Below are 72,089 nucleotides of genomic sequence, written 5' to 3'. Positions count from 1 at the left end.
AAGAGGAACTAAAAAGCCTCTTGATGAATGTGAAAGAGGAGAGTGGAAAAGTTGGCTTAAAGCTCAACATTCAGAAAACGAAGATCATGGCATCTGGTCCCATCACTTCATGGGAAATAGATGGGGAAACAGTGGAAACAGTGTCAGACTTTATTTTGAGGGGCTCCAAAATCATTGCAGATGGTGACTGCAGCCATGAAATTAAAAGACGCTTACTCCTTGGAAAGAAAGTTATGACCAACCTAGATAGCATATTCAAAAGCAGAGACATTACTTTGCCAACAAAGGTCTGTCTAGTCAAGGCTATGGTTTTTCCAGGGGCCATGTATGCATGTGAAAGTTGGACTGTGAAGAAAGCTGAGTGCCAAAGAATTGATGCTTTTGAACTGTGGTGTTGGAGAAGACTCTTGAGAGTCCCTTGGACTGCAAGGAGATCCAACCAGTCCATTCTAAAGATCAGTCCTGGTGTTCTTTGGAAGGACTGATGCTAAAGCTGAAACTCCAATACTCTGGCCACCTCATGCAAAGAGTTGACTCATTGGAAAAGACTCTGATGCTGGGAGGAATTGGGGGCAGGAGGAGAAAGGGACGACAGAGGATAAGATCGCTGGATGGCATCACCGACTCGATGGACATGAGTCTGGGTGAATTCCGGGAGGTGGTGATGGACAGGGAGGCCTGGTGTGCTGCAATTCATGGGGTCACAAAGAGTCGGACACGACTGAGCGACTGAACTGAACTGAAACTTCCAAACACATTTTATGAGGCCACATTCACCCTAATACCAAAACCTGACAAAGATGCCACAAAAAAGAAAAACTACAGGTGAATATCACTGATGAACATAGATGCAAAAATCCTTAACAAAATTCTAGCAAAACAGAATCCAACAACATGTTAAAAAGATCATACATTATGACCAAGTGGGCTTTATCCCAGGGATGCAAGGATTCTTTAATATCTGCAAATTAATCAATATAATACACCATATTAACAAATTGAAAAATAAAAACCATATGATTATCTCAATAGATGCAGAGAAAGCCTTTCACAATATTCAACATCCATTTATGATAATAACCCTCCAGAAAGCAGGACTAGAGGGAACATACCTCAACATAATAAAAGCTATATATGACAAACCCACAGCAAACATTATCCTCAATATTGAAAAATTGAAAGCATTCCCCCTAAAGTTAGGAACAAGACAAGGGTGCCCACTCTCACCACTACTCTTCAACATAGTTTTGGAAGTTTTGGCCACAGCAATCAGAAAAGAAAAAGAAATATAAGGAATCCAGATTGGAAAAGAAGAAGTAAAACTCTCACTGTTTGCAGATGACATGATCCTCTACATAGAAAACCCTAAAGGTTCCACTAGAAAATTACTGGAGCTAATCAATGAATATAGTAAATTTGCAGGATATAAAATTAATATAAAGAAATCCCTTGCATTCCTATACACTAATAATGAGAAAATAGAAAGAGAAATTAAGGAAACAATTCCAATCACCATTGCAATGAAAAGAATAAAATACTTAGGAATATATCTACCTAAGGGGAACATGTGTATACCCGTGGCAGATTTATGTTGATGTATGGCAAATTAACCTCCAATTAAAATAAATAAATTTCTATTTTAAAAAAAAGGAAAAGAAACAAAAGACCTATATAGAGAAAACTATAAAACACTAATGAAATAATTCAAAGAGGACACAAATAGATGGAGAAATATACCATGTTTATGGATTAGAGGAATCAATATAGTGAACATGAGTATACTACCCAAAGCAATCTATACATTCAAAGCAATCCCTATCAAGCTACCAAAGGTATTTTTCACAGAACTAGAACAAATAATTTCACAATTTGTATGGAAATACAAAAAACCTCGAATAGCCAAAGCAATCTTGAGAAAGAAGAATGGAACTGGAGGAATCAACCTGCCTGACTTCAGGCTATACTCTGTCTACGAGACAGCAAAAGAGACACCGATGTATAGATCAGTCTTATGGACTCTGTGGGAGAGGGAGAGGGTGGGGAGATTTGGGAGAATAGCATTGAAACATGTATAATATCATGTATGAAACGAGTCGCCAGTCCAGGTTCGATGCACGGTACTGGATGCATGGGGCTGGTGCACTGGGACGACCCAGAGGAAGGGTAGGGGAGGGAGGAGGGAGGAGGGTTCAGGATGGGGAACGCAGGTATACCTGTGGTGGATTCATTTCGATATTTGGCAAAACTAATACAATATTGTAAAGTTTAAAAATAAAATAAAATTTAAAAAAATAATTAAAAAAAAAAACTAAAAAAAAAAAAAAAAAGACAGTATGGTACTGGCACAAAGACAGAAACATAGATCAATGGAACAAAATAGAAAGCCCAAAGACACCACCTATGGACACCTTATCTTTGAAAAAGGAGGCAAAAATATATAATGGAGAAAAGACAATCTCTTTAACAAGCAGTGCTGGGAAAACTGGTCAACCACTTGTAAAAGAATGAAACTAGAACATTTTCTAACACCATACACAAAAATAAACTCAAAATGGATTAAAGATCTAAACATAAGACCAGAAACTATAAAACTCCTAGAGGAAAATATAGGCAAAACACTCTCTGAGATAAATCACAGCAGGATCCTCTATGACCCACCTACCTCCCAGTGTAATGGAAATAAAAGCAAAATAAACAAATGGGACCTAATTAAGCTTAAAAGCTTTTGCACAATGAAGGAAACTGCCAGGGACCAGCCCCGGCTGATCCAGGGAATTCGAAGCAGGGAGGGCATTGGCGAGGATCAGGAAACAACTGCTTAATTAAACGTTTATTAAGGATATAAAGAGTGGTGAAATAAGGATAGCTCAGCGAAGAAATTCAGTGAAGAAAAGAGGCTGAATAAAATTCCAAAGCAGGGAATTTACGTCACCTACGAAGGCCGCAGGCGTCCTCCCGTTCTCCTGAAGGAGAGGAGACACTAAGACCTCCCCGGTCAGATCTTAGAAGCCCAGGCAAAATCAGTAGGCTTGACGAGCTTCCCTGCCTCAGAGGAAAAGTTCAGCTAGAAGGTGAAAGAAAGAACGACATGGGGAGACCAAATTCCAGTAAACAAAAGCGCATACTTTATTTTCCAAAGTAGTTTTATACCTTAAGTTGTGCATAGAGGATAATGGGGGAAGGGGTAGAGTCATGCAAAGACAGCAGTTCCTGATCCTTATCGAAGCCAGGCTTTCAAACTTATCATATGCAAAAGTTTAGGTGATTTACATCATCTTCTGGCCAGGAAGCCTGTTAACATTTTAAGAAACTTATTTTTCTCTAAAGGTGATTATTCTAAAGTCAGGCACCAGCCTCCAAAAAGCATTGGAGAAAGTTGCATTCCTATAGGGCAAAGGTGAGGTGGGCTCAATCAAGAAAAGAATTAACTCAAGGGTCCAAGATTACAAACATTGAGGCAACTGCTTACATTTCTATACACCCATTATATCAATCAATACACCGCCAAGGACACAGTAGGTAAGGGATATGGAGACTTAGCAGCAAACATTGGCCCAACAAGTGAAAAACCCTTCACCAATACAATTTCTAATCAATCTTTTAACTACTCAAAGGAATCCATGTTTAGACAGTTTAAAACATCTCCTGCCTATCACAGTTGGGAGGCTCTGAACAATCACATGTTGCTGGAAAAAAACCTATTCAGGCAGGCTAGAGGACTTCCAAAGGAGTTTGTAGGTTGAAACACTGTCACACCCAGGAATTATTAACTGGAGCTGTAAGCTAACTCTTTTTTCAGAGAGAGGTAGTGGGGGATAGCCCACCGTAAAGTCAGAGGTGTAGGTGAAAGCACAAAGCAGAAAGTAGGCAGACTCTGGTTTGGGGGGTAGATTGCTCGAGAATTTCCAGGGGGACTCCTGAGGCTTGATCTCCCCTTTGCATATGCCAAGCCTCCTTCCTCATGACCTTTGCCAGGGGCGGAGCTCGCTCCCCGCAGGAAACTATAAGCAAAGTGAAAAGACAGCCTTCAGAATGGGAGAAAATAATGGCAAATGAAGCAACTGACAAAGAATCAATCTTAAAAACATACAAGCAACTCCTGCAGCTCAATTCCAGAAAAATAAACGACCCAAGCAAAAATTGGGCCAAAGAACTAAACAGACATTTCTCCAAAGAAGACATACAGATGGCTAACAAACACTTGAAAAGATGCTCAACATCAATCATTATCAGAGAAATGCAAATCAAAACCACAATGAGGTACCATTTCACGCCACTCAGAATGGCTGCGATCCAAAAGTCTACAAGCAATAAATGCTGGAGAGGATGTGGAGAAAAGGGAACCCTTTTACACTGTTGGTGGGAATGCAAACTAGTACAGCCACTATGGAGAACAGTGTGGAGATTCCTTAAAAAACTGGAAATAGAACTGCCATATGACCCAGGAATCCCACTGCTGGGCATACACACCGAGGAAACAAGAATTGAAAGAGACACGTGTACCCCAATGTTCATCACAGCACTGTTTATAATAGCCAGGACATGGAAACAACCTCTATGTCCATCAGCAAACGAATAGATAAGAAAGCTGTGGTACATATACACAATGGAGTATTACTAAGCCATTAAAAAGAATACATTTGAATAAGTTCTAATGAGGTGGATGAAACTGGAGCCTATCATACAGAGCGAAGTAAGTCAGAAAGAAAAACACCAATACAGTATATTAATGCATATATATGGAATTTAGAAAGATGGTAATGATGACCCTATATGCAAGATAGCAAAAGAGACACTGATGTATAGAACAGTCTGTTGGACTCTGTGGGAGAGGGCGAGGGTGGGATGATTTGAGAGAATAGCATTGAAACATCGATATTATCATATGTGAAACAGATCGCCAGTCCAGGTTCAATGCACGAGACAGGGTGCTCTGAGCTGGTGCACTGGGATGACCCAGAGGGATGGGATGGGGAGGGAGGTGGGAAGGGGGTTCAAGATTGGGAACACATGTACACCCATGGCTGATTCATGTCAATGTATGGCAAAAACCACTACAATATTGTAAAGTAATTAGCCTCCAATTAAAATAAATAAATTTTTTAAAAAAACTTATTTGAAGAAATAATGGCTGAAAACTTCCCTATCCTAAGGAAAGAAACAGACATCCAAATATGGTGACTCCCAATCAAAATGAACCCAAAGAAATCCACACCAAGACATATTACAATTAAAATGTCAAAAGTTGAAGATAAAAGAGAACTTTTAAAGCAACAAACATAAAACAATCAGCTACATATATGTTAAGATTATAGTGAATGTTCAGCAGAAACTTTGCAGGCCAGAAGGAAGTGGCATGATATATTCAAAGTGCTCAAAGGACAAAATTTACACCAAAACTACTCTATCCTACAAGGTTATCATTCAGAATTACAGGAGAAATTGTTTACTAGACAAGCAAACTAAAGGAGTTCGTCATCACTAAGCAGCCTTATAAGAAATGATAAAGGGACTTATTTAAGCAGAATATGAGTTAAAATAGAAATAAGAAAACATATGAAAGAAAACTCTTATTGGTAAAAAACAATATATAATGAAGCCACTTATGAAGCTAGCATGAAGGTTGAAACACAAAAGTAGTAAAATCAGCTAAAAGTACAATAAGTAATTGAAGGATACCCAAAATAAAAAGAGGTAAAATAAGATGTCAAAAGTAATAAAAATAAGTATTAAGAATATTAGAATAAATATTAAGAATAAGTTAAAATATAGTGCTTTTAGACTGCATTTAAATTTAAGCAATATTAACTTGAATTAATCTGCTTTATATACAGATTGTGATATATGAACCTCATAGTAACCAAAAACCTGTAATATGTACACAAAAGATAAAAGAAAGAAATCTAAATACATTAAAGAAAACCCACTAAACCACAAGGAAAAGACAAATAGAAAAGAACAGAGAAGAACTGCAAAAACAACCAGAAAAATATTAACAAAATGGCAAAAAGTGCATACCTCTCAAAATTTATCTTAAATGTAAATGTACTAAATTATCCAATCAAAAAACATGGAGTGGCTAAATGGGTTAAAAAACGAGACCCATACACATATTGCCTACAACAGACTTACTTCAGATGTAAGGACACATACAGAAATGAAAGTTAAAGGACTTAAAAAGGAGTTCCATTTAAATGGAAACCAAAAGAAAGCTGGAATAGCTATATTTATATCAAACAAAGTAGACTTTACAACAAAGACTGCAATAAGAGAGAAATTGTTGTTGTTGTTTAGTCACTAAGTCGTGTCTGACTCTTTGTGACCTCATAGACTGCAGCATTCCAGGCTACTCTGTCCTCCACTATATCCGAGAGTTTGCTCAAGTTCATGTCCTTTGATTCAGTAATGCTATCCAACCATCTCATCTTCTGTCTCCCTCTTCTCCTCCTGCCTTCAGTCTTTCCCAGCATCGAGTCTTTTCCAGTAAGTCAGCTCTTCACATCAGGTAGCCAAAGTATTGGAGCTTCAACATCAGCAACAGTCTTTCCAATGAATATTCGTGGTTGACTTCCTTTAAGATTGACTGGTTTAATCTCCTTGCAGTACAAGAAGAGACAAATTAGGTCATTAGATAATGTTAAAGGAGTCAATCCAACAGGATACACAGTCATAGCTCATTTTATTGCCTTTTGCTTTATTGTGTTTTGCAGATACTGTATTTTTTACAAATCAAAGATTTGTGGCAAACTTGCAATGTCAGATAATGGTCAGTATTTTTAGCAAATTTTTAAAATGCATTATTTTTCCTAGCTATAATGCTATTGCACACAACAGACTATAGTGCTATAGTGTAGGGTAAACACACCATTTATACACACTGGAAAACCAAAAAGTTCATGTGACTCACTTTATTGCAATATCTATTTTATTGAAGTGGTCTGAACCCAAGCTCACAATATTTCCAAGGTATGCCTATGATAACTTTAGATACTTATGTACCCAACATAGGAGAACCTATATATAAAAAATACTGATCAACCTAAAGAGAGAACGAAAAACAATATATAACAGTAGGGGATTTTAATATCCCACTTTTATTAATGGATGAATCATCCAGACAGAAAAAAATCATTAAAGAAACCTTGATGTTAAATGACAGTTAGACCAGATGAACTTAACAAATGTATACACAACATTCCATCCAAAAGAAACAGAAGACGCATTCTTCTCAAGCACACGTGGACTATTCTCCAGGTTATATCATATGTTAGGGCACAAAACAGGTCTTTAAATTAAGAAAGTTGAAGTCGTATCAATCATCTTTTTGGACTACAGTAGTCCAAATTATAAATCATTATAAATTATAAATCATTTAAAAGAAAAAAACTGGAAAATGCACAAATAAGTGGAGGGCGGGAGGAGCTACCCCACACCCCCATCCCGAGGCCAGGGGCAGTGGCCGGGAGGACCAACCCCACATCCAGGGAGCCCTGGCTGCGCCGGCCCAGGAGGGCCTTGAGGAACTATCCCACGTTGAAAGTCAGGAAGGGCGGCGGTGAGGAGATACCCCTCGTCCAAGGTAAGGAGCAATGGCTGCGCTTAGCTGGAGCAGCCGTGAAGAGATACCGCACGCCCAAGGTAAGAGAAACCCAAGTAAGACAGTAGGTGTTGTGAGAGGGCATCAGAGGGCAAACACACTGAAATCATACTCACAGAAAACTAGTCAATCTAATCACACTAGGACCACAGCCTTGTCTAACTCAATGAAACTAAGCCATGCCCGTGGGGCAACCCAAGATGGGCGGGTCATGGTGGAGAGATCTGACAGAATGTGGTCCACTGGAGAAGGGAATGCAAACCACTTCAGTCTTCTTGCCTTGAGAATCCCATGAACAGTATGAAAAGGCAAAATGATAGGATACTGAAAGAGAAACATCCCAAGTCAGTAGGGGCCCAATATGCTACTGGAGATCAGTAGAGAAATAACTCCAGAAAGAATGAAGGGATGGAGCCAAAGCAAAAAGAATACCCAGCTGTGGATGTGACTGCTGATAGAAGCAAGGTCCGATGCTGTAAAGAACAATATTGCATAGGAACCTGGAATGTCAGGTCCATGAATCAAGGCAAATTGGAAATGGTCAAACAAGAGATGGCAAGAGTGCATGTCGACATTCTAGGAATCAGTGAACTGAAATGGACTGGAATGGGTGAATTTAACTCAGATGGCCATTATATCTACTACTGCAGGCAGGAATCCCTCAGAAGAAATGGAGTAGCCATCATGGTCAACAAAAGAGTTCGAAATGCAGTACTTGGATGCAATCTCAAAAATGACAGAATGATCTCTGTTCGTTTCCAAGGCAAACCATTCAATATCACAGTAATCCAAGTCTATGCCCCAACTAGTAACACTGAAGAAGCTGAAGTTGAACGGTTCTATGAAGACCTACAAGATCTTTCAGAACTAACACCCCAAAAAGATGTCCTTTTCATTATAGGGGACTGGAATGCAAAAGTAGGAAGTCAAGAAACACCTGGAGTAACAGGCAAATTTGGCCTTGGAATACGGAAGGAAGCAGGGCAAAGACTAATAGAGTTTTGCCAAGAACATGCACTGGTCATAACAAACACCCTCTTCCAACAACACAAGAGAAGACTCTATACATGGACATCACCAGATGGTCAACACCAAAATCAGATTGATTATATTCTTTGCAGCCAAAGATGGAGAAGCTTTATACAGTCAACAAAAACAAGACCAGGAGCTGACTGTGCCTCAGATCATGAACTCTTTATTGCCAAATTCAGACTTAAATTGAAGAAAGTAGGGAAAACCACTAGACCATTCAGGTATGACCTAAATCAAATCTCTTATGATTATACAGTGAAAGTGAGAAATAGATTTAAGGGCCTAGATCTGATAGATAGAGTGCCTGATGAACTATGGAATGAGGTTCATGACATTGTACAGGAGGCAGGGATCAAGACCGTCCCCATGGAAAAGAAATGCAAAAAAGCAAAATGGCTGTCTGGGGAGGACTTACAAATAGCTGTGAAAACAAGAGAAGTGAAAAGCAAAGGAGAAAAGGAAAGATATAAACATCTGAATGCAGAGTTCCAAAGAATAGCAAGAAGAGATAAGAAAGCCTTCTTCAGCAATCAATGCAAAGAAATAGAGGAAAACAACAGAACGGGAAAGACTAGAGATCTCTTCAAGAAAATCAGAGATACCAAAGGAATATTTCATGCAAAGATGGGCTCGATAAAGGACAGAAATGGTACGGACCTAACAGAAGCAGAAGATATTAAGAAGAGGTGGCAAGAATACACAGAAGAACTGTACAAAAAAGATCTTCACGACCCAGATAATCACGATGGTGTGATCACTGACCTAGAGCCACACATCCTGGAATGTGAAGTCAAGTGGGCCTTAGAAAGCATCACTACAAACAAAGCTAGTGGAGGTGATAGAATTCCAGTTGAGCTATTCCAAATCCTGAAAGATGATGCTGTGAAAGTGCTGCACCCAATAAGCCAGCAAATTTGGAAGACTCAGCAGTGGCCACAGGACTGGAAAGGTCAGTTTTCATCCCAATTCCAAAGAAAGGCAAAGCCAAAGAATGCTCAAACTACCGCAGAATTGCACTCATCTCACAGGCTAGTAAAGTAATATTCAAAATTCTCCAAGCCAGGCTTCAGCAATATGTGAACCGTGAACTTCCTGATGTTCAAGCTGGTTTTAGAAAAGGCAGAGGAACCAGAGATCAAATTGCCAACATCCGCTGGATCATGGAAAAAGCAAGAGAGTTCCAGAAAAACATCTATTTCTGCTTTATTGACTATGCCAAAGCCTTTGACTGTGTGGATCACAATAAACTGTGGAAAATTCTGAAAGAGATGGGAATACCAGACCACCTGACCTGCCTCTTGAGAAATTTGTATGCAGGTCAGGAAGCAACAGTTAGAACTGGACATGGAACAACAGACTGGTTCCAAATAGGAAAAGGAGTACATCAAGTCTGTATATTGTCACCCTGTTTATTTAACTTATATGCAGAATACATCATGAGAAACGCTGGACTGGAAGAAGCACAAGCTGGAATCAAGATTGCCGGGAGAAATATCAATAGCCTCAGATATGCAGATGACACCACCCTTATGGCAGAAAGTGAAGAGGAACTCAAAGCCTCTTGATGAAAGTGAAAGTGGAGAGTGAAAAAGTTGGCTTAAAGCTCAACATTCAGAAAACGAAGATCATGGCATCTGGTCCCATCACTTCATGGGAAATAGATGGGGAAACAGTGGAAACAGTGTCAGACTTTATTTTTCTGGGCTCCAAAATCACTGCAGATGGTGACTACAGCCATGAAATTAAAAGACACTTACTCCTTGGAAGAAAAGTTATGACCAACCTAGATAGCATATTGGAAAGCAGAGATATTACTTTGCCAACAAAGTTTTGTCTAGTCAAGGCTATGGTTTTTCCTGTGGTCATGTATGGATGTGAGAGTTGGACTGTGAAGAAGGCTGAGCACCAAAGAATTGATGCTTTTGAACTGTGGTGTTGGAGAAGACTCTTGAGAGTCCCTTGGACTGCAAGGAGATCCAACCAGTCCATTCTGAAGGAGATCAGCCCTGGGATTTCTTTGGAAGGAATGATGCTAAAGCTGAAACTCCAATACTTTGGCCACCTCATGCGAAGAGTTGACTTATTGGAAAAGACTCTGATGCTGGGAGGGATTGGGGGCAGGAGGAGAAGGGGATGACAGAGGATGAGATGGCTGGATGGCATCACTGACTTGATGGACTTGAGTCTGAGTGAACTCCTAGAGTTGGTGATGGACAGGGAGGCTTGGCGTGCTGCGATTCATGGGGTCGCAAAGAGTCGGACACGACTGAGTGACTGATCTGACCTGATCTGAAACATGTTACTGCAAAGCTAATGGGTCAAAGAAAAATCAATAGAGAAATTTAAAAAAAAAAAAAAAACAACCTTGAGTCAATGAAAATGGAAATACAACTTACCAAAGCATATGAGCTACAGCAAAAAGAGTTATTAGAGGGAAGTTCATAGAGATAAATGCCTACATCATAAAACAATAAAAAGCTCAAATAAACAACCTAACTTTACAGTTTGCTGTGCTTGTGTGCTGTGTTTAGTCGCTCAGTCATGTCCAACTCTTCACAACCCCATGGACTGTAGACCGCCAGGCTCCTCTGTCCATGGGATTCTCCAGGCAAGAATACTGGAGTGGGTTGCCATGCCCTCCTCCAGGGGATCTTTCCAACCCAGAGATCAAACCCAGATATCCCACACTGCAGGTGGATTCCTTGTCATCTGAGCCATGAGGGAAGCCCAAATTTACATTTTAAGGAACTAGAAAAATTGAAAGAAAAAAATGAAGCCCAAAGTCAGTAGAAGGAAGGAAATAACAAAATGTCAGAGTGAAAATAAGTGAAATAGAGACCAAAAAGACAATAGAAAAAAATCAGTAAAATTGAGATTTGTTTCCTTGAAAAGATAAACAAAGTTGACAAAACTTCAGCTGCACTAACCAAGAAAAGAAATCAAGTCTCATATAAATAAAATCAGAAATTATAGAGATGTTACAATTGATACCACAGAAATACAAAGCATAATAAGAGTCTACCACAAAATTGGACAACTTATAAGAAACTGATAGAAATATATAGCCTACCAAGACTAAATGAGAAAGAAACAAAAACTTTAAATAGACCAGCCACTAGCAGAAAGATCAAACCAGTGATCAAAAACCTCCAAAAAAATAAAAGCCCAGAGGAAACATCCCTGGTCATCCAGTGGCTAAGCCTTCTCACACACAAAGCAGGAGGCCAGGTTTGATCTATGGTCAGGGGAATAGATCCTACATACTGTATTAAGAGTTGAGATGCTACAACTAAAGAACCCACATGCTCCAATGAAAATCAAAGGTCCCACGTGTAACAACTAAGACTAGGTGCAGCCAAATAAATTAATAAATATTTTTAATAAATAAATAAAAGCCCAGGATAAGATGGTTTCAATTGTGAATCCTATCAAACATTTCAAGAATAAATACTTCTCAAATTCTTACAAAATACAGAAGATTGGGGGAAGAGCATACATATAAATACATTTTATGAAACCAGCATTAACTAATCTCAAAATTAGTCAAGGATACAAAGAAAAAATAGTTACATGAAACATTCCTGATTTGCATAGAATAAAACATCCTCAACAAAATATTTGCCAATGAATTTGCCAATGAATTTGCCAATGCCAAGTTCAGTTTGGTCAATCATTCATGTCCAACTCTTTGTGACCCCATGGACTGCAGCACACCAGGCTTCCCTGTCCATCACCAACTCCTGGAGTTTACTCAATCTCATGTCCATTGAGTCGGTGATGCCATCCAACCATCTCATCCTCTGTCATCCACTTCTCCTCCCACATTCAATCTTTCCCAGCATGAGGGTCTTTACCCATGAGTCAGGGTAAAGTCACATCAGGGGACCAAAGTATTGGAACTTCATCATCAGTCCTTCCAATGAATATTCAGGACTGATTTCCTTTAGGATTAACTGGCTGAATCTCCTTACTGTTCAAGGGGCTCTCAAGGGTCTTCTCCAACACCACAATTCAAAAGCACCAATTCTTCGGCATTCAGCTTTCTTTATGCTCCATCTCTTACATCCATATATGACTACTGGAAAAACCATAGCTTAGACTAGATGGACCTTTGTTCACAAAGTAATGTCTCTGCTTTTTAATATGCTGTCTGCTGCAGCAGCTGCTGCTGCTAAGTCGCTTCGGTCGTGTCTGACTCTGTGCGACCCCATAGATGGATGGCAGCCTACCAGGCTCCTCCATCCATGGGATTTTCCAGGCAAGAGTATTGGAGTGGGGTGCCATCGCCTTCTCCGAATATGCTGTCTAGGTTGGTCGTAACTTTTCTTCCAAGGAGTGAGTGTCTTTTAATTTCATGGCTCAGTCACCATCTGGAGTGATTTTGGAGCCCCCAAAAAACAAAGTCTGACACTGTTTCCATTGTTTCCCCATCTATTTGCCATTAAGTGATGGGACCAGATGCCATGATCTTAGTTTTTTGAACGTTGAGTTTTAAGCCAACTTTTTCACTCTCCTCTTTCACTTTCATCAAGAGGCTCTTTATTTTCTTGCGGGGAGCGAGCTCCGCCCCTGGCAAAGGTCATGAGGAAGGAGGCTTGGCATACGCAAAGGCGGGATCAAGCCTCAGGAGTCTCCCTGGAAATTCTCGAGCAATCTACCCCCCAAACCAGAGTCTGCCTACTTTCTGCTTTGTGCTTTCACCTACACCTCTGACTTTACGGGGGGCTGTCCCCCACTACCTCTCTGAAAAAAGAGTTAGCTTACAGCTCCAGTTAATAATTCCTGGATGTGACAGTGTTTCAACCTACAAACTCCCTTGGAAGTCCTCTAGCCTGCCTGAATAGGTTTTTCCGGCCACATGTGATTGCTCAGAGCCTCCAAACTGTGAGAGGCAGGAGATGTTCTAAACTGTCTAAATACAGATTCCTTTGAGCAGTCAAAAGATTGATTAGAAATTGTATTGGTGAAGGGATTTTCACTTGTTGGGCCAATATTTGCTGCTAAGTCTCCATATCCCTTACCTGCTGTGTCCCTGGCAGTGTATTGATTAATATAATTGGTGTAAGTAGTAGCTTTAATGTTTGTAACCTGGGACCCTAGAGTTAATTCTTTTTCTTGTTATAGCCCACCACACCTTTGCTCTGTAGGAATGCAACTTTATCTAATGCTTTTTGGAGGCTGGCACCTGACTTTAGAATAATCACCTTTAGAGAAAAAGGCCTCCGGGCCAGAAGATGATGCAAATCACCTAAACTTTTGCATATGATAAGTTTGCAGGAAGAAAGCCTGGCTTACTGCATGACTCTACCCCTTCCCCCATTATCCTCTATGCATAACTTAAGGTATAAAAACTACTTTGGAAAATAAAGTGCGGGCCTTGTTCACTGAAACTTGGTCTCACCATGTCGTTCTTTCTCTTACCTTCTGGCTGAATTATTCAGCCTCTTTTCTCCACTGAATTTCCTCACTGAGCTATCCTCATTCTATTACTCTTTATATCCTTAATTAACGTTTAATTAAGCAATTGTTTCCTGATCCTCGCCGACGCCGTCCCCGCTTCGAATTCCCTGGATCCACCGGGGCTGGACCCCGGCAGTTTCTCTTCACTTTCTGCCATAAGGGTGGTGTCATCTCCATATCTGAGGTTACTGATAGTTCTCCCAGCAATCTTGATTCCAGCTTGTGCTTCATCCAGCCCAGCATTTCTCATGATGTACTCTGCATGTAAGTTAAATAAGCAGGGTGACAATATACAGCCTTGACATACTCCTTTCCTGATTTGGAACCAGTCTGTTGTTCCATGTCCAAGTTCTAACTGTTGCTTCCTGACCTGCATCCAGATTTCTCAAGAGGCAGGTCTGGTGGTCTGGTATTCCCATCTCTTTCAGAATTTCCCACAGTTTTATTGTGATCCACACAGTCAAAGGCTTTGGCATAGTAAATGAAGCAGAAGTAGATGTCTTTCTGAAACTCTCTCATTTTTCAATTATCCAACAGATGCTGGCAGACCAATTTCAACAACACAATAAAAGAATCATACACAATAGTCAAGTGGAATTTTTCCAGAGATTCAAGGATGGTTCAACATCCACAAATGAAACAAATATTAACAAAATGATAAAAATCATATGATCAGATCAAAAGAGATAGAAAAGACATTTGACAAAAGTTGACATATGTTTATGATTAAAAAAAAAAATCTCTCAACACAATGAATATAGAGGGAACATGTCACAGCATTATAAAGGTCATGGAAGACAAGCCCACATCTAACATCATACTCAGTGGTTAAACACTGAACGTATTTCCTCTAAGGTCAGAAATGAGACAAAGATGCCCCCTTTCTTCACTTTTATTCAACATAAGATTGGAAGTCCTAACCACACGAGTCAGACAAGGAAAGGAAATAAATGGAATCAAATTGAAAATGAAAAAGTAGAATTGTCATTCTTTGCAGATGAAATGATACTACATATGGAGAATCCTAAAGACACCATGAAAATATTATTAGAACTAATAAAAACATTCAATAGAGTTGTAGGATACAAAATTAATATACAGAAAACAGTTGCCTGTGGACACTGGAGGCAAGAACACACAAGAATAGGGCCAGATTAAAGTCTGAGCTATCCCCACAGCAAGACCAGAGACCAGCCCAGTATTGAAGAGCTTCCTAGGGAGGTGGGAGTTCCCTGCTTCATAGTGAGTGAAAGGACAGTGACAGCTGAGACCTGAGAAAAACATTTTTCTTATTCTTATATTTTAATTTGTTCTGCAGTTAGTTATGCATTTTTTTCTTTCTCTTTTTTTCCTATGTTGCTGTGGTTGTTGATTTTATTATTACTCTTAACTCTATTCAAGCTTTTGAGAACTTTTTTAAAATCACACTTTTTATTTCCTTTATATATTTCTACCTCACAATTGGATGTTTGTGGCTTGGTTTTGTTTTTGTTTTTTTTTGTTGTTTTTGTTTTTTTGTTTTTTTTTACTTCTCTGGGTTTTATTTTTGGTTTTTGTTTGTTTGTTTGTCTTATTGCTCTTTCCCTGCTATAGTTATTCTTTAACATATATAAATCTTTTTTATATACTTCTGTTCATCTTTCATATTTTTTCTTTTTTTCCTTTTATTTCTTTATTTCATCATGTTTGTTAGTTTGCTTTGTTTTCCTTCCTTTATTCCCACGTTGACACTCTGCTTTGGTTTTGTTTTCCAATTTGTGTTTTAGTTAGTTTTGTTTTTAATTGGTCAATATCATTTTTGGTCTTCTTTGTCTGTTACATTCTTGTACTTTCTTTATTTGGACTGTTTTGGTCTTGTTTGTGTGTGTGTGTGTGTTTATGTATGTGTGTTCCTTTGTTTTTGTTATTGTTTGTCTGATTTTGTATTTACCATTTGTCTGGGGTTCATTTGTTTTTTGTTTTTCTGTGTTTGTTTTAATCCCCTTTAATGCCATAACAAATGGCTTGTGAAACCTCTGTCCCCTGGCCAGAGATTGGGTCTGAGCCTTTGGACTGGTTGTGTTGAGTCCAGGACTCTAGACTGCCAGAGAACTCCTAACTGCATGGAGTATTAATTAGTGAGAACTACCACAAAGACCTCCACCTGTATACAAGACATGGCATCACCCAAATGCCAGCAGCACCCATTGCAGGACACCTCACTGAAAAAAGAAAGACAAAAACACAAACCCAATCATCAGCAGACAGGCTACCCACAGACATCCCAAAACATACCACCTCACACAGCCCTGTGGATCTGAGGAGGAAAAAATTTCTCCTCCCACCAGAATGGAGGCACAAATCCCTCCCAACATAAAGCCTACAAAAGCCACTGGACAAACCTTACCCACTGAGGGCAGAAACCCAAAGGAAGAAGTAATTGGACCGTAGAGCCTGGGAAAAGGAGGCCTACAAGACAGTAAGTTAGAAAAAAAAATGAAGAGATGGAGAAATATAAGGCAAATTAAAGAACAAGGTAAAAATTCACAAGACCAAATAAACTAAGAGGAAATAGGCAAACTACCTGAAACAGAATTCAAAGTAATGATAGTAAAGATGATCCAAAACCTTAAAAATAGAATGGAGAAAAAGCAGGAATTAATTAACACATTTAACAATGACCAGGAAGAAATAAAGAAAAAAACAGAGACAAAAAACACAATTACTGAAATTAAAAATACTCTAGAAGGAATAAATAGTAGAGTAACTGAGGCACAAGAATGGATACTGAGCTGGATGATTCAATGGTGGAAAAACTCCTGAAGAGCAGAATAAAGGAAAAAGAATGAAACAAATTGGAGACAGTCTCAGGGACCTCTAAGCCAATATTAAATGCACCAAAATTCAAATAATAGGGGTCCCAGAAGAAGGGAAAAAGAAAATGTCTGAGAAATATTTTGAAAAGATTATAGTCAAAAACTTCCCTAACATGGGAAAGGAAAGCCAATTGAGTCCAAGAAGTGCAGAGGGTCCCATACAGGATAAACCCAAGGAGAAACATGCTGAGACATATACTAATCAAATTAACAAAGATTAAACACAAGGAAAGAATATTTAAAAAGCAAGGGAAAAGCAACAAGTAACATACCAGGGAAACTCCACACAGTTAACAGCTGATCTTTCAGCAGAAACTCTGCAGGCCAAAAGGGAATGGCAGGATATATTTAAAGTACTGACAGGGAAAAATCTACAACAAAGATTACTCTACCCTGTAAGAATTTCACTCAAAATTTATGGAGAAATCAAAAGCTTTATAGACAAGCAAAAGTTAAAACCATTTAGCACCACCAAACCAACTTTACAACACATGTTAAAGGGACTTCTATAGACAAGAACCACAAGAGAAGGAAAAGACCTACAAAAACGAATCAAAAACAATTAAGAAAATGCCAGTAGGAACATATATATCAATAACTGCTTTAAATGTAAGTGGATTAAATGCTCCAACCAAAAGACAAGACTGGCTGAATGGATACAAAAACAAGACCCATATATATGCTGTCTACAGGAGACCCACTTCAGACCTAGATACACATATAGATTGAAAGTGAAAGGACAGAAAAATTTATTCCTTGCAAATGGAAGTCAAAAGAAAGCTGGAGCAGCAGTTCTTATATGAGACAAAATAGACCTTAAAATAAATAATAAGTTATAAGGAAGGACACTACATAACAATCAAGGGATCAATCCAAGAAGACATAACAATTGTAAATATTTATGCACCAGAGTACCTCAATTCATAAGGCAAACACTAACAGACATAAAAAGGGAAATTGACAGTAAAATAATAATAATAAGGGACTTTAACACCCCACTTACACCAATGGACAGATAATCAAAAGAGAAAAAAAAGGAAATACAAGCCTTAAATGACACATTAGACCAGATGGACCTAATTGACATCTTAAGGACATTCAATGCAAACGCAGAAGAATATACATTTTTCAAGTGCACAAGGAACATTTTCCAGGAAAGACTATATCTTGGATCACGTATATCAAGCCTCAGTAAATTTAAGAAAATTGAAATCATATCAAGCATCTTTTCTGATAACAACACTATGAGACTAGATATCAGTTACAAGGGAAAAAACTGTAAAAGAAAAAAAAAAACAAATAAATGGAGATTAAGCAATACATTTCTAAATAGCAAACAGGTTATTTATGAAATAAAAAGAGAAATCAAAAAATTCCTAGAAGCAACTGACAATGAAAAAATGGCAAGCCAAAATCTATGGGATGCAGTAAAAGCAGTTCTAACAGGAAAGTTTATAGCAATACAATCCTATCTCACCAAACAAGAAAAACATTGAATAGACAACCTAACTTTACACCTAAAACAACAGAAAAAAGATGAACAAAATAATCCAAGGTTAATGGAAGGAAAGAAATCATGAAGATGAGAGCAGAAATAAATGAAAAAGAAATGAAGGAAACAATAGTAAATATTAATAAAACAAAAACCTGGTTCTCAGAGAAGAGAAACAAAATTAACAAACCATTAGCAAGACTCATTAAGAATAAAAAAAGTAACATAATCAAATCAACAAAACTAGAAATGAAAAAGAAGAGGTTACAACATATAATGCAGAATTACATAGGATCCTAAGAGAATACTATGAGCAACTATATACCAATAAAATGGACAACCTGGAAGAAATGGAAAGATTCTTAGAAAAGTTCAACCTTCCAAGAGGAACCAGGAAGAAATAGAAATTATGAACAAGCTAGTCACAAGCACTGAAATCAAAACCATGATCAAAAATATCACAAAAAACAAAAGCCCAGGGCCAGATGGTTTCACAGGTGAATTCTATCAAACATTTAGAGAAGAGCTAATGCCTATCCTTCTGAAACTCTTTCCAAAAATTGCAGAGGAAGGAATAATTCCAAACACATTCTACTAGGCCACCATCACCCTGATACAAAACCCATATAAAGATATCACAAAAAAAAGAAACTTAAAGGACAATATCAGTGATGAACATAGATGTAAAAATCCTCAACAAAACTCTAGCAAATATAAAAGATTATACATCATAATTGAGTTGAGTTTATCCCAAGAATACAAGGATTCTTCAATATACTCAAATCAATCAATGTGATACACCATATTAACAAATTGAAAAATGAAAACCATATGATAATCTCAATGGATGTAGAAAAAGCTTAGACAAAATTCAGCACCCAGTTATGATTTAAAAAAAAAACTCTTCAAAAAATGAACATAAGAGGAACCTACCTCAACATAATAAAGGCCATATATGATAAACCCACAACAAACATCATTCACAATGGTGAAAACCTAAAAGCATTTCCTCTAAGACAAAGAACAAGACAAGGGTGCCCACTCTTGCCATTATCATTCAACATAGTTTTGGGAGTCCAAACTGTGGCAATCAGAGAAGAAAAAGAAATAAAAGGAATCCAGATTGAAAAAGAAGAAATAAAGCTATCACTGTTTGTAGTGAAAGTGAAAGTCACTCAGTCATGTCTGACTCTTTGTGACCCCATGGATTTTTCCAGGCCAGAATACTGGAGTGGGTAGCCACTCCTTCTTTACTGCTGAGTCACCAGGGAAGTCAAAACACTGGAGTACATATATCTTTTCCAATTATAATTTTCACAGTGCATATGTCCAGTAGTGGGATTATTTGGTCATATGATAGACAGCTAATCAGTGAATTTAGTAAAGACCTAAGCAGACATTTCTCCAAAGAAGACATATAGATGGCTAATAAACACATGAAAAGATGCTCAACATTGCTCGTTATTAGAGAAATGCCACTCAAAACTACAATGAGATATCTCTTCACACAGGTCAGAATGGCCATCATCAAAAAATCTACAAACAATAAATGCTTGAGAGGGTGTGGAGGAAAGGGAACCCTCTTGCACTGTTGGAGGGAATGTAAATTGATACAGCCACTATGGAAGACAGTATGGAGGTTACTTATGAAACTAGGAATAAAACTATTATATGACCAAACAATCCCAATACTGGACATATACCATGAGAAAACTATAATTGAAAAAGAAATATGGAGGAGAACAAGATGGTGGAGCAATAGGTGGACATGGAGTACATCTCTCTGCATGGATACATCAGGAATACACCTTGAGACACAGAAGTGCATGCAGAACACCAGCTGAGAGGAGACAGGAGTACCTGACCACCAGAAAAGAATATATAGAACCAAGCAAAATTCGGTAGGATGAAGGAACTAGGGGGAAAAACAAGAGTGTTAGTAGGACTGAACCTGCCCTCAGCAGGTGGGGGAATTGAATCAGGGGTCTGATCCCCACAGCGGGGCAATTGAGTCACAGGAGAAACACTTAAGGCTGAGAGTGAAACAGCTGGTCTGTGGCAGCCTAAATGGAATGAGAATCAGACAGTCCTTGCCAAAGCCATACATACCGTGGACAGGAACACTGGTCTCCTGGAAGGTGCAGAGGCTGGGAGCTGGAGTTTAGGGATTTTGGAGCAGTCCCAGGGTGAGGGCTGCTGTTGACTGCAGAGAGTCAGATTGAGAGGATGTGAAGGAAGAGATCTTGGTGGGAAATGCCTGGGGAGGAAAGCCGGGGAGCCATGGAAGCAAGGTGATACTGCTGAGTCACGCTTAGGGGGTGAAGCCATCATCATAGCCTCTCTCTTCCCAGGTGCCAGCATCAGCAGCTGAACAATAGAGAGGCTGACCCATCAAACACCTGACGCACTGAACTACAGAGTAGAATCCCACTCAGGGTGCTCCTTTAAGTGTCTGACGTGCAGATCTACAGAGTAGGATCCCAGCCAGGGGGGTCCCTCTATGTGCGTGAGGCACCAAACAACAGAGAAGGATTCCAGACAAGGGAGTCCTTTAAGTGCCTGAACAGGCGGAGCTTTGGAGAAAGACTGGCCAAAGAGGTCTTCTAATCGCCAGCTACAAGAGGCTTAACAAAAGACTCTGATAGGGCCATAACTCATGCAGCCGAGGCAGTCCGTGTCCCTGCACACTTGGCGCCAGCAGGGTTCCAGCAAACCAAGCAGCTGTGCCACCTTCACACTCAGCCCTCACTGGGGCAGAGCTGCCACAGGCAAAAGAAAAAGTCTTGCGTCTATGCATGCAGGGTCGCTTCAGTTGTGTACAACTCTTTGCGACCCTGTAGACTGTGGCCTGCCAGGCTTCTCTGTCAGAGAGGGGGTTCTCCAGGCAAGAATGCTGGAGCCTATTGGCCAATACTGGTTGCCATGCCCTTCTAGAGCACTAGAAGGGCCCTAGCTGCCAGCCTCCCTGAGTACCTGGTGCCTCCAGAACCCCTGCGACCCAAGCATCTGTACCACCTCTACACCTGGCCCTCACAGGGGCAAACCCAAGCCCTCCAGGGCAGTCTCAGGAACTAAACTCCAGTGGATGGCCCACATGTGGAGGTGGAAATAAAACTACAATTGAAACCCAGTGGCAGTGTGGCTAAGGAAGAAGATCCAAAACCTTCCCACCAGTTGTACAAGCTGCAGATTAAATCCACATGATCAACTAAGCAGACTCTGTGATGATGGAATATATAAAAGGCCATTGAGAGCTCCCACAAAAGAAATCACACTAGCTCTGATAGCTGTGAACATTGAAGGCAAGAACACAGAGTGGGACCAGATTAGAATCTGAGCTGCCCCCACAGCAGGTCCAGAGATGAGCACAGTGTTGGAGGGCATCCTAGGGAAGTAAGGTGGACTATGACTCCCAGTGAGGGAAAGGACTCTGAGAGCAGTGACTCAATAAAAACATTTATTATACTTATTTTTTGACTTGCTCTGTAGGTTCTTTTGGAGAAGGTGATGGCACCCCATTCCAGTACTCTTGCCTGGCAAATCCCATGGATGGAGGAGCCAGGTAGGCCACAGTCCATGGTGTCGCTAAGAGTCAGACATGACTGAGCAGTTTCACTTTCACTTTTCACTTTCATGCACTGGAGAAAGAAATGGCAACCCACTCCAGTGTTCTTGCCTGGAGAATCCCAGGGACGGGGAAGTCTGGTGGGCTGCCATCTATGGGGTCACACAGAGTCGGACATGACTGAAGTGACTTAGCAGCAGCAGCAGCAGTAGGTTCTTTCGGATTTTTTCCCCTTTTTTATCCTCCCCCCCCCCCGCCCCCACCACCGACCCCAATTGTAGTTGTCGATTTTATTGGCAGTAAGAAATCCAATTAAGCTTTTGAGCCTTTTTTTTTCCTCAGTCACATTTTTTATTGTTGCCATAAACCTCTGCCATTCCATTGGGCTTTTGCAGTTCTGTGGAGTTTTCCCCTTTTTTATGCTTTTCTCTTTTTTTAATTCTAATTTTTTAAACCTGTTATTATTTTTTCTACATTTATTCCTTTTTTTGCTTTTCCTACTGTTCTTTTCCCCTTTCAGTTAATCTTTAATGTATATAAATCTTCTTTATCTATGTCTATTTAACTTTGCATATCTATTCTTCCTTTCTTTTCTTTCTCTCCTTTCCTCTCAACATATTTGTTAGTTTTATTTTCATTGCTTTATTCCCCAATTGGCACCTTGCTTTAGTTTCATTTTCCAGTTTGTGCTTTAATTACTTTTGTTCCAGTAGATATAAATTTTGATATCCTTTGTTCTCCAGGTCAATCTATTGTACTTTATATTTGTCAAACTGTTTTGATTTTGATTATGGGTGGATATGTATATGTGTATATTCAGTCACACTTTCTATTGTTGTTATAAACCTCTGCCTCTACACTGGGCTTTTGCAGTTCTGTGGAGTTTTCCTTTTTTCCCCTTTTTTCTTTCTTCTTCCTTTTTTTCCTTTTCTTTTTTATATTTTTAGTTTTTTTAACCTTTTATATTTTTTCTACATTTATTCCTCTGTTTGCTTTTCCTACTGATCTTTTCCTCTTGCAGTAAATCTTTAATGTATATAAATCTTCTTCATCTACCTCTATTTAACCTTGCATATCTATTCTTTCTTTCCTATCCTCTCAACATGTTTGTTAGTTTTCTTTTAATTGCTTTATTCCCCACTTGGGGCCTTGCTTCAGTTTTGTTTTCCAGTTTGTGCTTAAGTTATTTTTGTTTGTAACTAGTAAATATAATTTTTGATTTCCTTTGTTCACTGGGTCAATCGACTGTACTTTGTTTTTGTTGGATTGTTTTCACTTTATTCAAGGGTGTATATGTATATGTGTATATTCCATTATTTTAATTATTATTTGCCTGATTTTGTAACTGTGATTTGTCTGGGGTTCACCTTTGGTTTCTTGTTTTTGGATATTTGTTTAATCTCACTTAATGCCATAACAAACCACTTGTGGAATCTTCATTCCCGACCAGAGATCAAGCCATGAGCTTTTGGAGGAGGAGCACTGACTCCAAGACCCTAGACTACCAGAGAACTAACCCTAGGGAGTATCAAATATTGACAACTCACACAAAGGAAACCACTTGAATACAAGACCCTGCATCACCCAACCACCCTGTGCACCCTGTGCAGGATGCTTCATCTAAATAACAAACAAAACAAAAATACAAACCCAAGTATCAGCAGACAGGATTACCACCTCACTCAGCCTTGCCTATCAGAGGAAAAACAAACAAACAAACAAAAAACTCAGCACACTGGGAAAACAGGTAAACCACTTGTAAAAGAATGAAACTAGAACACTTTCTAACACCATACACAAAAATAAACTCAAAATGGATTAAAGATCTAAACATAAGACCAGAAACTGTAAAATTCCTAGAGGAAAATATAGGCAAAACACACTCTGAGATAAATCACAGCAGGATCCTCTATGACTCACCTCCCAGAGTAATGGAAATAAAAGCAAAAATAAACAAATAGGACCTAGTTAATCTTAAAAGCTTTAGCACAATGAAGGAAACTATAAGCAAGGTGAAAAGACAGCCTTCAGAATGGGAGAAAATAATAGCAAAAGAAGCAACCAACAAAGAATTAATCTCAAAAATATACAAGCAGCTCCTGCAGCTCAATTCCAGAAAAATAAACGACCCAAGCAAAAAATGGGCCAAAGAACTAAACAGACATTTCTCCAAAGAAGACATACAGATGGCTAACAAACACTTGAAAAGATGCTCAACATCAATCATTATCAGAGAAATGCAAATCAAAACCACAATGAGGTACCATCTCACGCCAGTCAGATTGGCTGCTATCAAAAAGTCTACAAACAATACATGCTGGAGAGGGTGTGGAGAAAAGGGAACCCTCTTACACTGTTGGTGGGAATACAAACTAGTACAGCCACTATGGAGAACAGTGTTGAGATTCCTTTAAAAACTGGAAATAGAACTGCCATATGACCCAGCAATCCCACTGCTGGGCATACACACCGAGGAAACCAGAATTTAAAGAGACAATGTTCTGCAATGTTCATCGCAGCAGTGTTTATAATAGGCAAGACATGGAAGCAACCTCAATGTCCATCAGCAGACGAATGGATAATAAAGCTGTGGTACATATACACAATGGAATATTACTCAGCTATTAAAAAGAATGCATTTGAATCAGTTCTAATGAGGTGGATGAAACTGGAGCCTATCATACAGAGCGAAGTAAGTCAGAAAGAAAAACACCAATACAGTATATTAACACATATATATGGAATTTAGAAAGATGGTAATGATGACCCTATATGCGAGACATCAAAAGAGACACAGATGTATAGAACAGTCTTTTGGACTCTGTGGGAGAAGGCAAAGGTGGGATGATTTGAGAAAATAACATTGAAACATGTATATTTTCATATGTCAAACAGATCGCCAGCCCAAGTTCGATGCATGAGACAGGGCGCTCAGGGCTGGTGCACTGGGATGACCCTGACAGAATAACTTAAAAAATGAAAAGGCAGAGAAATACTGCATAAATAAAGGAACAAACTAGAAACACAGAAGTATAATAAATGAAGAGGAAATAGGCAAACTCCCTGAAAAAGAATTCAGAATAATGATAGTAAGGATGATCAAAAACCTTGAAAACAGAATGGAAAAAAATGCAAGAATCATTAACAAAGACCTAGAAGAGTTAAAGAATAAACATACAGAGACAAAGAACACAAAGGCTGAAATTAAAAACACTCTAGAAGGAATCAATATCAGAATATCTGCAGAGAAAGAACAAATCAGTGAGCTGGAAGATTAAGTGGTGGAAATAACTTCTGAAGAGCACAATAAAGTAGAAAGACTGAGAAGAGCTGAGGACAGTCTCAGAGACCTCTAGGACCATATAAAATGCACCAACATTCGAATTATAGGGGTCCCAGAAGAAGAAGATAAAAACAAAGGGTATGAGAAAATTTTTGAAGAAATTATAGTTGAAAATTTCCCCAACATAGAAAAGGGAATAGTCAATGAAGTCCAAGAGGTGCAAAGAGTCTCATACAGGATAAACCCAAGGTGAAACATGCAAAGACACTACTGATTAAACTAACAAAGACTAAACACAAAGAAAGCATATTAAAAGCAGCAAGTAATATACAAGAGAAACCCCATATGCTTAACAGCTGACCTTTCAGCAGAAACTCTGCAGGCCAGAAGGGAATGGTAGGATATATTTAAAATATTGAAACGGAAAATTCTAAAACCAAGATTACTGTACTCAGCAAGAATCTCATTCAAAATTAATCGAGAAATAAAAAGCTTTTCAAACAAGCAAAAGTTAAGAGAATTCATTACCACCAAACCAGCTTTACAACAAATGTTAAAGGGACTTATATAGTCAAGAAATACAAGAGATGGAAAAGATCTACAAGATCAACCCCAAACAATCAAGAAAATACAATAGGAACATATATATCAATAATTACTTTAAATGTAAATGGATTAAATGCTGCAACCAGAACACACAGACTGGCTGAATGGATACAAAAACAAGACCCATATATATGCTACCTACAAGAAACCCACTTCAGACCTAAAGACACATGTAGACTGAAAGTGAGAGGAAGGAAAAATATATTACATGCAAGTGGGAAGCAAAACAGATCTGTAATAGCAATCCTCATATCAGACAAAATAGACCTTAAAATAAAGATTACAAGAGATAAGGAAGGATACTAGATAATGATCAAGGGATCAGTCCAAGAGGAAGACATAACAAGTGTAAATATCCAACATAGGAGCACCTCAATACATAAGACAAACACTAACAGACATAAAAGGAGAAATTGACAGTAACACAATAATAATAGGAGAATGTAAAACCCTACTCACATCAATGGACACATCATCAAAATAGAAAATAAATAAGAAAACACACGTTTTAAATTATTATTAGATGAGATGGATCTCATTAATATCTTCAGGACATTGCATCCAAATGCAGAAGAATACACCTTCTCAAGTGTACATGGAACATTCTCCAGGATAGACCACATCTTGGGTTACAAATCAAATCTCAGTAAATTTAAGAAAATTGAAACTGTATCAAACATCTTCTCCAACCACAATACTATGAGAATAAATATCAATTACAAGGAAAAAAGTGTAAGAAACACAAGGACATGGAGATTAAACAACACGCTTCTAAATAATCAACAGGTTCCTGAAGAAATCAAAAGGGAAATAAAAAAATTTCTAGACACAAATGACAATGAAAACACAACAACTCAAAACCTATGGGATGCAGCAAAAGCAGTTCTAAGAGGGAAGTTTATAGCAATACAATCGTACTTTAAGAAACAAGAAAAACATCGAATAGACAAACTATCTTTACATCTAAAACAACTGGAAAAAGAACAAAAACACCCCAAAATTAGAAGAAGGAAAGAAATCATAAAATTCAAGCAGAAATAAATGAAAAAATAATAGTAACGATTAATACAAGTAAAAGCTGGTTCTTTGAGAAGATAAACAAAATTGACAAACCTTTACCCAGACTCATCAAGAAAAAAAGAGAAGAATCAAATCAACAAAATTAGAAATGAAAAAGGGAGGTTACACCAGACAATGCAGATAAACAAAGGATTATAAGAGACCATTATGAACAACTATATGGCAATAAAATGGATAACCTGGAAGAAATGGACAGATTCTTAGAAAAATTAAATCTTTCAAAACTGAACCAGGAAGAAATAGAAATTATGATCAACCCAAGTACAAGCACTGACACTAAAGCTGAGATCAAAAATCCCCCCCAAAAAAACAAAAGCCCAGGACCAGATGGCTTCACAGGAGAATTCTATCAAACATTTAAGGAAGAGCTAATGCCTATTCTTCTAAAACTCTAAAAATTCCAGAGGAAGGAACAGTTCCAAACTCATTCTACAAGGCCACATCACCTGATACCAAAACCAGACAGAGACAACACAAAAAAGAAAACTACAGGCCAATATCACTGATGAACATAGGTGCAAAAATCCTCAACAAAATTTTAGCAAACAGAATTCAGCAACACATCAAAAACATGATCAAGTTTGGTTTATTCCAGGGATGCAAAGATTCCTCAATATATGAAAATCAATCAATGTGACACACCATATTAACAAATTGAAAGATAAAAACCATATAATCATCTCAATAGATGCAGGAAAATCCTTTGACAAAATTCAGCACCCATTTATGGTTAAAACCCTTATTAAATGGGCATAGAAGGAACCTACCTCAACATAGTAAAGGCAATATATGATAAGCCTACAGCAAACATTATTCTCAGTGGTGAAAACTGAAAGCATTCCCCCTAAGATCAGGAACAAGACAAGGGTGTCCACTTTCACCACTATCATTCAACATAGTTCTGGAAGTCCTAGCTACAGCAATTAGAGAAGAAAAAGAAATAAAAGGAAGCCAGATTGGAAAAGAAGAAATAAAGCTGCCACCCCTTGCAGATGACATGATACTGTACATAGAAAACCCTAAAGATAGTATCAGAAAATAACTAGAGCTAATCAGTGAATTTAGAAAAGCTGCAGGATACAAAATCAAGACACAGAAATCACTTGCATTTCTACATACTAACAAGGAAAAATCAGAAAGAGAAATTAAGGAATCAATCCCATGCACCATTGTAACAAAAAGAATTAAATATTTAGGAACAAACTTACCTAAGGAGACAAAAGTATTGTACACAGAAAAGTATAAGACACTAATGAAAGAAATAAAAGATGACATAAACAGATGGAGAGATATTCCATGTTCTTGGGTAGGAAGAATCAATATTGTGAAAATGACTATACTACCAAATGCAATCTACAGATTCATTGCAATCCCTATCGAATTACCAATGGCATTTTTCATAGAACTAGAACAAAAAATTTCACAGTTCATAAGGAAACACAAAAGACCCTGAATAGCCAAAGGAGTCTTGAGAAAGAAGAATGCAGCTGGAAGAATCAACCTTCATGACTTCAGATTATACTACAAAGCTACAGTCATCAAGACAGTATGGTACTGGCACAAAAGCAGAAATACAGACCCATGGAACAAGATAGAGAGCCCAGAAATAAACCCAGGCACCTATGGGTACCTTATTTTTGACAAAGGAGGCAAGAATATACAATGGGGCAAAAACAGCCTCTTCAATAAATGGTGCTGGGAAAATTGGATAGCTACATATAAAAGAATGTAATTAGAACACTTCCTAACACCATACACAAAGAGAAACTCAAAATGGATTAAAGTCCTAAATATAAGACCAGAAAATATAAAACTCTTAGAGGAAAACATAGGCAGAACACTCAATGACATAAGTCAAAGCAAGATACTCTGACTCACCTCCTAGAGTAATGGAAATAAAAACAAAAGTATATAAGTGAGACTTGATTAAACCTAAATCTTTTGCACAGCAAAGGAAACCATAAGCAAGGTAAAAAGACAAACCTCAAAATGGGAGAAAATAATAGCAAATGATTAATTTGCTACAAAGTAGAAAATAACAAAGGATTAAATTCCATTGTATACAAGCAGCTCATACAACTCAATACCAGAAAAACAAACAAGCCAATCAAAAAGTGGGAAAAAGACCTCAGCAGACATTTCTCCAAAGAAGACATATAGTTGGCTAACACATGAAAAGATGCTCAACATTGCTCATTATTAGAGAAATGCAAATCAAAACTACAATGAGTTATCACCTCACACTGGTCAGAACGACCCTCATCAAAAAGTCTGCAAACAATAAATGCTGGAGAGGGTGCGAAGAAAAGGAAACACTCTTGCACTGTTGGTGGGAATGGAAATTGATACAGCTACTATGGAAGACACTATGTAGATTCTTTTAAAAACTAGGAATAAAACCACCATATGGCCCAGCAATCCCACTCCTAGGCATATACCCTGAGGAGACCAAAATCGAAAGAGACATATGCATCCCATTGTTCATTGCAGCACTATTTACAATAGCTAGAACATGGAAGCAACCTAGATTTCCATCGACAGATGAATGGATAAAGAAATCATGGTATTACTCAATGGAATATTACTCAGCCATAAAAAGGAACACATTTGAGTCAGTTCTAATGAGGTAGATGAACCTAGAACCTATTATACAGAGCGAAGTGAGTCAGAAAGGGAAAGATAAATACCATATTCAGAATCTAGAAAAATGGTACTGAAGAATTTATTTACATGACAACAATGGAGAAAAAGATATAGAGAATAGACATATGGACATGGGGAGAGAGGAGGAGAAGGTGTGATGTATGGAAAGAGTAACATGGAAACTTAAACTACCATATATAAAATAGATAGCCAAGAGGAATTTGCTGTATGGCTCAGGAAACTCAAACAGGGGCTCTGTATCAATCTCGAGGAGTGGGATGGGGAGGGAGATGGGAGGGAGGTTCAAAAGGGAAGGGATATATGTATACCTGTGGTTGATTCATGTTGAGGTTTGACAGAAAACAGCAAAATTCTGTAAAGGAATTATCTTTCAATAAAAAATAAATCAGTTATTTTTTAAAAATAGAAAAAGATAGATGTACTCCAGTGTTCAGGCTTCCCTGGTGACTTAGTGGTAAAGAATCCACCTGCAATGCAGAAGCTGCAGAACACCTGGGTTTGATCCCTAGGTCAGGAAGATCCCCTAGTGCATGGCAACCCACTCCAGTATTCTTGCCTGGAGAATACCTGGGACAGCAGAACATGGTGGGCCACACTCTTTGGGTCTCAAAGTGTTAGACATGACTGAAGTGACCTAGCATGCACACATCCACCTCAATGTTCAATTCAGCACTATTTACAATAGCTAGGACATGGAAGCAACCTAGATGTCCATCAACAGATGAATGGATAAAGAAGCTATAGTGTATATATACAATGGACAGTTACTCAGCCATTAAAAGGAACCTTTTTGAGTCATTGCTAATAAAGTGAATGAACCTAAAGCCTATTATACAGAGTAAAATAAGTCAGAAAAAGAGAAATAAATATTGTATATTAACACATTATAATGCATTAATTAATACATTATTGCATATATGGGGCTTCCCCAGTGGCTCAGCTGGTAAAGAACCCACCAGCCAACTCAGAAGATTAAAGAGATGCAGGTTGAATCCCTGGGTTGGAAAGAGGCCCTGAAGAAGGAAATGGCAACCTACTCCAGTATTCTTACTGGAGAAATCCCATGGACAGTGGAGCCTGGCAGGCTACAGTCCATAGGATTGCAAAGATTTGGACACAAGTGAGCAACTGAACAACAATCAAAAGTGGGTAGAAGACCTAAACAGACATTTCTCCAAAGAAGACATGCAAATGGCTAATAAACACATGAAAATATGCTCAACATTTCTCATTATTCAGTTCAGTTCAGTTCAGTCACTCAGTCGTGTCCGACTCTTCGCGACCCCATGAATCGCACCACGCCAGGCCTCCCTGTCCATCACCAACTCCCGGAGTTCACTCAGACTCACGTCCATCGAGTCAGTGATGCCATCCAGCCATCTCATCCTCTGTCGTCCCCTTCTACTCCTTCCCCCAATCCCTCCCAGCATCAGAGTTTTTTCCAATGAGTCAACTCTTCGCATGAGGTGGCCAAAGTACTGGAGTTTCAGCTTTAGCATCATTCCTTCCAAAGAAATCCCAGGGCTGATCTCCTTCAGAATGGACTGGTTGCATCTCCTTGCAGTCCAAGGGACCCTCAAGAGTCTTCTCCAACACCACAGTTCAAAAGCATCAATTCTTCAGCGCTCAGCCTTCTTCACAGTCCAACTCTCACATCCATACATGACCACAGGAAAAACCATAGCCTTGACTAGACAGACCTTTGTTGGCCAAGTAATGTCTGCTTTTGAATATGCTATCTAGGTTGGACATAACTTTCCTTCCAAGGAGAAAGCGTCTTTTAATTTCATGGCTGCAGTCACCATCTGCAGTGATTTTGGAGCCCCAAAAAATAAAGTCTGACACTGTTTCCACTGTTTCCCCATCTATTTCCCATGAAGTGATGGGATCGGATGCCATGATCTTCATTTTCTGAATGTTGAGCTTTAAGCCAACTTTTTCACTCTCCACTTTCACTTTCATCAAGACGCTTTTTAGTTCCTCTTCACTTTCTGCCATAAGGGTGGTGTCATCTGCATATCTGAGGTTATTGATATTTCTCCTGGCAATCTTGATTCCAGCTTGTGTTTCTTCCAGTCCAGCATTTCTCATGATGTACTCTACATATAAGTTAAATAAGCAGGGTGATGATATACAGCCTTGATGTACTCCTTTTCCTATTTGGAACCAGTCTCTTGTTCCATGTCCAGTTCTAACTGTTGCTTCTTGACCTGCATACAGATTTCTCAAGATTTCTCATTATTAGAGAAATGCAAATCAAAACTACAATGAGATATCACCTCACACTGGTCAGAATGGCCCTCATCAAAAACTCTACAAACAATAAATGCTGGAGAGGGTGTGGAGAAAAGGGAATGAATGCTCTTGCACTATTGGTGGGAATATAAATTGATACAGCCACTATGGAAGACAGTATGGAGACTCCTTTAAAAACTAGGAATAAAACCACCATATATGACCCAGAAATCCCACTCCTAGGCATACACCCCAAGGAAACCAAAATTGAGAATGGCCAATGTACCCCAATGCTCATTGCAGCACTATTTGCAATAGCTATATCACGGAAGCACCCTAGATGTCCACTGACAGATGAATGGAAAAAGAAGTTGTGGTACATGGAATGGAATAAACAATGGAATACTGCTGCTGCTGCTGCTGCTAAGTCACTTCAGTCGTGTCTGACTCTGTGCGACCCCAAAGACGGCAGCCCACCAGGCTCCCCCATCCCTGGGATTCTCCAGGCAAGGACACGGGAGTGGGTTGCCATGTCCTTCTCCAATGCATGAAAGTGAAAAGTGAAAGTGAAGTTGCTCAGTCGTGTCTGACCCTCAGCGACCCCATGGACTGCAGCCTACCAGGCTCCTCCATCCATGGGATTTTCCAGGCAAGAGTACTGGAGTGGGGTGCCATCGCCTTCTCTGACAATGGAATAGTACTCAGCCATAAAAAGGAATGCATTTCATTCAGTTCTAATGAGGTGGATGAACCTAGAGCATATTATACAGAATGAAGTAATTCAGAAAGAGAAAAACAAGTACTGTATATTCATGTATACATATATGGAATCTAGAAAGATGGTAGTGATGAACCTATTTGCAGGGAACCAGTGGAAAGGCAGACATAGAGAAACAACTTTTGGACACAAGTTGGGGAAGGAGAGTGTGGGACAAATGGAGAGAGTGGTATGGAACCATATACACTATCATATAGATAGCAAAATAGATAGCCAGTGGGAATTTGCTATATGATTCAGGGAACTCAAACCAGGCCTCTCTGACAACCTAGAAGGGTGACATGGGGTGGGAGGTGGGCTGCTGCTGCTAAGTCACTTCAGTCATGTCCAACTCTGTGCGACCCCATAGACGGCAGCCCACCAGGCTTCCCTGTCCCTGGGATTCTCCAGGCAAGAACACTGGAGTGGGTTGCCATGTCCTTCTCCAATGCGTGAAAGTGAAGTCGTTCAGTCATGTCTGACTCTCAGCGACCCCATGGACTGCAGCCCACCAGGCTCCTCCGTCCATGGGATTTTCCAGGCAAGAGTACTGGAGTGGGGTGCCATTGCCTTCTCCGGGGAGGTGGGAGCAAGATTCAAAAGGGAGGGGATATATGTGTACCTTTGGCTGATTCATGTTGGTGTATGACAGAAACCAGCATACTATTGTGAAGCAATCCTTTAACTAAAAGTAAATTAATTTTAAAAATCAGTTGCCTTTGTATACACTAATAATATATTATTTGAAAGTTCAGTTCAGTTCAGTTGCTCAGTCATGTTCAAACCTTTGCAACCACATTGACTGCAGCACACCAGGCCTCCCTGTCCATCATCAACTCCCAGAGTTTACTCAAACTCATGTCTATTGAGTCGGTGATGCCATCCAACCATCTCATCCTCTGTTGTCCCCTTCTCCTTCTGCCTTAAATCTTTCCCAGCATCAAGGTCTTTTCCCGTGAGTCAGTTCTTCACATAAGGGGGCCAAAGTATTGGAGTTTCAGCTTCAGCATCAGTCCTTCCAATGAATATTCAGGACTGATTTCCTTTAGGATTGACTGGTTGGATCTCCTGGCTGTGCAAGGGACTCTCAAGGGTCTTCTTCAACACCACAGTTCAAAAGCATCAATTCTTTGGCACTCAGCTTTCTTTATAGTCCAACTCTCATATCCATACATGACTGCTGGAAAAACCATACCTTTGACTAGACAGACCTTTGTTGGCAAAGTAATGTCTCTGCTTTTTAATATGCTGTCTAGGTTGGTCATAACTTTTCTTCCAAGGAGTAAGTGTCTTTTAATTTCATCACTGCAGTCACCATCTGCAGTGATTTTTGGAGCCCCCAAAAATAAAGTCTGTCACTGTTTCCATTGTTTCCCCATCTATTTGCCATGAAGTGATGGGACCAGATGCCATGATCTTAGTTTTCTGAATGTTGAGTTTTAAGCCAACTTTTTCCACTTTCCTTTTTCACTCTCATCAAGAGGCTCTTTGGTTTTTCTTCACTTTCTGCCATAAGGGTGGTGTCATCTGCATATCTGAGGTTATTGATAGTTCTCCCAGCAATCTTGATTCCAGTTTGTGTTTCATCCAGCCCAGCATTTCTCATGATGTACTCTGCACATAAGTTAAATAAGCAAGATGACAATATACAGACTTGACGTACTCCTTTCCCAATTTGGAACCAATCTGTTGTTCCATGTCCAGTTCTAACTGTTGCTTCCTGACCCGCATTCAGATTTCTTAGGAGGCAGGTCATGTGGTCTGGAATTCCCATCTCTTTAAGAATTTTCCAGTTTGTTGTGATCCACACAGTCAAAGGCTTTGGCATAGTCAATAAAGCAGAAATAGATGTTTTTCTGGAAATTAATAAAACAATTCTATTTACAAGTTGCATCAAACAGAATTAAATTACCTGGGAATGAACCTAATCAAGAAGGTAAAAGAGTCATACTTGGAAAATGAATAAATTGATGAAAGAAATTGAAGGTGACAAACAGATGGAAAAATATACATGTTCATGGATTGGAAGAATTAATATTGTGAAAATGACCATATTACTCAAGATGATCTAAAGATCTGATGCAATCCTTATTGAAGTACCAATAGCATATTTCACTAAACTGGAACAAAGAATCCTAAATTTTCTATGGCATCACAGAAATACATACAAGCTTGAGTACTTAAAACAGTTTGAGAAAGAAGCGGGAAGTATCACACATCCTGATATCATACTATACTGAAAAGCTACACTAATCAAAACAGTATGTTACTGGCACAAAAACATCACTAATCATCAGGGAAATGCAAATCAAAACCACAATGAGATATCACCTTACATCTGTCAGAATGATTATTATCAAAAAAGACTACAAAACACAAATGTTGGTGAGGATGTGGAGAAAAGTGAACACTCCAGCATTGTTGGTGGGGATGCAAATTGGTGCAGCCAATATGGAAAACAGTATGGAAGTTCCCCCAAATTTAAAAATATAATTGTCATAAGATTCAGCAACTCCACTTCAGAGTATTTATCCAATGAAAATGAAGACACTAATTCGAAAAGATGTGTGCACTTCAATGTTTACTGCCACATTATTTGCAATACCCAAGATAGTAAAGCAACCTAAGGGTCCATCAACAGATGAATGAATAAAGAAGATATGATACTGTATCTCAATAATTTAAAAAAAATTTAATACATTGAATTGGATTCAATTGGATGGAAATGAAAATAAATCATATGAAAATTTGAGGGACAAAGCTAAAGCAGTGTTAACATGAATGGTTCCACATTTGTAATCAACCAATGTAATTCATCACATCAACAGACTGAAAAAGAAATAACATATAATTATATCAACTGATACAGAAAAGCATTTGACAAAATTTCAACATCCATTGATGATATATAAAAAATAATAATAATAATAATGCTCAGGCTTCCTTGGTGGCTCAGAGTTAAAGAATCCGCCTGTCAATGCAAGAACCACAGGTTCAATCCCTCATCTGGGAAGATGCCAGGAAGTAACTAAACCTGTATACCAAAACTATTGAGCCTGTGCTCTAGAGCCCAGGAATTTTAACTATTGAGCCCATGTGCCACAACTACTGAAGCCCACACATCCTAGAGCCTGTGCTCTGTAACAAGAGAAGCTTCTGCAATGAGAAGCCCTAGACCTCAACTAGAGAGTAGCCACCACTCACCACAACTAGAGAAAAGCCCACACCGCAATGAAGATCCAGCATGGGCCAAATTAAAAAAATAAATTTAAAAAAATACTCAGGATAATAATGATAGAAATTTTTTTGATTTGACCAACAGCATCTAAAAAAGAAACTACACCTAATATTACACAAAATGGTGAAAGACAATGTTTTCTCCTGAGATATGGAACACGGCAAGAATTCCACTTTCATCACTTCAATTAAATACTATACTAGAAATTCTCACCAGTACAATGGGAAAACAAAATAAAAATCATATGTATTGAAAATGTAGAAATTAAACTGTTAAAATTTGCAGAAGGCAAAGTAATCTACATAGAACATTCCAAGATATTCACATCTGAATTTAGAGTTTCAAAGAATAACAAGGAGAGAGAGATAAGAAAGCCTTTCTAAGTGAATAAGGCAAAGAAATAGATCAAAATAATAGAATGGGAAAGACTAGAGATCTCTTCAAGAAAACTAGAGATACCAAGGGAACATTTAGTGCAAAGATGGGCACAATAAAGGACAGAAATGGTAAGAACCTAACAGAAGCAGAAGATATTAAGAAGAGATAGTAAGAATACACAGAAGAACTATAGAAAAAAGGTCTTAATGACCTAGATAACCATGATGGTGTGATCACTCACCTAGAGCCAGACATCCTGGAATGCGAAGTCAAGTGGGCCTTAGGAAGCACCACTACAAACAAAACTACTGGAAGTTATAGGATTCCAGCTGAGCTATTTCAAATCCTAAAATATGATGCTGTTAAAGTGCTGCACTTAATATGCCAGCAAATTTGGAAAAATCAGCAGTAGCCACAGGACTGGCAATGGTCAATTTTCATTCCAAACCCAAATAAAGACAATGCCAAAGGTTGCTCCAATTACTGCACAGTCACACTCATTTCACATGCTAGCAAGGCAATGCTCAAAATCTTTGAAGCTGGGCTTCAATATTATGTGAACCAAGATCTTCCAGATGTACAAGCTGGATTTAGAAAAGGCAGGGAACCAGAAATCAAATTGCCAACATTTGTCAGATCCTGGAAAAAGCAAGGGAATTCCAAAAAACATCTACTTCTGCTTCATTGACTATGCTAAAGCCTTTGACTGTGTGGATCACAACAAACTGTGGAAAATTCTTAAAGAGATAGGGATACCAGACCCCCTTACATGCCTCCTGAAAAATGTGTGTGCAGGTCAAGAAGCAACAGTTAGAACTGGACATGGAACAACTGACTGGATCAAAATTGGGAAAGGAGTATGACCAAGTTGTATATTGTCACCTTGTTTATTTAACTTATATGCAGAGTACATCACATAAAAGGCTGGGTTGGATGAAGCACAAGCTTGAATCAAGATTGCTGGGAGAGGGGACTTCCCTGGTGGTCCAGTGGCTGAGACTCCAAGCTCCCAATGCAGGGGGCCTGGGTTTGATCCCTGGTCAAGGAACTAGATCTCACACGCCACAACTAAGAGTTCGCATGCCCCAACTAAGATCCGGTACAGCCAAAAAGTTGGTAAATAAATAAATAAATAAGCAGGCATTACTTTGCTGACAAAGGTCCATAAAGTCAAAGCTATGGTTCTTCAAGTAGTCATATATGGATGTGAGAGTTGGACCATAAGGAAGGCTGAGGGCCAATGAGTTGATGCTTTCAATCTGTGATGCTGGAGAAGACTCTTGAGAGTTCCTTTGACAGCAAGGAGATCAAACCAATCAATCCTAAAGGAAAGGAATTCTGAATATTCATTGGAAGAACTGATGCTGAAGCTGAAGCTCCAATAATTTGGCCACCTGATGCAGAGTTGACTCATTAGAAAACACCCTGATGCTGGGAAAGGTTGAAGGCAGAGGAGAAGGGGACGGCAGAGGACGAGATGGTTGGATGGCATCATCAACTCAGCGGACATGAGTTTGAGCAAACTCTAGGAGATGGTGAAGGACAGGGAGGTCTGGCGTGCTGCAGTCCATTGGGTCACAAAGAGTTGGACATGACTGAGCGACTGAAAAACAACACTGATGAGAAAGACATCTTTTTTTGGTGTTAGTTCTAGAAGGTCAGAGGTCTGCATAGAACCGTTTGGTTTCTTCAGCGTTAATGGTTGGGGCATAGACTTGGACTGCTGTGATTTTGAATAGTTTGCCTTGGTAACGAATCGAAGTAATTCTGTTGTTTTTGAGATTGCATCTAAGTACTGCAGTTCAGACTCTTGTTGACTATGAGGGTTACTCCATTTCTTCTAAAGAATTCTTGCCCACAGTAGTAGGTATATGGTCATCTGAATTAAATTCACCCATTCCAGTCCATTTTAGTTCACTGATTCCTAAAATGTCGATGTTCACTCTTGCCATCTCCCGTTTGACCACTTTGAATTTACCTTGAGTAATGGACCTAACATTCCAGGTTCCTATGCAATATTGTTCTTTATAGCATCAGACTTTACTTTCACCACCAGACACATCCACAACTGGGCATCATTTCTGATTGGCTCAGCCTCTTCCTTCCTTCTGGAGCTATTTCTCTGCTCTTCTCTCGTAGCATATTGGACACCTACCAACCTGGAGGGGATTCATCTTTCAGTGTCATATCTTTTTGCCTTTTCATCCTGTTCATAGGGTTCTCAAGGCAAGAATACTAAAGTGGTTTGCCATTCCCTTCTTCAATAGACAATGTCTTGTCAGAACTTTCCACCATGACCCATCTGTCTTGGGTGGCCCTACATAGCATTTGCTCATAATTTATTAAGTTAAACAAAGCTGTTATCCATATGGTCATTTTTGTTAGTTTTCTGTGATTGTGGTTTTCATTCTGTCTGATAGATTAGGATAAGAGGCTTGTGCAAGCTTCCTGATGGGAGAGACTGGCTGTGGAGAAAACTGGGTCTTGCTTTGGTGGGCAAGGCCATGTTCATTAAATCTTTAATCCAACTTTATGCTGATGGGTGGGACTGTGTTCCCTCCCTGTAGTTTGGCCTTGATGGCAAACCATGGTAGGGGTAATGGTAACCTCCTCCAAAGGGACTTATGCTAGCACTCTGTGCCTCCCAGGACTGCTGCTGTCAGTGCTCCTGACCAGCAGCAGGCCACTGTTGACCCATGCCTCTGCTGGAGACTCCCAAACACTCACAGACAAGTCTTACTCAGTCTCTTGTAGCATCACTGCTCCTTTCCCATGGGTCCTGGTGTGTGCAAAGGTTTGTTTGTGCCCTCCAAGAATCTCTGTTTCCCTAGGCCTGTGGAAGTTCTGTAATCAAATCCTGCTGACCTTCAAAGTTAGATTCCTTGGGAATTCTTAGTCCCTTTGCTGGGATCCCTAGGTTGGAAAGTCTGTTGTGGGGCCTAGAACTTTCACAACAGTGTAAGAACTTCTTTGGTATAATTGTTCTCCAGTTTTATTTGTAACTGATCAAACCTGGGATCAACCCAATGTCCCTTCAACTGGGGAATGGATAAGCTAATGATGGTACATTCATGCAATGGAGTATAACTCAGGTAAGGGACTATTAAACCCAACAATGTAGATGAATCTCGAATGTATTATGCTTAGTGAAAGAATCCTGTATCCAAAGGCTCCATATTGTATAATTTCATTTATATGACATTCTCCAAAAGATAAAACTATAAGGAGAAAGAACAAATCAGGGTTGCCATGAGTCAGAAGTAGGGAAGTTTTTACTATAAAGTAGCCAGTATGAATTTGACAGGGGAGGGCAAAGGGTAATGGAACAGTTCTGTACCTTAACTGTGTTGGTTACACAACTCTATGCATTTGTCAACGCTTATTGAACTGTACACCAGACATTAGTTATTCTATGTAAAATTTTTAACAAAAAGTTTAAAACATAAAGCATAAAAGAGCTTCCCAGGTGACTTAAAGGTAAAGATTCTGCCTACCAATGCAGGAGATGCAGAAGACATGGGTTTAATCCCTGGGTCGGGAATATCCCCTGGAGAAGGAAATGGCCACCCACTCCAGTATTCTTGCCTGGATAATCCCATGAAGAGAGGAGTCTGGCAAGCTACAGTCCATAGAGTAAAAAACAATTGAACACGACTGAGCACACAAACACTGTGGCAATGGCATAAAATAAGCCTGCATGCTGTATGATTCTTTTTACATGACATTCATATTAAGGTAAAACCATAGGAGCAGAAAAAAAAAGATCAGTGGATCTGAGGGTGGGGGTAGGGGTTGACTACAAAGGGCTCCGAGAGTTTGGAGGTGATGCAAACTATCACATATCTTGATAGTGATGGTAGTTCACTACTGTATATATTTGTGCAAACTCACAGAACTTACACTATAAAGGGTAAACTTTATCGTATATAAATTATACTATTAAGGCAAGAGGGAAAAGACTCGAGAAACATTTTTAAAAAGCTGTGGGGATCTCCCTGGTAGTACAGTGGCTAGAAATCTGCCTAGCAATTCAAGGAACATGCGTTTGATCCCTGGTTAAGATTCCACATGTCACAAGAGCAACTAAGCCTGTGTACCACAACCACTGAGACTGTGTTCTGCAACTACTGAAGCCCACATCAGGCTCTAGGCATGTGGGCTTCAGTAGTTGCAGAACACAGTCTCAGTGGTTGTGGTACACAGGCTTAGTTGCTCTTGTGACACGCAGAACCTTAACCAGGGATCATTGGCTGCACTGGGTCTTCATTGCTTTGCTCATGCTTTCTCTAGTTGTGGCCAGTGAGGTGTATTCTTCATTGCAGTGGTTCTCAGGCTCTAGGCATGTGGGCTTCAGTAGTTGCAGAGCACAGTCTCAGTGGTTGTGGTACACAGGCTTAGTTGCTCTTGTGACATGTGGAATCTTAACCAGGGATCAATTGTGATATGCTGTAGAAAATCTGGAATCCCAAATTCTTATCCTGACATGAGTACCTTAGTTCTTCTCTTTGACTTGGACCAAATTTTGTTTCCTTGCTGTTTCTTCCTTATCAAGATACCTAGTACTTTATCTCTCAGGAGCACTAGAAAAGATTTATGAAGTTAAATTATGAATTGTCATATGGTTATTAAATGGCCTTAGCTGTCCTAGTACCCAATTTTTCACTGAGGCACTATTATCTTTCAGGAGTTTGCTAAGGTAGTGTGAAGTTGGCCCCCATTAAAGGATATATGGAGCAGAATTTTAGCAAGACTCTATTTTTAAAGCCAAAAAAGAGAATGCATTTAAAATTTTGATTAACAGAGGCTGGCACACCATAGGTACTTAATCAATGTTAAGGAGGCAGTACAGTGCAGAGTAAAGGGCCTGGCATAGTTTTGATAACACCTAGGTTCCAATATACATGTATGTTGTCTTGCCTACTTCCTGACAACTTTGAGCCTACTATCTTTCATGTGGAGAGACTAACCTCTTACCGGAAGAATTGCATTGAATGTTAAGGGAGGTATCAGGGTATAGTGCTCAAGCAGTATGTAATTCTCTCCTCTGGCTGTCCCAGAATGCAGGAGTGGTCTGCACTTCCCTGCCAATCCTGCAGCCAAGAGCTCATCAGTCCATTACATGGTTCTAGTCTTAGGATTTGAATAGGTAAATTAGAGGGTGACAGCAAGAAGCAAGGCTAAGCTGTGAATGTGGTTCCAAAGATGAGGATGTGGAAGTTTGGGGCAGACTGCAGTCTAAGACCCATTCCCTTCAAATGTGTCCAGTCTCTGGTAGACTGCTGGGAACTGAGGTCCTAAGCATGACTCAAACAAGCTCTGGTAAAGTAAAATTTGTGTTTCTGTTGCCATCATTTACCCAAGTTCCTTAATGAGGAATGTTGACACTGCCTGGGCCTTTGTCTGATAGGGCAGACTCCTCCAGAAGAGGCAGCTGACAGTTTTAAGGGGTATAATGTTTAGAAAACACTGGGAAAGGAGTTGGTGGCTCTTGAGGATGCAGCCTATGAATAAATGACACCAAAACTCTTTTGAATCAAATGCTGGTACTGGGTGAGACATGGTGACACAAGGATGGGGCCCAGCCAGAGTACATCAATCAGTTCAAGGGATTCCAACTCAGTCTGCCCAGAAATGCCCCATAACAAGCACCTACCAACAGGTGCCTTATTTTCCCTGTGTGAACAAACAGTGCTTACCACACCTCAAACCAGCCAGGCTTGTGTGTTGTCTTCTTTCCTCTATCGTATCCCTAGATCCTTCCAGAGTATCAGAAGGCTCATTACTGTTCCCTTTACTCCCACTGCCACAGCAAGGATCTGTGGACTTGGGTGGGAGGAAGATGTGTGGCCTGCAGCCCATAGCAGGGATGTCTTACTGCTAAGCTCTGTTGTGGACTGGTAGAGAAATCATCACACACACACACACACACACACACACACACACACACACACACACACAAGGAATCCCCAGATATACAGCAGCCTAGCCTCTAGTTGCAGTCTCCAAGAGGGTTTTGTGAGGGGTAGGCCCTCCAACCAGTCCAGCCTATAAGGTGGGGGATAAATTGTTGGCATAAGGGATCTTCTGATTTTTTTTTTTTATTTCTCTTGTAAACAGAGTAGGGATTAAATAAAGGTATTAGGTTTGTCAGCTTGAGACACTTGGGACCTTTTTTTTTTTTTTTCCTGGAGAATGAAGGGAAGTAGGTGAGGGGTTCTTTTAATATGCAGGTGCTTCAGGGAGAAGCAAACCATTTCATCTGTTATTTCCATTGGAACTGGAGTTGGAGAGGGAGGTGAGATCAGTGGATCAGTCACCAGCACTGTCATCAGCATTGCCAGAGAGGTCAAGAGCGGACATCATGGAATCAGACAGCTTGCTGGCAAGTTTGTCTGCAGATGGAGAAAAACAGGAAGTCATTTGGTGGTTGGCTTGCCAACAGGAGGTTTGCAGGAACTAGGCCACATTTATCTTTGTCCACACCAAACTCCCAAACTGGCTCCCTAACCGTCCACCGTCAACACTAAACAAAACTAACTGGTGGGCTACTGGCAGACCACTACTGAATCTCACACAAAGACCCATTTGTCTACCTGTGAAATGATCACCCCAAAATAGCTTATATCTCAGAGTCACACTACTGAGCTTCAAGTATATTTATCTCTTCCTAGTATCAAAAGAGCTCTTTTCTTTTACTGTGTTGAACTTAGCACTCTGCCATCAGCAGTGCTTTGTAAGACCCCCAAAGCTCTTACAGCAAACTGGCAGGATGGCAGTAAGGGCTTTGAACCTGAATGCTCACCTCCAGCCTTCAGCCACACCCTATTATTCCTAGGATTTTCCTCAGACATAACCTCCTTCAGGAAGCCTTCTCTGATCACCTCTATCCCACCACAACCTTCAGGCTGGGTTAAGTTCCCTCATTTTGTTTTCTATGTCTTCATAGTGATCACTTTGTGTTCCCAATGTCTGTTTTCTTATTTCCTCCTCACTCCAATAAGACCAGCAGTTAAAGAGCAATTAATCTCTGTATTCCCAGGACTCAGTGTAGAATCAGGCCAAGAGCAAATGGTTATGAACATAGTCTAGTTCAAAGAACAGGGCTTATGGGATCAATCAATCCTAGGTTCACGTTTTGGCCCAAATACCTGGAGTATCTGGGACCCAGTTTCCTCACTTACCGAATGAGAATAAGACTTTTGCAATGAGTTAGTGAAAATTAGTATAGCATGAAGACCTAAGTGGACCGGCCACACAATGGACCACCATTAAAATAAAAGGACTTCTTTGGTGAATTGATGGGGAAATATCTGTAATATATGTTGAGTGGAAAAATGATGTGGCAAATTATATGTTCAGGAGACTAACATTTGTCTAAAAAAGAGAACAAGGAATATATAGATATTTGCCTGTATACCTACCCCAGGAATGAGATACAAGAAATTAACTGGTTGCCTCTGGGGGGAAGCCTGGAACTAGGGGACTGGAGGAGACTTTAATGTATATCCTTTTGTATGCTTTGGATTTTGAGTGTTTTATCTATAGATAAAGTAAACATATGTATGTAGCCTGAAAGCTTCTTAACACATAGAAAGAAATGATAAATAAATGGTGGCATTTGATACATAAGACTAGGCCAGTGGTTCTCCAAGTGTGGCCCCCAGAGAAGCAACATCAGCACTGACTAGGAACCAGTTAGAAACACAAATTCTCAGCCCCTGCCAACAGCCAATCTACTCAACTAGAAACTCTGGGGGTGTTAAACAGAATCCTGTGTTTTAATAAACCTCCAAGGCAATTCTAAAATAAGCTACTGAAGTTTGAGGACCATTCTGCTAGCAGGTGATCCTCCTAACCCATCCCTGCCCCCTAACCCTGGCAGAGGGTTGGACACATGGAGATGCTCATTTAGGAGCCCTTAATTAAGGCCTCAGGTGGAACACAGGAGGGTGGTCAGGTCCTCCCACCTGCACGCTTCTGGATCTTCTTCTTCTTCTTCAGGGCAGATGCCAGAGCCTGGCCCTGCTGCAGGGGGTCTGTCTCCATGATCCTCTGTAGCACTGGGCGGCGGTCCACTGGGCAAACATCCACCATGCTATTGTTCCTAGGGTGAAGGTCCACATTGCGCTTAGCCCATCCCATCTGATGACGGTTTGGATTGGTGCAATACCCAGTAAGATCTCCAATCTGGGGAAAGTGAGGACAACAGTGAGGTCTGAGCCCCCAAAATAACTCCAAAGACTTCTGCAAAGGAGGCAGGGACAGGCTTGCATTAAGAACAGGAGTCTGGAGTTACACAGAACTAAGCTTCAAGTCTGGCTCTACCACAGGTTGGCAGGTGCTTAGTTATTCTTTCAGCCACAATTTGCTCATCTGTCAAATAAGGGTGGGCAGTGGGTAGCTGCCTGGTTTTTACAAGAATAAAATGAAAAAGTAGAACTACTTGTCAATGACAACTGATATTACAATGATTCTTTGTTCAAATGACCTTTTAAGGTCTTACTCAATTTAACAAATATGTTGCAACGTGTATCTTGTGCCCAGTTCTGTATGGGGAAATACTGGAGAAATGATTTGCATGAACACCCATCTTTGGGAAGCAACCAGGCTAAAGTGGAAAAAACTCAACCATACCACAAGTTAGAATACAGTAAGTGCCCACCAAAGATATGCAGCCTAGGTGACAGAAGCTGAGGGCATGGTGGTGGTCAACACACTGCTGATGGAAGGGTCATTCCTGACTGAACACTGGAAAGCACAGAGCATACCTGGGCACCCGAAAGGGTATCTACTGGGCTGGAGTAGAAGGTACACAGGGTCAGTAAAACATAATATTGACAAAGCTCACTATGTGCCAGGTACCTTTCTAAGCACATACATGTATGTGTGTCATATACATACATATGAATATGTATACATGTACTCACACACACGTACGTATTAACTCATTTAATGCTGGCAACAATGTCTTTGACAAACAAGGTAATTACGGTCACACAGCTAGTAAGCAGTGGAATAAATCAGAACCCAAGCAATCAGAATTCTGTATGTATGACTACCTACTACACTACAGCGGGGGAAAAGCAATGCTATAAACCCTACAACTCTGGGGTTGCAGGGGGTGGGCACCATTCATAACACAGCATACCTAATGGTATCTCCCAGAGTTGGACAATGGAGTGGCCCTACTCATGGCCCTGAACCTGAGCCTGGAACTTGTAATACAGAGTAGGGAACTACTGCTGGTCTATGAGGAAAAATGCTATGTTCTGGGTGCCTGTGGGCTCAGTAAGAAATACTAGGAGATGGCCTTAAACTTACAACTTTAAACTGATTTTCCTATAAGCACTAGGGGGAGTTTTGAAACTATATGAAAACGGGAATGGGCATAATTCCTACCACTGCCCTAAGGCAGGTCTTATCTCTTACAGAGCACAGGCAAGAATTTCCTTCAAAGACTCCCTACCTCTACTTTGGCTCCTTTCTTTCCAACTTGATTCTTACTGCAGTCACTGGAGTGATAGTTCTATTATATAAACTTGGCCATGTCACTTCCCTGCTTAAGGAACCCTTCCAGATATTATGTAGCCATCAAAAATGAAGGGCAGTTAAGTAATCATATGGAACAATCTACACTATGAATTTGTAAGTGAAATAAAGAATGTGCAGAACAATACAAACAGCATATGACTATTTGGATTAAAATAGATCCATTATCTGCTTTTACGTGTGTGTGTGTGAAGATGCAATAGCTCTGAAAGGACACTCAAGTCTAATAGTGATTGCCTCCAAGGAGAGGGCAGGGTGGCTGGAATAGAGAAGCAGGAGAGATTTACTTTTATTGTATACCCTTTACCTTTTTTTGGCAGTAGGGCACCCTGCACGGCTTGTGGGATCTTAGTTCCCCAGGGATTGAATCCAGACCTTGGCAGTGAAAGCAGAGTCTTAACCACTGGACTGCCAGGGAATTTCCTACCTTTTCAGTTTTTTACCATGTACCTAGTCAAAATATCTTAAATAAACAAAATGGGAAAAAATTTAAACCCTTTGCCTTTCCTCCTCCCACGTAAAATAGCCAACTTTCAGTGTTTACCTATTACCCATGGTTTAAATGGAGAAGGCAATGGCACCCCACTCCAGTACTCTTGCCTGGAAAATCCCATGGATGGAGGAGCCTGGTAGGCTGCAGTCCATGGGGTCGCTAAGAGTCAGACCTGACTGAACGACTTCACTTTCACTTTTCACTTTCATGCATTGGAGAAGGAAATGGCAACCCACTCCAGTGTTCTTGCCTGGAGAATCCCAGGGACGGGGAAGCCTGGTGGGCTGCCATCTATGGGGTCACACAGAGTCGGACACGACTGAAGTGACTTAGCAGCATGGTTTAAAGTCAAACTCGAGGCCTTCAGGGATCTGACACCAATTCACCTTCCCTGCCTCTACCCTGACTCCAGCCACCTCAGACCACTAGTGATTTCTGCAAAATACCATGCTCTTACCCTTTCAGGTCTTGGCACATGCACAGGCTGAGCCCCTGCCCAAGGGCTGCTGCCCCTCCTGCCCAGAGAACTCCTCAAACTTCAAGATGTGGCAGAAGTATCAGAGCCCCGAGGGAAGACTTCCCTGGCTCACAAGTAGTATAGGTTAGGGCCCTTAGATCCATGCTTTCCCATCCTCTGCCCTGAATCCCTGTGTGTCTCTCATAACTGTAGATATCTATGGCTTAAACCACTAAACTGTGACCTCTCGAAGGGCAGAGACAGGGGGGACTGGCAGATGAAGAGGCTGAAAAAGCCTTCAGAGATCACAGCACAGCATATCAACTTGATCCAGTAGGTGCTGGGGACCCATGAAAGGGCAAGTGACCTTTGGGAGCTGCCATATGAGACATATGTCCAGGTCAAAGACAACTGAAAGATTAGGCTAGGGTTACAGAAATGGTAGGCCAGAAAGACACCGAGAGCATCTATTAAGATTTAGGAGAGAGAAGACACACTTGGTGACTGTGTATAGGATCCAAGATACCAGTTAGTGGGAAGGACAAGTCAGGGATGTCCAGGTTTGTAACTTGAACAGCTGGGTAGATAGATGGGGATCCTGTTCTCTAGGGCTAAAGCTGGGCTGGGAAAGCTGCCTGAGAGCATATCTCCTCCTTGGATCTACCATTGGTTTGCAAAGGATATACCCTGCCTACAGCCAGGGTGCCCACAGGGAGTGAATGAATGACCTGTACCTCCCCACTATTATAGGTGGACCTCGTGGGAGCCAGGTGGAAGGGACTGACCATTTCCCAGAGCCCTTGGGTAGAGGAGAGGGTTGCCATGAAGAAAGAGACAGGTACCTTATACACGGTGGTTTTATTTTCCATGGCATCTGCTATTTTCACCATCGGAGAATGGAGCCACTTGATCTCCATTTCGAGCGGGTCCATGTCACCCAACAGCTCATCCGATTCTCCAGTGGCCAAGCCTTTAACACAATCAATACCACTGTCAGGGCCCTGGCTCCTTTCTGCTACCAGCCCCCCAGTCAGGCCTCAGTGGAAAGAATATGTGGACACTGCCCAGGGGAGTAAAGAAGAAAGGCTCTTTTATTCCTGCTGGGAGGCCATATAACAAAGGATTAAAGGTGTGGGTTTTCCACTAGGATACTTGCCTGCCAGTCATGAAGCCTCAGTTTCCTCATCTGAAAAGCAGAATGCCACAAGCCCTGTAACACAGGGCTGCTGTGAATCACAGCAATGGGTGCCTGAAACGCACTGGCCTGAGACACTGCTCTATAAATGGTAGCTACTGGGATTCCCTCCCCAGGACCAAGCCTCTCTCCCTATTTCACTGGTGCCTTGTCTGGAGCTCGCCTCTACTGCAGACCACAAATGTGCACATTGCCCTGGGCCCATACTACCCTCGCACCTCTTCTAAACTTTGCCCCATCTCCTTCCCTGGGCCTCTAATTGCTAATCACTCTTCAAGATTCAACACTAGGGCAACTAGGAAACTCTAACTATTAACCACTCCTTCTTCTCAACTTCTGGGAACTCAATCATTTGCTAAAGTGCATTCTCACTGCCAGAGCCCCACTTGCCCTCACATACAGCCCTAAAAATGTGAGCTCTAATTCCTCCCAAATGCCCACTTGACAGAAAAGTAAAGTTCAGAAAGAGGGCTGACTTGCCCGAAGCCACATGGGGAATATATTCTGAAGCAGGCAAGCCTCTTGTCCTCATTTGTAATCCAAGCACACTATAAGGCCCAGAGAAGGAACGCTAGTGGCCCTCAAGAGAAACAGAGTAACTAGAAGCCAGGCCAGCCAAGACTTTCTCCACTACCCCAGAGTGTCCACAGACAGGCCCAGAGAGCACCAGGCACCTTTCTTGGGTGGGGTAGAAAAGGAAGGAGCTGCAGATGGTAGAATAGCTGAAGAGAATAAACTTCCCACAGGAGTTTCTGAAAGTCATACCTTTGTACTCCAAAAAATAACCATCTTAATAACAGCTAATATTTACCAAGCATGTGCTATATGCCAGGCACTAGGTTTTACATATTAAATAGTCTTCACAACTATCAGGTATGTGCTATCATCCCATTGTAGAGATGATGTCATTGGTCATAGAGAGGTTAAGAAACTTGTGTAGCACTACACAGCTAACAAAACTCAGATTTTAATCCAGGCAGTTCATTCTTCTAACCACTCAGATACACTGAGCTAGAAGAGTCTTCAACAAGAGGACAAGAGAGCTAGTTTGAATGCCACATCTGCCTGTCACTAACCATGTACCATTTAGCAAGTATCACCTTTCTGTGTTTCAGATGCCTCACCCACCAATGGGGACAAGGGTAAAAATGCAGGAATGGACATGCAATATCCATGTCAATGGCTGTGACAAAATCTGGGGCAATGAGAAGGGTTTTCTTTTTTGTTTCCTTTCTTAACTGGAAGATAATTGCTTTACAATGTTGTGATGGTTTCTGCCATACATTAACGTGAATCAGTCATAGGTATATACATATGCCCCTCCCTCTTGGACCTCCCTCCCACTTCCCATCCCATCCCACCCCTCTAGATTGTCACAGAGCATCAGATTCAGCTCCCTGTGTCATACAGCAAATTCCCACTGGCTATCTATTTTACATATGGTAATGTATATGTTTCAATGTTACTCTCTCTATTCGTCCCACCCTCTCCTTCCCTCCATTATGTCCACCAGTCTGTTCTCTATGTCTGTGGAGAGAAAGGGTTTTTGAGAGAAATATCTCAGTCCACTCCAGGCCTCAAGAGATGGGGAAAGGAAACTCACGCTTCCTAAACACCTTACCATGTTCCAGGTACTTTGTTGACTTTTTCGTATCTACTAAGAGCCCACAACCAGCCAACCCCCCACTCCACTCCACCACCACCCTTATCTTCCTGTGACCCAAATTATAATTCTTCACTTTGTGGGAAAAGACATTAAACTTAAAGATGTTTAAAATAGTTCTCCCCAAACCAGACTAGGGCCAGAGCATGGGAAGGTCAAATATGGGACCTGTTGTCAGGTGTATGTGGCTCCACTAGGACAGGACCAGTTGCTGGGCAGGCCAACCCACTTAACCCTACTTACATTCCATGGTGTCTTCATTGGCTTGCTCGGTATCCTCAATGTCAAAGACCTCAGTCATCTCCTTAACGATCTCAGCACTGAGATGGGTAGGCAGAGTGTGGGTAGAGGGTGGAAGTGTATAGAAGCTGATCTTCCCACTGCATTGGGAGGTGGGAAGAAACTGACGTTATTAAGACAACAAATGACAAATGAGAACTTTGCTGGTGGTCCAGTGGTTAAGAATTCACCTGCTAATTCAGTGGACACAGGTTTGATCCCTGGTCCAGGAAGATTCCACATGCCACAGGGCAACTAAGCCCATCGCCACACCTGCTGAGCCCCACACGCTGTAACTACTGAAGCCCATATACTCTAGAACCTGTGCTCCACAATAAAATACTGAAATGAGAAGCCCACACACTGCAACTAGAGAGTAGCCCCCACTCACCACAACTAGAGAAAGCCCACACATAGCAACAAAGACCCAGCATGGCCAAACATAAATAAATGAATAAATAAAAATTTTAATTGTATGTTAAAAAAAGCTAATGACCAGTCAAAGAAAGGATGAGTTTTCAAGTCAGAAACAGTGAGGGTCAACTAGAAAGCCCAGACAGTAACTTCTGAACAAGAGGTTGAATTGCTGGATAATCACTGGGCATGAGTTGCCAAGCAGGATATGACTTGATGCCTTGGCCTTCCCTACCCAGGAAGTCAGGCTGCCCCGCTGCTGCAGTGAAAACAGATGAGCCCCCTTGTGGAGCCTGACTCCCAGAAGGCCTCACCCTTACTCCTACTCACCTCACCCAGTCAGCCAGCACAGCTTTGGCTGCCTGCTCCTGACTATAAATGCCCCCCTTCTTCTTCTTCCCCAAGCGGTGGGCCACTGCAGTCAGAAAGTGCTCAGTGGTCTGAAACCCAGAGACACCATAATAGCTGGAGATCTGGTAAAGAGAGGAAGAAATCATGAGTAAGAAAGAAGGGCCCTTGGAGTAAGGCAGGGCATAAGTGAGAGCCCTGCATACCTCCTCCAGGTTGCAGCGTTGCAGGATGGTCTCCACCGGGGTCACAGGGTCCGCCAGCTTCTGCACGTGAATGCAATTGCGCAGGATAGTGCCCACCTCTGAGTTGGGTCCTGGGACGATGCCCGGAGCATCCAGCAGCCTGATGAACTTGTCCAGGTAGACCTCCTGCATGAACCTGGGTCAGGAGAGGGGAGATGAGAGAGGACGTAGGACAGTGATGAGCCCAGATGTGTCTGGCATCCTCTAAGCCAAGCACCCACTGGAGAGAAGGAGTGTGACAAATGGCACACAGATGAAGGTGGAGAGATGCAGGGTCTGATTCTAGTCTGATTCACTTCCACCACCAGGGACTGAGCTGCAGGACCACAAGCAAGCCTCTGACTCTGAGACTGTTGCTTCATCGAGGAAGCAGAGCTGCTTACTCAGAGCCCAATCTTGCATGATTGTCAGGAGGCTTCAAGGAGCTGTGGCGGGGCGGGGGGGGGGACACCCAGCTGGGTGCCTGGCCCAAACCCAGGGTGTGCCAGGTAAATGAGGGCTATTAATGAAACTCCCATGCCTATGGCAGAATCAGAAGCTGGTCCAACATAAGGGACAGGGGTTGAAGGCATGGGAGTTGGGAAATGGTAGGGTGAAGGACCTGTGAAGTAGGGGAGCAAGCAGGTACTTACTTGGTGACCCCAGGAACGGCTCCCACACTACACGCACGGCTGCGCTTCAGACTATTGATCAGGCTGCTCTTCCCAACATTGGGAAGGCCTACAAAGGAGCAGCAGATAGCTCATGGCAGGAAGGGTCCTCAGAACTATTTGGGAGAGCCTGTGTGTGGGAGGCCCAGGCAGGGGCAGTGTGACCAGGCCATTGGAAGCCAAAAACAGAGCCTGGGCGTCTGCCTTCCTGTCCAAGCCCCTCCATGGCCTTTCTATCCCTTTCCTCTACATGTGAGCACCCTGGCTAGATGTGTTCCTCTCACTAGATGTGACACTCACCTCCCACTTACAACCAGCTTGGGAAAGGTGCTGGATGCAAGGCCTCTGTGACACAATCCAATGGATGGTGGGCACTGGGAAGTGTCATAAAACAAAACCATCCATCCTGGTGTATAATTCACCTGGCAGCGGGTAGGGAATGGGAGGTGGGGCTCCTCTCTGAGATGTCAGTCTGAGGAGCTTTCTGTCTGTGGTGTGTTTTTCTGTTTGGGCATCTGTAAGCACCTCTCAGTCTATGGATGTCCTTGTCTATTTCTTACTCATTGGGTCTCTCATTCCCACCATTCTCTTTCTCTGTGTGCTAGAACTTACATGTGTACTATTTATTCCCTGATAGATGTGCCTGTGTATGTATCTCTTGTGTGTAGAAGTCTCTGTGTATCTTCTCTTGGCTGTTCTCATTCTAAATACCATTGCTTTTCCCATTTCTGTCTTTCTCTCTGCGTATCTAAGCAACTCTTTCTCTGCCAGTTTGTCTCACTTTCTCTCATTATGGCCATTGTCCTTTCTCTCAAATTCTCCCCACCCCATCAATTCTGCCTCTTTGTTAATTCCCTCTATGCCAACTCCTCTCAGCTCTTTCTGTACCTGGTCCTTCTCTCAGTGGGCTCGTCTCTCTACATGAAGCACCGTGTCTCTTTTTCTCTGTGTCTCCCTAGTCCTCTCTCTGCCTCTATTTCTCTATATATACATATGTATCTGTCTCATCATAGATATGTGTCTGTGTCTCTGACATGATTGTGTCTGAGGGTCAAATGCATCTGGGCACACGTGTCTCTCTATGGCTCTGTTTGCTTGGAGGGGAGTTGGCTAAGTGTGTGGGAAGGGCTTGGTCTGCATGTATTTTGGCTCTGGATCTGTATGTGTCTTCATATATGTGGATCTGTACATGTGTCTGTGGATCCACATGTGTGTATAGGTCTGGGTGTACATTCTTCAGTGTCTGTCTGCATCTTTGTTCCTGCTTCTTTCTATGTGCATCTCCCTCTGAATCTCTTTATCCCTGAGTTTGACTCACTCATTCTTTCCTTGGGTATACATTTCTCCCTCCCTACTCACATGAGAGGGTCTCTAGCCCTCTCATGTCTCTCTCTGCAGGTCTCTGCACCTATTTTTGTGATCATATCTCCCTCTGTCTGCATGCCTCTGTCATTCAACTCTGTCTTCCTTCTCCACTCCCCACCAATCCCACCATTTGGTTTTCCAGATATTTTTCTGTATCTATTCAGGTATTTTACCTTTTTCTGTTTCCAGCTCTTTCTCCAATGGTTTCTTCTCTTGGCTTCATTTCTTTTCCCTGCTGGTCTATCTCTGCCTCCCTCAACTTCCCAGTTCCTTTCCCAACAGCTTTGCTTCAATGCCCTGGGCTCCAGGTTTGAGCCTCAGCTCTGTCTCACACAGGAGTGAACACTACAAGTCCCTTTCCTTTCTCTGAGCCCTAGTGTTCTTATTTATGAAAGGGAGATGTTCACCCCTCTCTCCCACAGCTCTGGTGGGATGCATGCATATGTGCTCAGTCATGTCTAACTCTTTGCAACCCCATGGAATGCAGCCCACCAGGCTCCTCTGTCCATGGGGTCTCCCAGGAAAAAATGCTGGATGAGGCAACCATCCCCTTCCCCAGAGTGGTAGGATGACATGGGTCAACTCTAAGCCCAGCCCCACACATTTAGTCCATGGTTTTAATACTCCAACTACAGTGGTGATTCTGAGTATGCCTCCCCATGTCCACCAATCCAAATTACAAATCACAAGAGCCTTCCTGGGACTTCCTTGGTGGCACAGTGGGTAAGAATCTGCCAGCCAATGCAGGGGACAGGGGTTCAATCCCTGATCCAGGAAGATTCCACATGCCTCAGGGCAACTCAGCCCATGCGAGCTGCAACTACTGAAGCCTGCGCACCCTAGAGCCCATGCTCCACAATAAGAGAACCCACCATAATGAGAAACCCAAGCACTTCAACTAGTGAGTAGCCCCCACTTGCCACAATGAGAGAAAGCCCATGCAGCAACAAAAACCCAGTGCTGCCAAAATAAATAAATACCTTAAAAAAAAAAAGAAGGACCCTTCCTGAACAGCTCCTCCTCCCTAGCCAAAAGTAACATGAAGTTCCCAGAATCCTTTCCCCCAATGAAGCCCCTGCACAAGGAAGAAGCCTGGGCCCCATAACCTCCCCTGAGGCCTTACCCACAACGCCCACTCGGATATGGGTGCGCACTTCACCAAGGCGGCAATAGTTCCCCAGAACCCTCATGAGGTTTTCAGCTCCAAAGCAGGCTTTGCTCTTCAGCAGTGACTCGGAGGCTTGATCCACTGGCACACTGCAGCGATTCTGGAAAATGAGGGGTATTACAGAAAAAGGCATCAGATGAGAGATGTGGTTTGAGTGCAGATTTCCAAATTTTAGGACTGCCTCCCTGTTATCACTGAAATCCCCAGCATGAAGCAAAGGGCTTCTTACACAGGCCCTGAATGAACAAGTGCCATTTCTCTGCTTCTACAAGGCCTATTTTTTCCAGTCTTTCCATCTCCAGGCTTCTGTCTCAGTCTCTGCCTAGATACACATCGCTTGCCTCCCTCAGCAGGAGCAGGACAGCCTCCTCGCCTCTAAGTAGGCCAGGTTTGAGTTCCAACTCTGCTTCTCACAGGTATGTGGCCAGCAAATTCTGATTCCATTCTCTGGGCTTCAGTGAACCCTGTCTACACAATGAGAACATTTGCCTCCCTGTCCAGAGAAAGAAGAGATACTGTTCGGCCCACATAGAGCCTACCTTCCCTTGATTCCTCTCACAGGACAAGGCCATTTCAGCCTCCATCTCTTTATTCCTGATGCCACCTCCTCTGCCCAGAATGCCCTTTCATCTCTTCCTCTGTCCTTACTTACCTACCATAGTACTGCAAAATAGAAACTGACTTAAATATCCGTTAATAAGAAATAGGTTAAGAAGCTATATCCTTAAAGTGCAATACAGATCAAAGAAAAACCTATTATAAAAGGATGCTTATCACATTTTTGATATCTAAAAGGCAAAAAATTATAAAGGAACTACATGCTTCTCCCAGATGAACAGAGATTTAAATGTTTAATGATATCAAATATTGGCAAGGGTAGAGGGAATTAGGCCCTCTCACACATTCATCTGTCCCAGGAGTGGGAAGATAAATTGGTACAGCCACTTGGGTGGGGGGTAGAGGAGGGAAGTGGGGCTGGGGAGCAATTTTTCAGTATCTAGGAAAATCTAAAATGCAAAATACCTATGACCCAGCCACTCTACCTCTCAGTACCCAACCTACACAAACACTTGCTGACTAGCCAAGAAGAAGTGTAAGGGTATGTATTATAGTACTGCTTATAATGATTTAAAAAATTGAAAACTATTTTTATTTAGTGTAAAAAAAGTAGAACTCTATAGAAAGATCTTCAAGGGAAAAAAAGTACATCGTAGGATAACATATATGATACACCCAAGCACTATTTTCTCTATATACAAATCCACATATAATATAAAGCACAGAAAAACATCTGGAAGGATACACTAAACTAACAATGGTGGTTAATCTGGTATATGGATAAAGGAGATTGGGATTAGGGTAACAGTGAAAGGATATTCAAGTCTCATCTATACAGTTGACCTTTGAACAACATAGGTTTGAATGGTACAGGTCCACTTACATGCAAATTTTTCTCATTAATAAATACTATGGTACTACATGATTTGCAGTTGGGTAAATCTGTAAATGCAGAACCGCAGATACTGAAGTTCAACTATAAGTTATACATGAATTTTCCACTGTGCAGAAGGTGGATGTCCCTAACCCCTGTTTAGTTCAAGGGTCAACTGTAATTGTTTTTACTTTTTCTACTTTGTTTTTTAATAAGTAAGTTTTACACTTCGTACAAAATGGAAAAAAATGTCCCCCAGGACCCACTTTCTCTCCCTAGAAGCAACAAATGTTTCTGTACACTTTAATTTATTTTTTTTTTTGTTTGTTTTGTTTTTTTTTTTTTTTTTTTTTTTTTTATTTTATTTTTTTTTATTCTTCCAATTTTATTTTATTTTTAAACTTTACATAATTGTATTAGTTTTGCCAAATATCAAAATGAATCCACCACAGGTACACATGTGTTCCCCATCCCGAACCCTCCTCCCTCCTCCCTCCCCACACCATCCCTCTGGGCCGTCCCAGTGCACCAGCCCCAAGCATCCAGCATCGTGCATCGAACCTGGACTGGCAACTCGCTTCCCACATGATATTCTACATGTTCCATTGCCATCCTCCCAAATCTTCCCACCCTCTCCCTCTCCCACAGAGTCCACAAGACTGTTCCATACATCAGTGTCTCTTTTGCTGTCCCGCACACCGGGTTATTGTTACCATCTTTCTAAATTCCATATATATGCGTTAGTACACTGTATTTATGTTTTTCCTTCTGGCTTACTTCACTCTGTATAATAGGCTCCAGTTTCATCCACCTCATTAGAACTGATTCAAATGTATTCTTTTTAATGGCTGAGTAATACTCCATTGTGTATATGTACCACAGCTTTCTTATCCATTCATCTGCTGATGGACATCTAGGTTGCTTCCATGTCTTGGCTATTATAAACAGTGCTGCGATGAACATTGGGGTACACGTGTCTCTTTCCCTTCTGGTTTCCTCAGTGTGTATGCCCAGCAGTGGGGTTGCTGGATCATAAGGCAGTTCTATTTCCAGTTTTTTAAGGAATCTCCACACTGTTCTCCATAGTGGCTGTACTAGTTTGCATTCCCACCAACAGTGTACACTTTAATTTAGTCTGACATTGTAAACATATTTCTATGTTAATAATATAATTAGAAAAGAGTGTAGCCCCAGGCTACTGTGTAAGACGCTAGATGTTTCTGGCCCCAGCTTACCAGGTTTTTGACCTGATGCTGGGTACTGGCCTTGAAAGCCACAGTTGGCAGCTCATTCCGAAGGTATTCTAGCCACTTCTCCACAACCTCCTTAGGGACCAGGTCTAGGAAAAATAGGAACAGATAGGACTGGTAAGAACATCACCTGATGGCTCACTCCAAAGATGCAGCCACCCACAACCCAGGCTTGGCCCACTTTCTGCCAACAGATATCTCCCTACCCTGCCAGTTCCTGTCCAGTCCCCAGGTTAGTCAGAAAGGACAGTCTAGTCTAGGGGACAAGTTGGCCCTCTCTAAGTAGACCTGTTTCCTCAAGGACAATGGGTAACCAACTATATTCCTAGATGCCTTCCTTCCAGACCTGGGGCCTGGTACCAGAGGCCTCCCAAAGACTATTTTCCATTCCCTCCCTGGATTATTCTAGGTTGGGCCAAATGTCAAAAATAACCTTGAAAAGAATGGCTATCATTTATGAAGTACTGACCATGTATGTACCAAGCACTTTATCATTAATTCTCACAATGATCCTATGAGATTGGGACAATCACAGCCCATTTTACACCTAGAAAAATGGAAGCTCTCCGGTGATATGACTTGTTCAAGATTCCAGAGAAAATAGACATCAAAACTGAGATGAAACCCAGACCAGAGTGACTCCTGAGCGCATCCATGTGCTCTTATGCCCCACCATCTGGGATCCAGCATGAGGGAGAAGAGGAACTCTCTAGCACTGGCCAGGCACAAATAAAGCTCAAAATGCCAAAAACAGGGAACTGAAAGGCAGAGAGGCTTTAACTCCATTCTCAACTTCTGTTATACTGTGTGGTGTGTGTGTGTATGTTTCAACAAGTGACTTTACCTCTCAAATCCCTAGCTTTAAAAACTCAAACAAGAATTCCTACCTTGCACAACTATTATGAATACCACTGAGTTGTTGTGTCTCTGGGCCTAGTCCAAGCTTGTCTTTTAAGAAGGCTTGGCCCTTGCCCTGCCTTACCCAATCCTGTCCAACACCTACCAATCTTGTTCAAGACCAGGACCAGCTTCTTGTTCCCTTCTGCCCGTAGGACAGTCTCCTCCATTTGGAAGCAGCGGCAGCCCAATGGGTCCCTGGAATCCAGGACTTCCAGAATCACATCAGAGTATTCCACCACCTGCAGGGCACGGAAGACGGTAAGAAGGCAAGGAAAGAACTGGGCAGGAATCAAAAGGCCCATGAAAGAAGAGGTCTTCCTCTTAGGAAAAACAGAAACAGAGAGGAGACATGACTGGATTGGTGCCCTCCCTAAAGGGCCTTAAGAAATGGGCCCCCATACCTTATGGAACTCCTTGTAATAAGCCTTCCTTGTAGCCTCATCATCCAGTTGAGGAAACATATTTAATTCTTGCAAAACTTCCTCCTAAAAGAAAAAAAAGAGGATGGTCCAGGGGAGGAGAGTGAGAGCCGTCTTTGGCAACCATGGGAGGCTGGGAGAGTCATGTGAGGCTGGGAGAGTCATGTGAGTCCCAGCCCACCATGAGCAACAAAATCAAGAAGAGGAAAGGACAGACCTACATGGTCCATGTGTGTGCCTATTTGTAAGTTTGTGTCTGAGTACCAGCTAGAGGACCAGGTATGCACCTGAGTGTATGAGGGAGGAATTTAAGAAAGAGGGAGGTGTAAGTGAGAAAAACAATCTATGGGGAACATGTGATGGAGAAAGCAAAATGTGTACTTTATACTAGAAAAGAAACTTTAACTGGGAAGTGTATATCCTGTGAGATGAAATTATATGCCAGAAATGCAGTAAGAAGTCATAGAAAGAAGTCGACTCCTCTCTTAACTTTCACTTCATACTCTCAATCTTTCTCTCCCCCTGTCCCCCAGTCCTCTCCACTCCCAATCCCCAGTCTGTGTTTCAGCTTGGGAGAAAGGACCTAACCAGGGCTCTCCAATCACAGATACAGCTCTTCACCTCCTTCTTACCCTCCCTCCATGTCCCTACCGTTTCCCATCCTCTCTGAACTGGTTCCCTACTCCCCCTCCAAAAATCTCACACACTTCCTCTTTCCTTTTCACAGAGCAATGGCAAAAGATGCTTTTGAGCAAGCCCACACCAGCCCTACTGAGGAGCAAAGACTGCTCTCTCACCTTGTGCTCAAACTCCTCTTGGCGTCTCAGGACATCCTGGCAGTAGCTTTCAATGGTCCTACGTCGGTGTCGCTCTTGCTCCCGGGCAGCCTGCTGCTTCTCCCTCATTTCCCCAACCTAACAAGTGACCATACAAAAGGGCTGAAGCTGATGAGGTCTGCAATCTAAGGGAGGGATGGAAGATCAAGAGTAATAGGGAGCAGGTGACAGACAGAGAAAACAGTGTGACTTGGCACAAGTGGTAGGAGCACGGATACAGGGAGGGAAGAGACGTGACAGCAAGAGATAAAGAGTTAAGGGGTTTGAGGGAAAGAAAGACAAAGAGATGAAGGAGGGGAAAGCATGGCAGACACTAATACAAGGAAAGTATATAAAGCTGAGAGAGATCATGTCCCAGGCAGTGGGAACCACTTAAGACCAGAGAGGGGGGAAAAAAAATAGGCCCTGGGACAACAGAGGATGAGATGGTTGGATGGCGTCACCGACTCGATGGACATGAGCTTGAGCAAGCTCCAGGAGTTGGTGATGGACAGGGAAGCCTTGCATACTGCAGTCCATGGGGTCGCAAAGAGTCAGACATGATTGAGTGACTGAACTGAACCGAACTGAACTGACTGGGATATTCCGTCCTATAAAGAACAGCAAAAGAAACTAGAGAAAAGGAAGAAGGACATCCAGGAGAAATGACAGGAAAACCAAAGTGACAGTGTTTCAAAAAAATAAAAAAGCCTGCATATGTAAAATAGATAGCCAATGGGAATTTGCTGTATGTCTCAGGAACTCAAACCAGGGCTCTAGAGGGGTGGGATGGGGAGGAAGATGGGAGGGAAGTTCAAGAGAGAGGGGACATATGTATACCTATGGCTAATTCATGCTGATGTGTGGCAGAAACCAACACAATACTGTAAAGCAATTATCCTTCAATTACAAATAATTTTTTTAAAAAAGCATGGTCTCAAATGCTAAGAATTGAAAAACATGAGGGAAGAAAGCAATCCATGAGTCTGATGTCAGAGAACATGCTGGTGAGACTGGCAGGGTCATTCCAGTGGAGCAGTGAGAACAAAAACCAGACAGCCATGAACTGGGAGGTGAGCAAATAGAGACACTAAATCAAGTGTCAAAGCAACTGCCCCTTCTTTCCTTTCCACAAACAGCCTCAACAACCCTAACAATTCTGGCCTTTGCCTTTCAACATTTCCATGGACCTGGCAGTCAAGTCAGGCCCTCTCTCTCCCCCAAGGGAAAGGGCTTACCCTCTTCTTCTTTAACTCAGCCTCCCGACTGGCGTGATCATTGGAGTGGAAAAACTGGGGAGAGTAGGCCACTTTGGTGGCTGCTTTCTTCCCATTCTGCTTTGCAGGCTGGTTACCAAACAAGAGAGAAAAAAATGAAGAGTTAATGAACCCATAGAAATCACCCTTCGGAGGGGGGAGGCGGTTTAAAGCTGCTCATAAGTAGATCTGTGGGAGGAAAGAGGAGAGAAGCAAACAAAAAGGGCTCTGTCCCCAGAAGTCTGTCCATATGACCAGAGAGACCCTTCTTCCCCTAGCTAGGCAGAGACTAAGTAAAGAATACCAGGAAAGGTGGGGGGTGGGGAGTAAGTAGAAAAGTTTCCCAAGTAGAGGCCAAGGGAATACTAAATAGCTCTCCAAGTGAAGCCCTTGGAACAGCAGTAGCATCATCTGGGCACTTCTCAGACGCTGAGAAAGACACACTAAATCAGAAACTCAAGAAATCTGTGTTTTAACCAACACTCCAGGTGATTCTGGAGGGCTAAAGTTTGAGAACTTTAACCATGCTAAAATTTAAGAACTGCTGCTCTGATGCAAGTCCTATTTGTCCACAACTTTCCCAGCGGGACCAGGAGATTCAGGAGCTGGGCCAAAGACTGTTTGAGTCCTGCCTCTTCATGAGCAATACAGACTTGGGAATTAAGACTCAAGTCCCAGCTGAGCTACCTTGAACCTAGGAACTTTCTCATTGAGGGTCAGTTTCTTCATCTAAGAAAAATGAGATTATGACAATCCCTATCAAGGTAAACTAAGCACAAAGCAGTATATGGCTTGTGGTGGGAACTTAATAAATGTTTCCGCTTCTCTGCTGAAGCCACCCAAATGGCTTTTGGGAAAGCCAAATCTGCTGATTCCAATGTGGTGCTCTATTTGGAGTCACCCAATATCTACTTGGTTTTGTGGGCCTCTTCTGGGGTGGGCAACCTGTTCCTAATCTTGTCCCCAACAATGGGTATACCTTACCTGAGAGTGGTACCAACTTACCTTCTTGCAGCCTTTGGAACCTTTACCTGGCTTTTTATTTTCTAAAAAAGAAAAAAAAAAAAAAAAAAGCCATCATCCACCTACCCAACATTCTTTGAACCTTAATGGAGGTCAGGCAACACTGGGAATCTAAGGAAGCCTCAGACTCCATGTCTCTCTAGGCACACAAGACAAACATAGAGCTGGCAGCTACAGTGTCAGAAGAGGTACTGGATACAATGTTTCAGTGAATACCAAACATTATATCCAGTGCAAACTGAAACAATTCTTAAGGGAATCCTGTGAAGAGACCAATAGGAACATGCACTTATAACTTCTCTCTTACAACTTCTAGCTGAGGCAGCTCAACAATTTTGGCACCAGACTGAAGTGGGGGGCTGGCAGCATGAGAAGGTGATCTGAGGAGTCCCACTCAGCTAAACCAGAGTAGATGCCCTCAGCCCTTCCTTGAAGAGAGAACTGTCCTTTCCTGCTGACCCTGTTCATGCCATTGCCTCACAAGGGAATTACACTACTCAGCCAAACTGCAGCCTCCCTTTGATTTAAGAAGCAGAGAGCTCACCTTCTACAATCATACCTTAACAAAGCCTAGGAAAGTAAAAGTCCTCTCCCCACTTCAATGAGAAGTCCCTTCTGTCACCTCCTTCACAACTTGGCCTCTCAGAATGGCGTCTCATAATTCTCACCATCTACAAAGAGGCTAAAGGAATTCCTACAGGAAGAGGTTCTAGAAGGTCAGGATATACAAACAAATATAGGAGCAGCTTGAGATTATCAGACAGAGGACAGGCTCCCCAATCACATCAGGTGGTTCACATCAAAGCAGTGTTACTGTAGGAAACAGAGGATTTAAATACTACTTATTCTTAAGGAGATTCAAGAAGATACTTCAAAGGAACTGTATAAGAAAAAGATTCCCAAAACTTGATATTGAATAAAAATTCAATGTTGTGAAAAACGGAAGGAATATCACTAACAACCAAATTAATAAGCTAGAAGGTCAAGGGAAAAACTTCTTTAAAACAGAACAAAAATACAAAGAAAAGTATAAAATAGAAAATGGAGAATGGACTCAAGAGAGCTAGTATCTAAATTAAGAAGAGTTTCAGAAGAGAAAAGATACAAATGGAGAAGCAATTATTTTTTAAAATACTAGATAAACATTTTCCAAATTGAAAACAGGATTCAGGCGCGTCAAGATTAACAAAAAAAGACATATGGCTTAGAGGTTAAAGCATCTGCCTGTAATGTGGGAGACCTGGGTTTGATCCCTGGGTCGGGACGATCCCCTGGAGAAGGAAATGGCAACCCACTCCAGTATTCTTTCCTGGAGAATCCCATGGATGGAAGAGCCTGGTGGGCTACAGTCCATGGGGTCTCAAAGAGTCAGACACGACTGAGCAACTTCGTGAGTCACGAGATGATGCCCTGGACATATACTGATGAAATTTTTGAGCCCCAAAGACAAAGAGAAAATCTTGTAAACTTCCAAATAGAAGGCATTCCCAGCAAAGGAGAGAAATAGACAGCCTTCTCAAAGCCACAATTCTGAACACTTAAGACAGAAGAATAATCATTACAAAGTAATTAGACAAGGGACAGTATTCCAAGTTAAACTTCTACAACTGACCAATAAAATCACTCTTATGTGAAGGTAAAGGAAATTTTCAGATGTGGAAAGATTACCACCTGCATTCACCTTCTGGTAAAATGACTTGAGGAAGTATATCAGCAAAAATAAGCATAAAACCATGCTAAAGGTCTCACTTTGGAAGACTAGGATAAAAATAGTTATTATTTAACTTTGATAAAGTGATACAGAAATTTAGTTACATGATAAAGTGATACAGAAATTTAGTTACACTTGATTTAAATATGAATGCAATTACCAACATAATTTTAAGTACTGGTGGAAGATTTAACTTGTTAAACTTTTTAGAAGTAATAAGGGAATAAGAAGAAACAAACAAAAAATATAAAATAAGATGGTAGAAATCAGACCAAACATATTAGTTATCATAATGAAAGTAAATGGACTGAATTTCCCTGTAACAAAAAAATCAGATCCCAAGTCTTTTCTTCCACAACATTCACGTTGCAATGAAAAGAATGTGAGGCTTGGAATTAACCAGGTCTGGCCATTTTACTCAACAATTTTCATCAACCTAACTTCCCTGGAAAATGAGCACCACGATGAAAGAAAATACATCACTTAGAGGAAAAAACATCTGCTTCAGAGAGGAGGGGGAGGAGAAACAGGGAAGAAGGTAGGGGTGCATTCACCACTCACAACACTGCAACACGCAGGAGCCCCTGTTATTGTTCTTTAATAGCTTCAGAGAGAAAACAGCTACCATTTTTTAGCCAGCCAGAGCTAGGTTTCTGTTCTGGTTCAATAACTACCTACCTATATGACCTTGAAGAATTTTCTTAAATCTGAGCACCAATATCACCATCTATCAACTCTCACTGATATTCAGCAGCAGAAGGTAGGGGAGATGCTTCATGGTACAGCTCTCCATATCCTGGGCTAGAGATACCCTGGACCCAAATGGTAATGATAATGATTAAATCTAGGAAGGTTACTCAGAAGCCCTAGAAAGAGTGTTCAAATACAATTTCAACTGTTGTACATTTTTGAATGGCTATTAAAAAGGAGAGTGTGTTTTATTATTTGAAAGAAAAATAGTCTCAGACATTCCTCTCAACTATCTTCAAGCACATTTGTTCAACCTCCCAGAGACTTCCAAAACACTGATGCCACTTGGTTCTTCATTCAGTGGGCACCCCATTTCCCTCCCTGTGCAGCTTGCACAGTCTGCCATTATGATGGATTACATAGCTGTGCAACCAATCACTGATGGCTGTAAATCTTTTAAATGTCTTTAACAGGTAATACAGTCATACAGTTCCAAAATAAAACCATGTCAGATGTAGAAAACAAACTTACAGTCACCAGTGCAGGAAAGTAGGCAGATAAACTGGGAGATTGGGACTGACATATACACACTACTATAAAAAATGGGGTTTCTCTGGTGGCTCAGACAGTAAAGAATCTAGCTGCAATGCAGGAGACCCAGGTTTGATCCCCAAGTCGGGAAGATCCCCTGGAAAAAGAAATGGCAACTCACTGAAGTATTTTTGCCTGGGAAATCCCATGGACAGAGGAGCCTGGCGGGCTACAGTCTATGGGGAGCAAGAGTTGGACATGACTCAGCTACTCAACAACAGTAATAACAGTATAGCACAAGAAACTGTACTCAATACTCTGTAATGACCTATATCAGAAATGAATCTAAAAAAGAGTGGATATATGTATAACTAATTCACTTTGCTATACACCTGAAACTAACACATCGTAAGTCAACTATACTCCAATAAAAATTATTAAAAATAAATAAAAACATGTATTCTCAGAGGTCTCCCTCCCACACCTGTCCCTAGTCCCTGCAGTCCTCTCACCACAAGAAACCACTTTATTAGTTTGTCACACATCATTCAGTTTCTTTGAGCAAATATAAATATATATTCTTATTTTCCCATTTTCTCCCAAGGAAGGTAATATACTATGTACTCCTGTCGGTAACTTGCTTTTTTCACTTAACAAATCCTGGAGATCTTTCCATCTAACTGTTTTTCCATACTACTTCACTTCTTTCAATTGCCAGGGTTCCTTTCTATGCATATACTCTATTTAACCAGCTAATTATTGTCTTTTTCATCACTACCAATAATTGTTACTAATAAAAATTAATTTAAAAAATAGAAATTCTATTATTATCTTGTATTTGATGTTCTTACAGTATAAACTAATTTTGTTCACTTTTCTTGTGTTGCTTGAAGAAATGATTATTTGTTTTTGGTACTGACATAACCAAAGCCTGACTCTTGATGAAATTTTTATCATTATATAAAGTAAGTGAATTTTTTTTTAACCAAGCCCTACATAGGCAGGGCCACCATTCACACAGAGTACAAGGTCACTGGGTTGCACAGTTTTCATCCAGTCTATCCAGTGTGCTATCCACATGCTGTTTTCTCCTCGGGCTATGGCAGGATAAAGGCAGGGGAGCACAAAATCTGTCCTACCACCCTTGCCTTATGTCTTATAAGGAAGAGTCCATGTATCACATTTGTCTTCTCCTTCTAGACTATAAACATCATGGTGGAAGGAGAGGGAATTGAGTTAGCATTACTGAGACATTCTAGTGCCTGACACACAGTAAGTGTCCAATAGCTATGCCTGGTCATGCTGCACCCTTGGGACAAAAACATAAACCAGGTGTCAGTGAGAAGTTAACAGCATGGTAGAAGAGACAGGGGCTTCCCTGGTGGCTCAGTGGTAAAGAATCTGCCTGCAATACAGGAGCCACAGGAGACAAGGGTTCGATCCCTGAGTCCGGAAGATGCCCTGGAGGAGGGCCTAGCAACTCACTCCAATATTCTTGCCTGGAGAATCCCATGGACAGAGGAGCCTGGTGGGCTATAGTCCATGGGATCGCAAAGGGTTGGACATGACTGAAATGACTTAGCAGCAGCAGAAGAGACAGACCTAATCTACAGAGTTAATAGCCCTGGTTCCTATGGGTGCACAGACAAGTGGAAACCAAGGGAGGAGGTTAACAGCAGCAATTTCCAGAGGAAGTGATATATAGGACAAATTTCCAGAGGAAGTGATGTATAAGTTAAAATCTGAAAAACAGGCAAGAGTTATTCCATTAAAGGATGAGAAGGAAAAGGAGTCCTGAAGGCAGAAACAACAGCAATTTATCCACACTGTCTGTTTCACAGTAAGAAAAATCCATAGCTCAAGAGATGTCAGACAACAATTCAGTGGCAGAACACTGTATGCATGTTCTGAAGGGTTAAATTCCAAAGAGAAATGAAGGCTGAATCTTTTAAGCCAATACTTAATAGAGTGCTTATTATGTGCCAGGCACTCTTCTAAGTGTTCTTCCTATTTTAATGCATTAAATCCTCACAAAAAAGATCTTCACAACCCAGATAACAACTCAGATAATCACGATGGTATGGTCACTCACCTAGAGCCAGACATACTGGAATGCAAAGTCAAGTGGGCCTTAGGAAGCATCACTACGAACAAAGATAGTGGAGGTGATGGAATTGCAGTTGAGCTATTTCAAATCCTAAAAGATGATGCTGTGCAAGTGCTGCACTCAATATGCCAGCAAATCTGGAAAACTCAGCAGTGGCCATAGGACTGAAAAAGGTCAGTTTTCATTCTAATATCAAAGAAAGGCAATGCCAAAAAATGCTCAAACTACTGCACAATTGCACTCATCTCACATGCTAATAAAGTAATGCTCAAAATTCTCCAAGCCAGGCTTCAACAGTATATGAACCAAGAACTTCCAGATGTTCAAGCTGGTTTAGAAAAGGCAGAGGAACCAGAGATCAAATTGCCAACATCCACTGGATCATCGAAAAAGCAAGAGAGTTCCAGAAAAACAACTACCTCTGCTTTATTGACTATGCCAAAGCCTTTGACTGTGTGGACCACAACAAACTCTGGAAAATTCTTAAAGAGATGGAATACCAGACCACCTGACCTGCCTCTTGAGAAACATGTATGCAGGTCAAGAGGCAACAGTTAGAACTGGACAGGGAACAACAGACTGGTTCCAAATAGGAAAAGGAGTATGTCAAGGCTGTATATTGTCACCCTGCTTATTGAACTTGTATGCAGAGTACATCATGGGAAACGCTGGGCTGGAGGAAGCACAGGCTAGAATCAAGATTTCCAGGAGAAATATCAATAACCTCAGATAGACAGATGACACCACCCTTATGGCAGAAAGTGAAGAAGAACTAAAGAGCCTCTTGATAAAAGTGAAAGAGGAGACTGAAAAAGTTGGCTTAAAGCTCAACATTCAGAAAACTAAGATCATGGCATCTGGTCCCATTGCTTCATGGCAAATAGATGGGGAAACAGCAAAAACAATGACAGACTTTATTTTGGGGGGTTCCCAAATCACTGCAGATGGTGACTGCAGCCATGAAATTAAAAGATGCTTGCTCCTTGGAAGAAAAGTTATGACCAACCTAGACAGCATATTAAAAAGCAGAGACATTACTTTGCCAACAAAGGTCCGTCTAGTCAAAGCTATGGTTTTTCCAGCAGTCATGTATGGATGTGAGAGTTGGACTATAAAGAAAGCTGAGCACTGAAGAACTGATGCTTTTGAATTGTGGTGTTGGAAAAGACTCTTGAGAGTCCCTTGGACTGCAAGGAGATCCAACCAGTCCATCCTGGGGGAGATCAGTCCTTGGTGTTCATTGGAAGGACTGATGCTGAAGCTGAAACTCCAATACTTTGGCCACCTGATATGAAGAAGTGACTCATTTGAAAAGACTGATGCTGGGAAAGACTGAAGGCCAGAGGAGAAGGGAACGACAGAGGATGAGATGGTTGGATGGCATCACTGAATCAATGGACATGAGTTTGAGTAAACTCTGGGAGTTGGTGATAGACAGGGAGGCCTGGCGTGCTGCAGTCCATGGGGGTCACAAAGAGTCGGACATGAACAAGCAAATGAACTGAATTGAAATCCTCACAACACTATTTGGCAAATACTATTTCTTTTTATTTCTTTATTAAGTAGAAACTATTATTATTCTCCTCTTCCCCCATCCCACTCCCACCCATTTTGTAGATAAGGAGAATGAAGTTAAGTAACTTGCCCAAGGCCACACACATGTAAGTGGAAGAACTGAGATTCAAACTCAGTCTGGCTCCAGAGTCCATGCTCTTAACCACTGGCACAATCTATGATACCAACTTATAGGTACAACTTATAATAAAGAAAAATGCTAAGCTGTGTTAGGGTTACAGGCAGTGTAATATGGTATTTTTTTTTTTTTTTGTAATATGGTATTTACCACTATTCACCCACAGTCTCTTGATCAAGTCACTTAACCTTGCTGAGCCTTGGTTTCCTTATCTGTAAAATGGGTATGGGGGATAACATGAGGGAAAACAACAATAATACCATACATAAAAGACAGACTGAATGATCTGGCTTATACTGGGCAATTTTTTAAAGCTGCCTTGAAATACTGTATTTATTAAAGCTTAGGACTGGGAAGGAGCAGTAAAAGAAACTCACTGTGTCTAAGTTTCATCATGATGATTAACTTGAAAGCAGGTAGATTCAAATCTGCAGGCGTTTGTTTCCTGTCGGAATGGGAGAAGAACCAATTTGAAGACAGAGAGGGGAACCACAATGCCACAAGCTCCCTTCTAAGCCCCCTGAAGGCAAAATAAAATGTTAAAGAACATGACAAGGAAGCCCTAACAATTAGAGGAATTTGAGTGAAGGGGTTATACTGGAGCTGGTGTCTGGTATGGCTGAATATTATTATTAATAATATTATAGGGAAGATAGGTGTAAACCTCTCTTCCTGGGTGGAGTCAGTGCCTCAGTGCATCAGATGGGATCCTGGGTCCTCAATCCTCCACCCTGTAGTGTTATATACCTTAGGTAAGGGACTAGCTCTAAACTTCTCTACTCTAAGGGGAGAGGAGTATGCAAGGACAATCTGTTTCTACATACAGTATTTACTGCATCTCTTTTCCCCAAATAGGGAGTTCTATGTCTCATCTATTCTGGAAGTGAGGTGAGGGAGGAGACATATTCTAGGGGACAAGGGACCTCTGAATAGAGCTTTTTTTATGTATCTCTATGTGGACTTAGATCAGTGCAAAATCTTGGGGGAGAGGAGGAAAAAATCTGTGCCTGTATATATGGCTGGGGTCTGTTCCTTGGCAGATTCCTTGATTGCAGGGAGAGCAGGATGCCTTTTGTCACTCTACTCCAGGATACAGAGGAACTGAAAAAATTGGCACAGTGGCTGTGTGCATCTCTGCTGCATGGAAAAGGAGCACAGGTCTGTACATTTGTGTGTGTGGGGGGGGGGGGGCGGGGTATCTTGAGTCTCTTTACCCTAGGGAGGGCCATGGGATGGGACTGATATGCCTACCTCCACTACAAGATGACATTAGTTCATTAGTCCCATGCTAACAAAGGGGGAAATTATTCAGCTTTCCATGAACAGGGCCTGCACCCTGCCTGCAGTGGGCTATTCTAGACCTTTCCAGGGAGGTTGGGAGGGGCATCATCTGCTTATCTTGCATACCTATTGAAGTCAGCAGTGTGGTTAACACTGAAGGAAAAGGACCTCTGGTTCTCTACACGGGGAGGGGGAGATGGTTTCCTATGGTTTTGTTTTTTTTTCCCCCCTGGATGGAGAGAAAAAGGTCTGAGCTCCTCTACCTTGGATAAGGGGGAGCCCATATGCACTACACTATGGGGTGATCAGTGATGTCACTGCCTCTCAATATTGCAAGGCACCTCTCTGCTCCTTTGGGGTCTCTCCTTTCCTACAGTTGGTGATTCTAAATCCTTGGAAGGGCAGGGGAGAAGGAATGATCTGGGTCTACCTGAAAAGAAGAATAAATCTGAGTCCCTCTTCCCCGGGGGACCCCGAAGAGGCAGTTCTCTCTCTTCATTGGTTAAGGCCTGCTGCTGTTTGCTGCAGGGCATTTTTGATGGGCCAAGCCTTAACAAATTCAGTAAGCCAGCACCCGGGAAGAAGGTGATCAGGCCTGACTTTCCTCAATGGGGACTCACTCTAGCCTAGAAGGGGTATATCTGCGTGGTTCTCTGTGGGCTGAGGCTTGTGCCTCGAAACACTTAGGGAGGGGTGGTCTAGCACTTCTGCAGGAATTAGTTACACAGGGACAAGTTAGGGAGGTCTCTAGGTCTTGACGCTAAGGGAAAGAGGTTCACTCAACTGTTTTATTAGCTCTTCTGTTCTAGTGGTCGGGCGGGGGTGGGGGTAAATACATCAAAGCCTCTGTCATAAGGGAAAAGGTGCGCCGAAGTGGACCTGCCAGTAGAAATCTGCGCGGTTCAGCCTCGTGAGAAGGGAAGATATATCTCTTTACGGGGGAGTGTCGATGTCGCCACACCTTTGGGGTGTCCACGCCCATCTACACTGGGAAAGTGCGGAATGGAGCCTAACTACCCTAAAGGAGGAGGGCAATCCACGCTTCTCCACACAAGCGGGGTCTGTAACTCTCCATAAAGGGTATCCAGGGGTCTACTGGAGAAGGGAATAGCAACCCACTCCAGTATTCTTGCCAGGAAAATTCCATGGACAGAGGAACCTGGCGGGCTACAGTCCATGGGATTGCAAAGAGTCGGACACGACTGAGCGACTAACACACACACAGGGGTCTACGCCTATCTAGATTAGGTGGTCCGCGCCCCTCTACTCGCAAGAATGAGTTTGGGCGTATGTCCACGTGCCGAGCAATCCCTGTCTCTCATCCAGGCCCTTCTACCCTGAAAGGAACCTGACTCTTTACCTCTGTGCTCCGGTGCTGAGGGTGCCTCTGGTTTCACCGCAAACAGTTGATCCTTTCCACGCGGCCGGCTAGGTGAGCTCTCGTCACAAAAAAAGAGAGTAGTTTCTTACCTCCACTTCCGGCGGAGCTCTGAGAAGACAGCACAACACTGTTGGCCCAGGGGCTGCGCTCGCGCCGCTAGTCTTCTACTTCCGGATCCCGGTCTCGCCGAGCCGGTTCAGTACTTTGAGCGTCCCCGGAGGTGGAGCTTCGGATTGACCGTTCGCGCCTGCCCGTCCCTTCCCCGCGGCCCCGCTGGCCCCGCTGGCCCCGCCTCCCGGCTGCGCAGTAAGGTAAGGTTATAGCTGAGGAGGAGGTGGGGAAGAGGGAGGGGCAGGGGTTCATCGGCTGGTGTGGCCATATAACCTACTTGTAAGTCAAGTTCTTGTCTGCGGGCCTCTGCCTGGGCCTAAATATGTGTGTTCTCGAACCTTAGTGACCAAGCTTTCTCCAGGGCCGCATCAGACAAGGGTTGGCGGGGGGGGGGGGGGGGGGGGGGGGGGGGGTCGGTGTCTTTGTCTACAATGGAAGATGGCGACGGGCAGAGTGTGAGAAAATGGCTGCCAGGGTCACATGTTTTGCAGCGTATACCCACCTGAAATGACTAACTACTCCCAGCAACCATCCCGGCGTGCAGGGTCCCAGACAAACCCTGAGGGACCCACTCGGAGCTCTTTCTGCATTAGCAAAGATCCATGGCCAGGCCCAGGAACCCGGACAACTGGAAGTCTCTCCCACCCATTTGCTTTCTTCTCCTCCTCCCTCCTTCCCTCAGGTTCTGGAGCGGCATCTGCTGGAGGGAATGGATTCATCTTTGGAGTAGGGGCAAGTGAGGGTTTCTTAAGAAACCATCTCAGGGAACTCCTGACCTGGCTGGAGAATCAAGTCTCCCCATAAAAAAAAATAATTATGTCTGAAAATGTCTTCTTCCTGATAATTTAGTTACAGTGACGGCTCTTCCTCTAGCCTAAACTTTGGGGTGAGGCCAAGCTTCTCTATCCCAAGGATATGTTCCTGGACACCCTCTGCCTATTCCTACCCCTTACATACACAGGACTCACTGCCACTACATCCATGTGTTTTTCCCCAGAGAAACACAACTCTGGACCCCAAACCAGCCCTGGCCACCTTCACTTTCCCCTTTTCATTAGCAAATTCTTTAAGACTTAACTCTTGTCGCTTCTTTGAACTTTCCCAGCTTGGTTAAAAACTCAGAGCACCTTGTTGGATTTATCTCAGTACGGTAATCATTGATGTTGCTGTATCTCCACAGGAGAGCAAATTCCCTGAGACTAGCGGCCTGTGTCTTTGAGCCCTCTGCAAGACCCAGCACAAGACAAGGCAGTCTAAAGCAAATATTTGTTAAATGGGTAAGTTTACAGGCCTACACCACAGATCAATGGGAAATGGACATTTTAGTAGATAGTACTGGAAAATTTGGCTTACCATAACAAGAAAAAGTTAACTGGATCCCTATTTATTTCCACATGAGATGGTAAAGAATATCTTTGTGA

The 72,089-nt window shown here is 41.7% G+C and overlaps 1 protein-coding gene across 4 annotated transcripts; it reads right to left on the bottom strand.

The window, feature by feature from the left end:
• Positions 1 to 42,322: 42,322 nt before the first annotated feature.
• GNL3L (G protein nucleolar 3 like) lies at positions 42,323 to 70,729 on the bottom strand. 4 transcript variants are annotated; one of them, XM_005228211.5, is made up of 16 exons: positions 70,537 to 70,729; positions 68,273 to 68,340; positions 61,146 to 61,186; positions 60,123 to 60,230; positions 58,867 to 58,983; positions 58,052 to 58,135; positions 57,754 to 57,889; positions 56,736 to 56,839; positions 54,024 to 54,168; positions 51,518 to 51,605; positions 50,847 to 51,021; positions 50,623 to 50,765; positions 49,843 to 49,979; positions 47,584 to 47,711; positions 44,210 to 44,429; positions 42,323 to 42,634 (listed from the first exon to the last, which is right to left on the bottom strand). In XM_005228211.5, exons 2-16 carry the CDS (start codon positions 68,289 to 68,291, stop codon positions 42,552 to 42,554), a joined length of 1,728 nt encoding a protein of 575 aa, XP_005228268.1. In that variant the 5' UTR covers positions 68,292 to 68,340; positions 70,537 to 70,729; the 3' UTR covers positions 42,323 to 42,551. The 4 variants fall into 4 exon arrangements, with proteins under 4 accessions (XP_005228268.1, XP_059739297.1, NP_001029479.1 ...); NM_001034307.2 differs by having other exon boundaries at positions 42,412 to 42,634; positions 70,647 to 70,729; XM_059883314.1 differs by lacking the exons at positions 68,273 to 68,340; positions 70,537 to 70,729 and adding an exon at positions 63,553 to 63,681.
• Between the last annotated feature and the right edge of the window lie 1,360 nt (positions 70,730 to 72,089).

Source organism: Bos taurus, chromosome X (assembly GCF_002263795.3).
Source record: "Bos taurus isolate L1 Dominette 01449 registration number 42190680 breed Hereford chromosome X, ARS-UCD2.0, whole genome shotgun sequence".
Taxonomy (NCBI): domain Eukaryota; kingdom Metazoa; phylum Chordata; class Mammalia; order Artiodactyla; family Bovidae; genus Bos; species Bos taurus.
This window is presented reverse-complemented; position numbering and strand designations above follow the sequence as displayed.

Bases quoted from the DNA above. Each gene is read 5' to 3' on its own strand.
- GNL3L (XM_059883314.1), bottom strand. From the start codon at position 63,601: ATGGTGATATTGGTGCTCAGATTTAAGAAAATTCTTCAAGGTCATATA. The intron at 50,766-50,846 runs GTATGCAGGGCT...TCTCTTTACCAG, and splicing joins AACGCTGCAACCTGGAGGAG to ATCTCCAGCTATTATGGTGT. The intron at 42,635-44,209 runs GTGGGAGGACCT...CTCCATCTGCAG, and splicing joins GAAGATCCAGAAGCGTGCAG to ACAAACTTGCCAGCAAGCTG.